Below are 60,948 nucleotides of genomic sequence, written 5' to 3' on the forward strand. Positions count from 1 at the left end.
TTTTTTTTTTCTGTTTGGCGATTTTCTGTCAGCGATTCCCGGGACACTGAAACACCGGGGTGCACGAAATTTGGCAAAAGCAAAAATGAGGTGTTTTAATCGCATACATGTCCAAGTGCTCGAAAAAAATAACCAAATTTGCCAGGGACATGAAGCCTGTAACCGTCCATCTTCGGTAGAGTTTTTGTCCATGGATCGAGCAAAATGGCTCTGTAGCACCCCCTAGAACATTGAAAAAAAACCTGCGCATTGGGGTTATTTTGGCTTGACGGAATTCGGTACACGTCTTCATCATGCTTGGACGCACCAAAAAGTCTCTTGACGCCATGGTGGAAGGTCCACAGGAAGTCGGCCATTTTGAGTGAAAGATGCGTTTTGACGGCGTTTGCACAACTCGCATCTGATCGAACTCCTCCGACAGATTTAATGGTAACGCCTTGAAATGTGGTCCGGTTACCCTTCAGCCATGGGCGACTAAGAGAAGTTATGGAAGATCTCTCATTAGTCGGAAGGTGTGGGCGTGGCAGACCCTCAAACTTTGCCAACTTGCCACAAAACACAAAGTCTCTTATAACTCTTGCGTACATTGTTTGATCAAAAGAAAATGTCATAGGGTGGACGCTGGATCCGGCCCGAACGGGTACATATGCCTGACTGATATCACCTATAGCGCCACCTGTTGGTGGTTGGAAACTTCACTTTGTTTCCACACCTCGCATGTGATTGAAACTCCTCCTACAGATGTAATGGTAATGCCTTCAAACGTGGTCAGGTTACTCTTCAGCAATGGGGAATTAAAATTTATGAGAATCTTTTACAAAGTTTGAAGGGTGTGGGCGTGGCAGACCCTCAAACTATGCACTCTTCACAACTCCAGTCACTTATAACTTGTGCATATATTGTCGAAAGTGCACGAAATTGAAAGTGGTGGATCATTATGAGACCCTCTGAATGCATGCCAGTTTCGTGCAATTCCGTCCATGGGGGACCATACAATATTTATTTTTTTATGTGACTGCCTGACACAGTTTACTTCGAATATCCCGAGAACTGTAGGGCTTAGGAGGGCCACGTTTTTTGTAACCTACTGAACAGTTCGGCGGTCATATTTTGTAACGCTTTGCGTTACGTCTAGTTAAGTGGGGGTCGCTGTTACTATAAACACTTTTACAATGGAATATGTATTTTAACTAGTGCTGTCAAACGATTAAAATATTTAATCGCATTTTTGTCATAGTTAACTCAAAATTAATCGCGATCGCAAATTTGTATCTATTCTAAATGTCCCTTTTATTATTTTATTTTAATGCTCTTATAAAACATGGAAAAGTGGATTGGCTTGCTTTAAGCAATGTTTTATTTTATTGAAAAACAACATTGCCAAACAGGGCGGTACAAAATAAAATTATAAAGTGCACAGTTAAGATAAACAAGGACTCAGCCTATAGTGCAGTTAAACCATGGCTTAAAATTAGTTTTTTTCAAGTTTGCTGTGAACATAGAAGTCAGGCCTCTTATTTCAAAAACAATAAACCGTAACAGTTAGGTTACCAATAAAAGGTAAGCCAACTACTTCTGTGCTTTCAACCAGCTGCCTGTTGACATTTTCAGACAACAGTGAAGCTCGCTTCTTTTGCACAACACAACTTTTAAAAAGGTAAACTTTCTATTCAGAAGCTTTTTATCATCCATTTCGCCGTATCGCGCTCATCATTCACTCAAACGTGACGTTAGCCTACTACACAGTTTGGGAGGGCAAAAAGAACGTTAATCCATAAAAAAAGCGAAAAACAACAAAACGTTTTTTTTTTTTTTTAATTAAAAAGTTAATCACGCGATAAAAAAAATTAACGACGTTAAAATGGGTTTGCGTTAACGCCGTTAATAACGCGTTAAACTGACACCACTAATTCGAACACCAATAGTTTAAAAAAAAATTGTTTTTCACTCACCTGTGACGACTCCATCCAGGTTAATATAGGTGAAGGCTTTCATGTTCAGTGACGCCAAGTAGCCCTGTGCAGAATGAAACTGTGTCAGATCAGACACCAACACCCAGCCAGCCAGCCCTGCTAACCAAAGAGGAAATGTAAACTGAAGGTGAGTTCGTGTCACTGACCTCCTGCCACTCAGTGGCTCCCACGCTTCCGTACTCGCCGGCGCTCCAACTGGCAAACACCAGGCTCCTCCTGAGGCTGAGGCGGTCTGTATGGAAAGGAAACATCTCGGTCAGAAGACTAACTATCAAGACGGCTGGGGGCTGACCTGTTGTGCTACTTTACATTACCGTTTTTGATCATCTCCGAGATCGCTCTGGCCAGCTCTACCAACAGGGTGGTGCCCACGGTGGACCTCGCAAAACCCGGGCCCCAGGAGTCCCTTTGTGCCCCGATGACAACATAACGATCTGGGGGAGGATAACAAAAAAAACAGAAAGTCATGTCAGTGCTTTAACATTTTTTTAAATAATAATAATAATTAAAGTAGGATGCATTGAACAAAAGGCAAGAGAATAATGGCTGTTATTTACCAGATTCTTCATTTCCCTTGATGACCCCAAATACATTGTAGATCTCCGTTTCAGTGAGTACACTATTGACAGTCACAGTCACTGTGTCATTTGCACTGCCCAGTTTGTAAGTAGACAATCCACCACCGAGTTTGCCTTGAAAGTTTGGGGGGGCAGGATCACCTCCCATTTTCCTGTATTTTAAGGAGCTACAGTTAAACTCTGCATTGATGGGATTTGCAATCACAATGACCAAGTCTGACCAAGACAAACTCACGAAGAGCAAATGGTACTCACTGGAAGATCTTGAGGGCCATAGACGCAGTTATGGTCTGTGCCACGACAGAAGGGAGGCCTGAAGACCTGGATGGGGGAAACTGGGTGTTTTCAAAGGATGGGAACCCTGGTGTGTAGGGATCACCAGAGCCTAGATGGACCTGAGGACACACAGTCAAATAAGTATCACAAACCTGTGCACAATTCACAACACACGCACATCATAAACTGATGCATCTGTGCTGTTAAACACTGGGACTCACATGTCCGTAAAGTTCTGTCGAGCTTTTGAAGTCATAGTCAGAGGGATCAGGGTAGATCAGCACGGCCACTACGCCATGTTTAGCAGCGTTGGCAACCTGGCAAAGGGGGGTAAAGAAAAGTCAAATGAAAATAAATTAATAAAATGGGTTTGACCACCCATTCCTCCTCCACACTTCCAGCATTCACACAATGGAAAATACAACTGTAGTCTTTCTGAAATGTGCTTAGTCACCTTATCTGCAAAACTGATCTGTCCAGCCCTTAGCAGCAGAACACTGCCGTTGAGGTCTACCTTCTTGTCAATACAGGCTGAGAGATCCTCTAGTAACCCATAGTTACCATACACAACTCTGGCCTGCAAAACAAAAAATAAACGGAATTAGACACAGCAAGAGCAACAATGTGTATGTGAGAGAGTGTGTGTGTGTGTGTGTGTGTGTGTGCATGGATGCGTGTAAAAATCATTATGGCGAGCCTCTTACGGTTTTGCTTCCAACTTCACTGTAAGCCAAGAAACCTTTGGGTGTTCCAATTTCTTCAGTACCAAAGAGGACTTTGCTTGGGTTGTCACTATATCAACAATAAGAATTTCTTAACGTCACAAAAGCGTAAAAAAGTACTTAGTGACAAAAATACTGTGCCTACCCAAATGTAGCCAGGAGGAGTCAACACAAGGGGCTTAGTGTAGTAGTCAGAAATGGCTGGTGTATCAGAGCCATAAAGCTAGCTAAATGGCATTTTAATTAAACATCACTGTGGCGAACCCGTTGTGTTGCCTTGTGACGCTGGCAGCAACAGCTGCAGAAATATTTCAGTCCCTTGGCTGTCTTATGGCTGTCTATAAGGCTGCAGTTCTATATCTGACTACAGATTTACATGGGGAAGTTGTGGGAGGCACAGTGGAAATGCTCCTCTGCCACACATGAAAGTGTAAGGGAGGAGGCAAGCTATGTGCAAAGTGAACCTCATATGCGCATAATTTAACACATTTTAACATTGTTTCGGAACCAGTAGTAAACATAATACTAGCGAAAATATCTCCACTTTTCTCAAGATCTGAGATTGAATACATTAACAATCAACTACTGATCAAATTTTTATTTTAAGTATCTATGTTTTCAAGTGGATTCATTTTCTATGGAACACTGCTCCATATGTCCATGTGGATGTGGATGACCCGTGGCTGTCTGACACTTGTGCCATTACAAAGTCATAGTTAAATAATAACTGCGTCGCTGGAGTCCATCAGAACCAAACAATAACTTCCAAGGACAATGGTCTGACCATTCATTTAAGTAAACAGTTGCTTACTTGTGCAAAACCACACTTTCCAGTTGAATGATTATTGTCAGTTAAAGGTTTTAAAATCCCTATTTCAATGTTTCATTATATGAGGTGATTCTTGTTCTCCTTTACCTGGATGGACGTGGTAGCTTGACATGATGCTCATCTTCCCAAGACTGCATGTTTAAGTCCTTGAACACACCCAAGACTTTGTTAGCGAGATGGGTATCTCCATCGCTTCCTGCCTCGTGGGTTTGGTCCCTGGGGAGGGAGAACTCACTGGGAGGGAAGACAATAGAGGAAATATTATATTATCAATATATAGAACCATTGAAAAAAACTTTCAACTCACAAAAAGCCAGAAGTTATGAAAGCATCTAGTGTACTGAAGAATCAAATTAAAAATAATAAATAAGCAACATGTACCGTTGTTATTTCAACATTTAACTAGGAATGTACAGTAGGGCAAAGGGAGGTATGAAGTTACATTCCAAATTAATACAAAAAAATGTTAGAATAATAAGGAGGTTTCAGAGGCGCATTGTTTAAAATAAAACTCTGACTAATGGTGGTGCTTAATTCAGTTCATGAGGAGTACCTGAATTTGGTATTAAAGGCATCAGGGGACAGTTTCTGTTCCAGAAGGGTGGTGATGTCATTCCAACCCAAACTTGGTAAGTATGCAACCTCAGGCCCCTCATCCTGACCTTCTTCTTCAGTAGAGGCAAGCACTGTGGGACAGGATTCAGCTGCGGCATCTGGTTTACGATGGCTGACGTAGCCAACCAGATAACCTGGAACATTCAAAAGGGAGTACTGAGGAAAAATACTTCTATAATTAGAAACAGGAAACTCTGTTTCAAGCAAAAGGCACTTTTATTCACAGCACCGGGTAAAGGTCCGAGCAACTTCGCTATTTGTGGTTAAAAGATGTAGCCTCAACCCTGTGCAGCTCATCACATTGTTCTGACAAGGCATTTTCTCTTTCTCCCCCTGTACTCGTTGTTAGGTAATGCTCTCAGCGAACTAGAATAGCTAGATAACACATACACAGTTTTATCAAACTTTTAAATGTTTCCCTTCGGAGCATAAATCAGATAAAAACCCAAGGACTAAATTATGACTTCAAATGTAATCCTAGTTCAAGTATTTATCTCCTAACCATCTTACTGTCTAGCAAAATCTAAAGAGTAGTAATGTCATCATAGCCTATTGCTCTAAGGTCATATTGTGCCTGTATATAGCAGGCTCCATGTGATTACGGAATATTTACCCAAGATGAAGATCACCAATGTGCCAAGGGCCAGATAGCAGACTTTCTTGTAGTTATGAAGAGGACTCTGCGTGTAGGTGATAGGGGCATGGTTATCTTCAGGGTTACCAACTTCATCTTCAACATCAGACGACAGCTTCATCTCCACTTGGCTACTGTCGGCATCGTTGTTCTGGGCCAAGTTGAATCGTGTGTACGAACGGGGCTCCCCATTAAACTGAAGGAAAGTAGGGCAGTCAGCACACATCACATTCAAACTTTTCATCAAGGCAGCTTTTGTTTTTCTGTAATTCATAATGTTTTAACTTTTTTGCTAATATCATTACATATATCCAGCAAAAAAAGTTTCTATTAACCAATGCTATGAAGTTCATTTCTATGCGAATTCTTAGAAGTAACGTTATTTCCTCCAAAAACAATTGTTTGTGAAATGCATTACCTACCATTTTGGAAATGGACGTTCTTGCTTGATTGATCGCTACAGCCATTGGGGTCCTAAAACAGACATCAGCGGATGGCTTTAGATATGAATAGGTTAAATCTATTGTTTCAAACCTCTCCTCTCCCCCAAATCATGTGTTCGGGGTAAATGACTGGCAAAGTTCAATCGTTCACATTATCAAACACACAGCCTTGTGCTTCCACCATTATCCAAACTGACTGCAGAGCACAACCCCTCTGGCTCAGGGTACACTTCCTTGTTTAAGTTGCAGACAAAACTAAGCCATGGTTTACAAAATAAAATGGCCGAACTGAACCAACACATATTATAAGTCATCTAATGGTGGTGCGGTACACTCCTTCGGCCACTTCTGAGGCTCCCATACGCGGTGATATTTTTACAAACTTAAGCAAGTATAAACAGAGATTCCAAAGTCACAATTATTTTTTATTCTGCACAAGTTTAGGTATGATACTATGCAAGTAGTATGCATGCCATCTTTGTATCTTTCTCTAAAACCCCCATCAAAATCATCATACTGTGTTTACTTAACATATAAACCACAGGGGGCTTTTAACAGACATAACTGACATGATTGAATAGTTCCAATTCAACTCAATCAGGCAGTCTACTTAAAGAGATTTGAGCTGTCAGATAAAAGTTACTTACATCATCTTCTGCATCTCGACCAATCAGAGTAAGGCTCGGGCCACCTAACGCCAATGTGATTGGACGTGAAATTCAAAGCCGGAGAGCGCGTCCTTCTTAGTCAAGCGTTAATTATTATGCGTTATTAATTTACAAAGTTGAGTAGCCTAACCTGACGGACCAGATACAAGCCAGCTATAAGCATAGTTCACATTGGATAGCAAGCCATAGCCTGCCTGTGACATGCATCATAACCAGGGCAAGTTCAGTCTTGGGGCCAATCAACGGAGTCAGAATGACAACAATCAATCAACAATAGGAGTTGGTGTGCTGAGCAACTCCTACGATTCTCCATTGGTTTATTATCTGTTAACCCTTAGGGGACAAAGGCCTGTTTGACTTTATCACCATTCCCTTATGATATGAATAACTGTCATTCGCTAAAGGGTGGGTTCTTAGGAGCAGACACCTCACTCAGAGACTGAAATGTGCAACAGATCAGTTGTATTCTCCTTACAAAGTGCTTATTTATATTTTATTTTCAAACTGTATATATATATATATATATTGGGGAGGGAAAAGGGGTTCAAGGTTTCTGTGAGGGTTCTTTTTAGGTCTCTAGGACAAAAAGGGTTAAAGTTATTTGGTAACTTGATTTTTTTTTTTTATATTGCAAGTTAACTTCTTTCAGCGCTGAACCTCTCACCAGACACCGCTAACCCTGCTGAAACATGGACAACTGAATTGACAGAAATAAAAGTTAGACAAAAAGGAAGGTCACGAAACCGAGAGTCCCCAGGCCGCCTCTGAAAGGTAACCAGATTTCTCAGAAAAGCTACCAGACAAGAGAGACTCTTTACCAAAAAAGGCAAGACACCTGTTATCACACGAAACAGTCAGCAGAATGCAAAGCGTGCAGTTTGCAAACTGTTCAAAACAGACGGAACAAAATAGTTTCAATTCTGATTGGGTAAACAAGGGCAATGGTACAGGGAAGAAGAGAGGTGGCATGTTAGTCTGCCTGATCGCTCTTGCCTTAAGCTTAGAGTTTTTATGATGCTCCATGGGCCAGCTAAGCAGCAGTTAACTACTCTGAAATAAACCGTTCAGTATCTTCACACCTGTTTTCCTTGAGAAGCTTTTATAATTTCCATGACACTTGCCAAACACATATTTTAAACCAGGAAGATGACTTTGCTTCTCCATACTGCTATTGTTGCGTGCCAGCAGCATTGTTCTTTTTTTGTTTTGTTCCTTCCTCATCCATTGTCTTTGAGACAAATTATTGTATGAATGCAAACATTTCCTCATACATGTAAAAGTCCAGTAAGTGCAGAAAGTTCCTCAGAACTGTACAGAGCGGTTAAACTAGAATCTTGCGCCCTTCCCAAAAGGAAGTTAGACACAGGCAGGCTGGTCCAGTGACATCACAACAATATATTAACTTGCAGAAGTCATAGAAATGATTTAAACCCTCTTTTCCCAGAGAACTTCTATTAGATATGACCCTTTCAGACACAAAACGAAGAATAAACCCCTTTCAGGGAATCAAGGGGGAATGAGGAGTGCTTACTCTTGGCTCCTGACAAAGCCCATCATGTGAGTCAAAGAATGTTCTGAAGGGAGGCCAGAGAAGTGTCTGCTGAGCTGGAAATGACAAAAATGGTGTTCCAAGTAGTCCTATTCATCTAAAACTGAGAGGGATTATATTTCCTTATCTTGGTGTCACAGGGAAAGAACCTCGTGGCCACACAGATGATGACTAATCAAGCAGTACCTTGCAGAGTAATACATTACACATCCGAGACACATAATCCTTCCGTTTGTTCACATCTAGCTGAACTATCACACTCAATTCATGCTAATCTGAGAATTAAGTAATGTTACACAAGGGGCTACAGGTTCTAGCATCAAATCCAAGGTCAAGAGCTAACTAGCTATGCTAGGTGACATTAATAGCAGACTTCCTCATGTGCCCAAGACGGAAGTGGCTAGCTAGCTAAATTAGCCAGCAAACCCGGCATCCTTGCTTAAAATGAACAGACAGCCGACAATCACAACGACACTTTAGTTATAAGGAAAACATAACCATCCTCGCTACATATTTTGATCTTTTTTTTTTTTTTTTTTTTTTTTTAATACTGGGATTAAGGTGGCATTGAGGAGAATTAGTGAATTGGCTAAAGCGAACTTGAATACGTACCCTCAGTGTATAACAACCGCGTGGATTCAATTGAATCATTCTGCAAGTTTAATTAGCTGGCTGGCACAACCAGCATGGGTTGCTCTGGCAGTCAAAACGATTGTGTGAATTATTGTAAATGTAAACATGGGTTACTGCAAATGTATATATTTGAAGAAGACATTTCACATGTGTCCTGCTTAATGTTTGCCTTGCTAACCACAATGTCTCATCTCTTCCAACAATCCATCCACAACGGTAAAGTTCATGTAAAACGAGCTGCCATGTCATGCATCAACTTTGGCTACTGTTGGTTAATAAGGTATCGGTACAGTTAAGGATGGATCTGTAATGACAGTTAACATAGGTAGGAAACGAAACATTAAAAGCTACCATCAAAATCGCTAGATTAAGTTACATTTTCACGGTTTTCAGAACACTTGGTGTTCGTGGTCTTTAGTAGGGTAAATGTGCTCACCTTTCAGGAGGGATTGCTACGCTTGATTTGCCCTCTTCACACGCAGTAGCTCTGTAACTTCAAGCGATGTCCTTCGCTGTTGTGATGGCTAACCTGTCCCTGTGCCTTCACCACACTCTAACGCACGCCTCAGGAAGAGACGTTTATCGGCGAACCTCCCATGTGCTGTATGCGGTCACTTCCTGCAGCACGTAGGCAGTTTTGAAGGACAAAACGGGGGAGTGTGAAAAATAACGCAAATGAGACATAAATTGAATATAAAATGTGCATAAAAGCAGATAAACCAACCAACGGACGAACAGACAACCGAACCAAAAATATGAATTTATATAGAAACATAAATTAACAAATAAATACATTATACCGTTTCTCATTAATACGGGAGGAGACACATAATAGCCTATGCTAAATAGTAACAATATTTCCAAAACAAAATGTCTAACTGTAAACCTTCAATGTGTGGTAGTGACCCTCATCATTTTGTGTGCATGCATGGATTAGCATATTTGGCAGTTCCGGTTTTAAAAAGCAAATCCCTAGGAGAGAATTGAAAATTGACAATTTAGTCCAGTAGTAATAGGGTTTCACCCGGAACAAATTTATAACAAGCTGAATTTTTCAGGATATGTTCAGAATACCTTTAGGAATGACATACTAAAAGTCCCCGTGAATCCCCCTTGTGCTCTATGAGATATTCAAGATGGCAAGATTTTTCCGTATCTCAGGCTTAAAACCTGATAATGCAATTAAAAGGTCAAAATATATGTTTTTTTTTAGGGTAAGTAAGTCAATTTCATCATTAGTTTCTTGAATGGAGACATTTCATAATAACAAATCACTTCAATCATCATCCTCATCATCAGAAATTGGTGTTGATTCTTCATTTTCTCCCTCATCATCTAGTAAAGATGGCATTGGTGCTGCATTGTTGCATGTTTGACCACTGCACTTTGTACACAAGGCAGAGCAGTGTACACCCATCTTCCTGCAGCCACATGACATCCCACAGCCATCTGCTCTGCAGCCACAAGAGATCATGTTGAGCAGAGTGTCTGGAGCAATGGGGCGGTCAGTTTCAACTGGAGTCAAAACATCCTCCATTTTCCATCCCCAATCTGTTGGCTGCAATGGCCTTCCCATCCATTCCTGAACAATGAGATATGTTCTGAATGAATGTTGCTTGGCTGCAGCACTTGTTGGAGGCAAAGTTGCCAACTGGAAGGATGAGGAAAGTGAAGTTCTGCTGATTGCCTTATTGTAAGCAATGTATCGGAACTGATCCAGTGATTCACAACTGGAAGCTCCATACAGCTTCAGGAGGAAGCTTTCACCTGCTTGTTGTACTTGCTGATGAGTATTTGCAGCATTGATGAATGTGTCAAGTAGATCATACTCTTTCTTCTTATGCACCAGATTGAATGCCTTACGCTTCCCTTGGCGATACAGAGCAGATACAGTGTCACATCCAGTTAAAACATGCAACACCATCAGATATTTGCTGGTGTTACCAATGCTCCCTTGAATGTCATGAACCCTGTGCACAGTTATGGGGCTCTTGCAGCATAACATGTAAAGGTCCATGTTTGCGGTTGCTTGAGCCACCAGCATTACCAGCAGGTCAGTGTCAGTTCCAACAACAACAACTGGTTTGATTGACTCTGCCAATGACAGAGCAGTAGAGACTAATGCATCTGCATCAGCTTGTGCCTGCTTCACCTGAACACCTGCTTGACTCAGCAAGTCACTGAGCATCTCTATCAAACGCTCCTTGTTGTGGCCATTTGCTAGAAATGCTGCCTGAGTTGTTGTGGTTGGCATGTCCTGATCAAATAAGATGTCACTGGATGTGGACTTCTTTGCCCTGCGCAGTTGCTCTGCTGCCTTGGTAGAGATCATGCTGTAGCCATCAAACACAGTTACAGTACCAGCCCCATAGTGTTTCAGGATGTAGGCAATGTAGCAATGGCACACATCTCCGTAAGTAGATGGCTGTGGCCACACCACAGACTGCAACAGATGGCCTCCATCTAGAACAAACTGGCAGTTCTTTGGAATGTAAGGTTGTACAGGGGCAAATGACTTGAGAAGAGTACCTAGAACACTCTTGGTTGTCTTTCGCATGACACCATTATGAAACAGGGATGGAGGTTGAGGAGCAAGCTCATATGACATGAACTGCTCCATGTCAGAACTTGTCTTTAGGACACAGGTGATCCTGTTGAAAATTGTGCCGGGCATTGTGGGTGTATTGTCAATGTGAATGTAATGCATACTGTGCCGAGCATTGTTTCAGATGTGGTTTGGTTGGTGACCACTAGAGGGAGCTACCTGTGTGGGGAATGTGCTGCTGCTATATTAATGCAGGAGATAGCTACGTTATTAAATCATTACAGCTACCGACCTGAACAAAGCTGCACGGTTTTTGTCTTACCTTGTACATACACTTTTTTATCCACTCCACAGGTATGCATTTGTGTAAATAATTTGACATTTACGTTAGGACAGTGTAAGGAGATGTTTGATTTTTGTATTGCCAGTTTTGTAATGTGTTAAATTTACAGATGTATTATATAATGCTAGTTATAGTTATAGATATGCTAGCACGGAGGGAAGGATGGTCCGTAGCCATAGTTCAATTTGTAAAATAGTTAGTCTTTGTGTGATTTGTCTGATGTTAATGTACTTCTTGTAAGTTTTTGTGTTAAGATAGACTATTGAGGTGCAAAGAGGTGTGACATGTTGAATGTGTGGTTTGTATAGGTGTGAAGTGTTGGTGATGTGTAAAAAAGGCATGAGTAATGCCGGTTCTGTTGCAGGGCCGTGCAGAGACCTTTGGAGGGGTAGGTGCTCAAAGTTAAAAAGGGGGCACATGTAGCACGGATTTGTAACACGATACAAAAGCATACCTTGAATTGTAGCAACCCATATTCATAAAGAATGTAGGATGGAATCACAACATACCATATCGTTGTACATACTCCTTTATTTGTGAGAGGTCAGCAAAGTAAAATGAGTCTGTTTTACCTCATGGGTACATAGAACAGCTTCTGTTGAGGGGGTTGGTGAGGAGGCTGCTGCTGCTGATATTGCTGGAGGTGGGCTGTACTGATGTGATAGTGTAGATACTAAAAAGAGCACAGGAGAGATAGTGGCCGATTAAACAAGTGTTATGTGATCATGAAAAGATGCAAAGATAACTAACATTGAAAGTGGCTCACTGTGACTGACCCGCCATACTGCTGACAGTTTGGAGGAGACTACTTGCTGAGAGAGGCTGCAGCCAAGGCTGACTGCTTGAAAACAAGTTGCTCATTCAAAGCCATAATTCAAGCTGTGCATTCATTTAGGACGTATGAAGATAATGTATTAGATAAAATTTAGATCACCATTAGACACTGGACTATTTAACTCTGACTACTCTTGTCCATGCTTTTCAGTTTTAGTCAAATTAGGGGACAAAAAATTATAAATAATGACATCTCTTTATTTTCATTTCACAGCTTTATTTTTGTTTTCTAATCTCAGTAAAACCAAATGCAACCAAGTGTTTTTACACAAACATGACTTCAACATTAAATGTTTCATCCTGTATTTATTAACAGACATGTATTCATACTGTATAACTGTAACTGAAAGGGGAACATTATTAATTGGAGAAAGAGAATAGAGAAGGGCTGGGTGTGTCTGTCTGTCTGTCTGTCTGTGTCTCTGTCAGTCACTATACCTGTCTGTCTGTGTTTGTCTGTCTGTCTGTCTGTCTGTGTCTGTATCTGTCTGTCATTGTCTTACACATCAGTGGCATTTTTCTTTGTTGCAGTTATAACAGCAACTAATCTAAGGTAAAATCGCTAACCCTAACCCTATTCCTAAGGGCAAAAGAGTTACATAGTATTCAGTCAGCTTGCAAGATACACCGTGCACAAAACAAATACCGCTGCAGAACCTACTCACCGGCCCAGTTGATTACTCCCTTGGAGTCGGGTCTTCTTCTGTTTCACAGCCCCGTAGCTAGTGGCCTTCTCCAGCAGCTTAGCGATTAGCAGCAGGGCACGTCAGGGCAGAGTGAGGGCACGTTGTGGATCATGTGACCGACCAAGGTAGATCTAAATTATTATCATTTCGTTAAATTTATTATTATTTTGGGCCGCGCAGACGGACTTCTCACACACAAATTAAAAAAATAAATAATAATAAAACACTCTGACAAAAGGGCACTTTGGGCTTCAAGGCAAAAGGGGCAGGTGCTCAAGCCCCCTTAATGCTATAAAAAAGGTCATTGAATTTGTTACTGGCATGTCTAAAGGACTTCCATACTGTATTTTAAATATTGAAATGTATTTTTGGTAAGCAAGCTTTTATTCTTAATGTATTTTTATCAAGCAAGATTTTGATTTGTCCTTGAAGATAGATGTTAAAGAAAATCATTACAGCTACCGACCTGAACAAAGCAGCACGATGTTTGTCTTTCCTTGTACATACACTTTTTTATCCACTTCACTGTGTGTCGGAGTGTAACATTTGCATCTGCTATCATGTCATGCATTTAGTTGCCCTCTCCTCCGTGATACCTGATAGGAAGCCTGCTGTCAGTGATGATAAATAAGGGATAATGTATTGTCCGGAGGTCATTATCCAAAAATAAATCCCGACGGGGCGAACAACACCCCGATGCGCAGCAATGCAGTGTGCATCATAACAATAACCAATACCTACAAAAATGTGGGCACCCCAATGGAATTATATATCAATATTTAGAGCATCCCTTTGCTGAGATAACGGCCTGTAGACACTTCTTGTAGCCACTGATAAGTCACAGAATTCAGGCTGCAAATATTCTGGACCATTCCTCCTAATGGTTCCAGTTGAGTCAGGTTTGATGGCTGTCGAGCGTGGACAGATCATACCATACATTTTCTATGATGTTGAAGTCTGGGGACTGGTAGGGCCATTCTAACAAGTTGTATTTGTGTCTCTGCGTGAATTCCTTGGTAGATTTTGACCAATGCTTTGGATCGTTGTGCTGCGGGAACAACCAACCCCGGCATTTTCCCTGACTGAGTCTTGAACATTGTTCCCAAGAATTTGCTGATACTGGGTAGAATCCATGCAGGTTTCCAGTACCTGTGCTGGCCATAGCATGACGGACCCTCCACCAAATGTTGTAGTAGGCAGCAAATAATTTTTCTGCCATGCAAAGCGCTTATGGTTGTGACCAAATTAATCTTAGTTTCATCTGTCCACAGCACTTCATTCCAAAATGATTCTAGCTTTTTCAGATGAGCCTTTGCATACCTCAAGCGACTCCGCTTGTGGTGAGTATACTCAGAAAAGTATTTGTATGCAGTACCCTTCCATTTAGCTGTCCTTATGCTAAGTGTGCTGGACTATGGAATGTGTACAATGTCTGGTTTGTCTGAGACTATTCTAACCATTCTTGTCTTTGCCTCTCAGATATTTTTCTCGGCCTACCACATCTTTCCTTTACTTAGGACTGTTTCTGTGGCACCTAAAACCTTTTTGATAACTTTTAGAATCCCTCTCCTAATTCATATTGACCAATCATCTTAGTTTTTAGGTCATTTGGGAGTTCTTTGGAGGTTATAATGTTGCTACTTTCTAACAGAATGAAGGAGAAGTACTCGTAGAAATTAGCTACGTTAAATTAGCTTTTTCATGATTGGTTGCAACTTTGTTTGCAGTTTAAGGTTAAATCAGCCAGGTAAGTGACCACAGGTATTCAAATCAACACACTTAAAAGGGTGCCCACATTCAACAACTCAATACAGCTCGATCCAGCTTTCTCTAGGGCAGATTAACATGCAACCTCAGAGGGGTTTTGCACACTTTTGCATAAGATTGTAGATTCAGATGACATCTATCTGACCAGAAAATATTCATGCAGTTCTTACAAAAAAAAGTGACCAAGACAATTTAGTAAAAAATGCCCTGATATAGGGGGTAGCTTGGTCATTTTGAGATAAACAATGCAACAACAGAATAAATGGTCACCTGCACTGCAATAGTAACCCTCACAGTTGTATTTAACAATGCCAATTCCAAAGCCAATATATGTATTGTAAATCGGCTTGTATACAGTCTTAAGTAGGAGTCATCACTACCTCTTTGTAGAGCTGCCAGAATGCTAAATAGCCTGTCACACTACTGATTCAAATAACTTAAAGTGAAAGTTTGAAGAATTGAAAAATAGAATGGTATACATATTATAAAAAGTTTTTTCCTACTTGTAGGATACATATAAAATGCTTTTTTACTATGGCATACACTTTCTGTTCATAGAAAAGAACAAACACATTTATAAAAAACAAACACATTTCAATGTGATACGCATATGAATGTTGGAAAAGATTGATTTTGAGGTGTCTGCCCCGGCGCATTTGTATCCTTGTCCACAGGTGAAGGGTCTGTAGCCCTTGATCGGTATTTCATCTCTTCTGCACCCTCTCAATTTCAATGCAATGACAGGTGGATTAACAAGTTCTCATTTGGTAATTAATGGTGAGGACATTCTTGCTGCCTTATCCCTGAGAAAAGAATTTGTAACAATCAGAGAAAACATCCTAAATGGTAAAACCACTTGGGAATCATTGTGCAAAGTTATCCATATAGCAACTGTGGAGAGACAGTGGACTCACACTATCATTTCATATACTTTTAAACATTTACATGTATACATTGCCTTTATACATATCATTTTATTCATTACTTTTATGAATTCATTGTTCAGTACAATCTGAATCTGACTTCACTACAACTCATATATACAGGCTGACTATAACTAAGCCATTGAACTTAGTTAGCTTTTTTTCCTTTTTTCGTTTATATCCATTACAGAAAGCAGATGTTAAAGAATAACTACTCACTTCAAACACTGTATTCTGTGCTGAGTCCATTCTCGAGCAGGGTCGGCACAAATGAACCTTTCTCCGACAGTATGAAAACTGCAAGGAAAAACATCAACGTGTTCAGGATGAACAAATGTAATTCTAAAGTACAATCCCTCCAGGGTGTACAGATGCATAGGCGGAGATCCCGAGGGGGACCCCAAAAAAAAATTATTGTAACACAAATAAATTATTTTGAATAATATAGTAATATTAGAGCTGTGAAAAATAACGCGTTAACGCGTTATGATTAATTTACAGGATTAATCCGTAATTTTTTTTTTAACTCATTTAACGCATGTGCCGAATGAGCTTCCCAAAACCGTTCGCGTAACTCCTCCCTAGAACGGCCCTCGTCCAATCCTGAGCAACCTCTACTAAAATAAAAGAGGGTCAGACAACCTCGAGGTCTGATGAGCATGGTGAAACGGTGTTCATACAGGACCTGTAGATCTGACACAAGGTACCCTGAGATTTTAGAGCGACACGTTTTTTTCCGCATTTCTAAAGCCCAAAACAAAGGAGGAAAGGAGCCCGCTGTGGATTTAACAGTGTGGGAGACCCCGCTCCCAACTCAATGTATCAAAGATCAACAAACACACGTCTGCTCCAAAGTAAATGAAGCTTCTTGAGCTTGCCAGCTAGCGAACTAGCTATGCTATATAGCTAACTATCTAGTTGAGAGAACACCCCTAAGCAGTTATGCTTCATGTCAACTAGTATTATAACGACTACAAGTACATAACTAGTCTCTCCAACAAATGTGTTAATGTTAAAATAAAATGTTAATGTTACTGCCAAAATGTTAATGTTACCGTCTGTAAGGGTGCACACTTAGCTAGCGATAGCAAACGAGCTAGCTTAATGTACTGTATCAATCTTGAACAAAACGTCCCAAAAGGCCATTATGAACTTTTTTTTAATTTTAATCTTTGTAGCATTTTGTGAACGGGCAGCCTTCTCCTGGGTATCCAAAGGTATGTGTGGTGTAGTGAAGCAGGATGATATTAACACTCTAATGAGAACTGTCAGCAGCATGAAATAACATGACTGGTTCACTCTTCTTCTGCTCTATGTACGTAAATTAGCTAGGATTGATTGCGGAACAGTGCCTCATAGTGGTAGCACAATATAGAAAGGTATTACAGAACACAACAGTATGCATAAGGCACAACCTGAGAGCAATAACCGGTGATTAGATACAAAGCCATATCATTACATAAGGATCATCATTTTAGATGTATTAATGTCCAATATGGAATAGCAAAGATTATTGCTTTGCAGCATTTGCAGCACTATTATTTTAGTTTTTTTATGAATAAAAAAATAAAACATTTTAAATGTATATATCCGTCTTTTCTCATACATCTTTTTCTCACAAAAATATACCGGGAAAAATATGTGATTAATCATGATTAATCCACAGAAACCTGTGATTAATTTGATTAAAAATGTTAATCGTTTCACAGTGGTGATCATTATAAACGTAAAAAAAAAAACATTTGTTTTTTAAGTGTTGAAAAATCATGATCCCCTATTCCTCAAAGTGGTTTGGTTCACATGCTTTTTCCAACGGGCGGGGCTTCTGTCAGTGTTTCAGTCAATCAGCCCAGTACGCGGTCAGATTGTGAGGAAACCAACCACGTTAGTAAAACAAACTCTACAAGTAAAAGCCATTTATCACACCACTTGTTCAACAAGCACAAGCTTGTAACATGAAAAGTGCTTTTTCTCCTGCTTTGTCCAAAAACTCAAACTTGAGATTGTTAACAATCATTAGCTAGTAACTTAACCAGCGTGCTGATTAAAAGAGGCTGATTTTGGACAAAGCACACACACCCACACACTCCTCTCTCCCCCTGTCGCTATGCTACACGATATGTAAAGAGGTTGACCAAATTGGACCACCTTCTCGAACGCCGTTCAGAAATGTCTTCTTAACTCCACTTGGCAAATGGCATTGAATAAATAAATAAGCACTAAACTCCATTGCGTGGATATAGCCATGGTAGAATAGACATCTACATTCTGCAACAGTACTTCCACCTCTGCACTGATGAAGTTAGGTTACATGTTGAAAGTCGGTCCAGTAAAGTTCAAGCAAAACCCACACGGCATAACAGACCGGTGTTCGCTTTCCGTTTTGACATGATGTGAGGCAAGTTGCAAAGGAGCGTAAGCGAGAGGGAGAGGGAGATAGGGCCAGACAGCAATTTTCCCATGTCCCCCCCAGGAATTACTCTCTGAAATGTTACTGTTTTTTCCCCCCCCAACAATGAACTGGGATTTCCGCCCCTGTACAGATTGAATTATATGTGCTATTGCAATCTTACTATATAAAACATACTTACATGATGGCTTTAATGTCACAGGAGGTGGTGATATCTTGCATGGTATATCCTTTCAGCTTCTGGCATCGAATTGGCCTTCTTGAGTAGGACAGGCAACAACTTGCTGCATTGAGGAATCAGAACCAAAAGGCTTTCAGGGGACATGTACATCAATACATACACACACACACACACACACACACACACGCGCGCGCGCACGCGTGCACACACACACACAGACATACATACGTTCAAACATACACACACACACACAGACAGACAAGAACATAGGTATATAAATGTATAAGTAAGGTAAGTTCACTATAAAGATCTACCTGATTCTGTTGATAAAATGGAAGTGTTGAGGATCAGAATGATGGAAAGTAGGGTTAGAGTGCAGCACCTAAGCCTTTCCATGTCTTAAGCTTAAGTCCGGTGGCTAGAGAAACCAGATGCAAGAGTAATGTGAGACCTGCAAGAGCTTACAGTGGAAAGGAGCACCTGCAGATCCCGCCTTTTATAGTGTTATTACAGGGGCTTTCCCTTTTCTTTTTTAACTTCCTTGTTCATTTCTTAAAGCAGTGTGGTGCATTAACCCACCTGACATGATACCTAATCCTCCCCACGTTTCTGGTATGTGGGTGTGACAGTACAATAGTTTCCTCGTTCTTCACGGACTACAGCATAGTTTTCTTACGAGGTTGCCAAAATATCTGTAGTTTATCACTTAATTAACACAAACAAACTCAGATACATTACAACTCAAACAATGTATGAACAATTAAAGATCATCTATCACACTGGCTTGATCCTATATCTCTACATTATGATCATGACCTGAGATCACCCAAACACTTAATAAGAGTGCTAACAAATGAAGCATGTCACTGATCGTGAAACTTTCTTCTAGGTGACATTCCTTGATGGAAGATTATCTGTCTTTCAGAGAGCAGAGTCATGCATAGCATCCAGCCTCTCATTCTCTGCTCTATCCGCATACCTGTTTGTGTCAGCATATATGTATTTAATAGCCTTACATGTAGATGAGCTCCAACTGTGGGGATGACGTTGTTTATATACCAGAAAAAGGTCAAATAGTATACGTCACATTGGGAGCAGAACTTCAATTGAAATCTTTACTGTGCTGATGCAATGGAACAAACAGGGCAAATGATCCTGAGAATGCAACAGTGTAAATGAATCACCGCTTCTCTCAACCTAAGGTTACTTAATAATCTTTATTGTGCAATAGGCTGGAAATGCCCTGTCCATCAGTGATTGGACAACTTGGTGAAACACTCCTGACCATGTGTTGGCAATTTAGCTTACCAGCTTAATACTGATATAATATAAAAATATTTACTTAAAAACACCTTGAGGAAAAGTGCACTGTTAAAAAAGTTAGGTCACATGTTGTCCTATAATTAAATGAGTAGCCTACATTGCACTTGACTTGACAGCATGATAGGAAATATGTCAAAAGTCTAGATATTTAAATCTAAACATTATTAACTGGGCAGTGCTACTCTACAAATGAGCTAGGGTCATGCGCTCCCAAAACTTTCTTAATTTTTGGCGAAACAGTTGTCGGGCTAAGGCCCAAAAAGGTCTTTGAGCCTATGCTACTTCAGGGGACACCCACCTAAGGACAAAAACCTTATATTCCATATCAGTCATGTGGGGCTGTAATTATGCCAAGTTTGATATGGATCAGTGAAGATATTGTTGACTAAAATAGTCTAGTTCTAAAAATAGCCTTTCTAAAGATAGCTTTTAAAAAGGTTTGGGCATTTCCATGTAATACATACCAGGACACCAACAAAGGTGAATCTGTCTTTTGATTGGCTGTTTGCAGAACTAGGAAAGAGCTAAAAATAGTAACAAACCAAGTATAAAGAGTTGACCTCAGAGCTGCATGCTCAGTGCAGTGTCACAACCCCTTTTCAATCACTTAAAGGTATTTGGTGGATTGTAATGAATCCCTAAGAAATATTTCTGTCTAGAATGAACAAGAAATTAAAGTACATATTAATGACACGTACCTAAATGTACACTCCAATAGTCAGCCTTGCTTAAACTACCGCAGCTGACTGATGCTTACATGTACCTTTTCTCCTCTCCTGCTTGCTCTTTCTCCAATGCAGCCATCTCAACTGTCACCTCACCACCATAACAGACTGCTCTCTCCCAGCTGATTTTCACATGCCTTCATAAGGCTGACCTCTCCTAGCACCTTACAGTTGCTCTATGTTCCCAGACGTATCCAAACCCTCCTCTTTAGTGTCTACTTTCATATCAGTGTCAAACTCCTGAAGATTAGACCCATAAAAAAATCGGAATCAGAGCCTTGGTTTCACACAGACAGATAAGAAGTGAAGATAAGAAAGTTATAAGCACCTTTATCATTGTCTAATAACTTCGATAAAACTCACCATGAATCCAGATATCAGACTGAACTCTCCTGTCAGACAAAGAGGTCTCTCTGTTGCCAGCAAGAAGGTTCCGCCCAGGTTCTTTTCAGCTTCACAATGAATCTAATGGGCCTTGGGCCATATTTGAAATAGAGTTGGACTGAGCCTTGTAAAGAGTTACCTGTGAATGATTTAGTCTTTTTCAGCAATCAACATTTTGGTTTCCTGGAGTTGTTGCTACACATGACAAATATAATGCATTCCGTTTTTTTTTGTTTTTTTTTACAAACATGAAAAATATTCAACTGTTTAATGTGAACAAAAGTACCTCCAAAGTCTGAATGTGTTGACTCAGATCTGTTTTCTTTTTCTTGTCTGTTTCTCTCTTTGGCAAAATATCAGACATCTGAAAACAGAAGGGTTAACCTAGTTTACAAGTGGAGGTATATAATGAAATTAAACAAAATGTTGGGAATGTAAGATGTTCCATTTCTTGGTACCTCACTGTTGATGGTTGTAATCTGGCGATTCACAGCTTGATTTTCCTTTTCCAATGGATTAAATACAAATTAAGAATCGGCAAACTTATACATCTCATATCAGTACATATTTTATTCTTATGGTAACGTAGCTATCACTCAAAAATATTTCAACTGTCACCACAAAATGGCTATAATCAATAACTTCTCCACTGTAGTTGGATATATTTTATACTCACCTGTTTTTTGATGTTGGTGTTAAGGCTGCGGGTGGCTATCTCATTCTCAGCACGAATGTCATCCATTTCACACACTAACTTCTCTGCATCCTGAATAGACTTCTTCATACTACAGAATCAAATCAAATACAGGATTACATTATAATACTGTTACTCAGTGTCACAATGGGATTCACCATTTGACTGTATACAGTGGTATTGATGGACTAGGCGCCTTTTCTGGAAACAAAAGAATGATCCTAATCCCTTTGAAGTTTTGATGCAATTATGACTTGCCCACCAGATCCATCAAATAATTGTTCTCAATTTCCAGATCAGCATTTGAGTCCTCACTCAAGTCCGCCTCTCACTCTGTGTTGAGAGCCTTCTACAGATCAACATTAGTCTTCATCAGGTGTTTCTTGCGGTGCAGCAACTCTACTCTATGTCTGCTCCATCATCTAAGGTCCTGCACACGTTTTAGTGGCTTTTGCAAATCTGCCCTTGGGCATGACCTTTATTTAATACGGAGCTCTTTTTTCACATTCACAAGTTCCAGATTTCAGATAACCTCGACCGTTCGATCATGCAGGTATTTCAGACTTCGGCCCCGCAGCATCAACCTCGCTATCGCTCGGTCGATACCTTACGGCCTCTGTCTGATATTTACCTGCATGACCTCACTCTCGGCCAGTAAGTAGTTATTATCCCCTTCTGATATTTCATCTTTCCGACCTGCATGAATGACACAATAAATGTGGATAGAGTCTAAGGTCTCAGGAATAAAATGTATTAGTGATGGCGAGCATATGACAATATTGAAAAGCTAGCATTAAGTGGTTCACACTACCTGTGGTGGTCCATGAGGGCAGGTCCATTGTCTTCACCAAATAGTGTAACTAAGGAAACATGTCAAAGTTAAGGTTAGGCCGTGTGCATTATTGAAATATCAGGCATAAATGTGTCTACAAGCATAAGAGTTGTCCTTTAACTGTAGGCAGAGATCCCGGTGGGGACCCTAGCTTAAAGCACTTCATGACAGAATCAGTAGAATGCCCTATGCCGTCTCATAATTCCATGTATCATTGATTGGCTACAGTGTCTTCGAGTAGTCTTGTGAGTAATATAGTCTCATATTGCAATGCGTTTGTCAGGAGATGAAAAAATATTAAAAGTAGCATATGATTATTTTACACTGAGGGAGACAGAGCTGAGCTCCGGCAGGGTTTGTTGTGGACCTAAGGAGGCGGAGCTGAGCTCCGGAGCACTCCGGCCCAATTTAACCTCTGGTTGTCCCCCAAAACAGTCATTGTAAATACAAATTTAAGCAATAAGCCCCAAGAGGCCGTGCTTTGCGCTGATTTTAGAACAGGTAAGGGGAGTTGTTAGGCACGACGCGAAGTTACTACACATATTTGATATGGTTTCATAAATAAAGACAATTCAATTTAAGAAACAATAGTTTAATGATAAACCGTCATTCTTCCGCCACTAAAAATTATAGTTCCTAAATAAATCGTTGCCACGCAACCCTTGAAGCAACGCAACAACCAGATGGAACACTGGGTATGAAATGCGCTATATGAATGCCTTGCCATTCGCTGCGCAGTAATATGGAATGTAATCAGGTCAAATTGTAAGCAGATGGGTCCCCCCTTATGTGCCGTGGTTCTGCTTAAGGTTTCTTCCTGCCCAACAGGGAGTTTTTCCTTGCCCCTGTTGCCGTTGTGCATGCACTAAGGGGGTTCAGGCTCTGGGCTCTGTTAAGCGCCGAGAGGCAATTGTATTGTTATGGCGCTATACAAATAAAATTGAATTGAATTGAATTAAGGTAATGCTGGATTTTACAACGGCTTTTAGCCAATCACAATCAAGGATTTGAACAATCAGGTTTAGAAACATTATTATAGGTTTAGTCATTTTTTTTAATTTTTTTTCAGCCGGCCGATTTTCTGCCAACGATTCCCGGGACACTGAAACACCGGGGTGCACGAAATTTGGTGGGCATGTAGCCCCACTAGATTAGCGTGGACCCATTGATTTTCGTTTTGATCCGTTGCACCTCCGTCGGACTGGAGCCCTTTTAGATAGAGTGGGGCGATTCAGTTTTCTGTGAATAAGTCGAAAACCGAGGGGCTTAGGAGGACCACATTTTTTTTGTATGTTGGTCTTAAGAGGCCACTTCAAACATTCCACTACCACTTATTTCATGTATAGCGCCACCTAGTTACAAATGAAAAAGCAAAAATGGAGTGTTCTAAAACATTTTAATTGTAAGTTGAGAAGGTCAGAACTGCACGAAATCGGAGGTGTGGGATCATTATGACACCTTCTGACTGCACGTTAAGTTTTGTGGAATTCCGTTCATGGGGGGGCATGCAATAAATTGATTTATATCATTATACACCAACTGGCCTGTAGGTGGCGCGACACAGTTTTCTTCGAATATCCCGAGAACCGTAGGGCCTTGGAGGGCCAAATTGTTCTTGTATGTTTGTGTCAAGGGGCCATGTCAACCCATACCATAACCAGTCATTATATGTATAGCGCCACCTAGTTAAAAATTAAAAAGCAAAAATTAGGTGTTTTAATCAAATATATGTCAAAGTGCTCGAAAAATGACCAAATTTGCCAGGGACATCAAGCATGTAACCGTCCATCTTTGGTAGAGTTTTTGTCCATGGATGAAGCAAAATGGCTCTGTAGCGCCCCCTACAACATTGCAAAAAACCCTGCGCATTGGGGTTATTTTGGCGTAGCTAGACAGAATTTCGGTACACGACGGAAGGTGTGGGCGTGGCAGACCCTCAAACTTTGCCAACTTGTTAGTGCTTGCCACAAAACACAAAGGGCCTGATTTACTAATATGCGAGCGCTGCTTAATCTGCGTTCGCATATTAACGCACAGTGTTTTTGCGCATTTTCCGTGGTATTTATCAAGCCAGATCTGCGCTGGGCAAACTGTGCTTACTCCGCCTTTTAAAGAGCCTGATTTACTAAGATTGATTTGCGAACGCATCTTAAGCTGCGCCTTTGCCAGGCGCACATTAACGCACAGTGATTCCCCGCATTTTCCGTGATATTTATCATACGCGCTGGGCAATTATTATTTAGCGCACCGTTAAAAGACTGGAGAACTTGCCAGCAAGTTACTGCCACCTTGGAGATTCGAGGAAGAAAAAACTAAGGTTCAGCGAATAGATAGCGAGATAGATATATTGGTTCACGTTCGCTCAATCACTGAACCTGATTCAATGGGTTATATTGTTGTTTTGCCCGCCATCACCTACAGCGAGATGTTTAAAAGAACACGATTATAAATAATATGCTATTGGTGGCATTAATGCATAAACTGTCTATTATAACAATATATATGTGTACATGGCGAGATTAATACGTTCTACAAGGGACATGGGTTCACTACAATATATCCCCACTGAAACAAATACATTTACCAAGTAGACAAGCCTCTCCAAAATCACGTTGCTCAATCATGGATTGATGGCACTATTCCGGAAGATAAAACTGTCATGGACAGACCACTACCACGTAAGTAATGGTCATGTTGGCATCACATATGACCTGGACATTCATTGAATATGTGTGCTTTCTGTTTCGGTAAACGTGTTCGCGGATTGAAGGTGGGACTGTTTGCATGTGTTTGCTTATTTATTTTTTTTAACTGTAGGCCTACCAAGCAGTCACAACACAGTTTGCTTCATCCTAAACATGTGGATCAAATGCCTCACGCAATCAATTTAACTTATTGCCCTATTTTAAGGTTTTTCTTTAGGTTTTGAGTTGATCCACATGATCAGGATGAAGAAAAAAGTATAATGGAGACTAGCTGCTAGAGTTCCTTTTTCCAATTTAAGGAAGGCACAGGTAAATTCAAGTAACAAATAGAGAGTTTAGCTACGGTATATGGAGTATATTCTTACCTCTTCCTCCATCATCACCTCTGCTATTATCTTTAAAAATACCATGTCCTTGGTGCCGTGGTCTTCCAAGAAAGCCAGGTCTTTGAAACGTGGTTCAAGCGCCAGTGTTGTGTCTGAACGCGTTCATTGAATGAAAGTTCATGAACTCGTTCATAATTTTGGTGAAAGTGAACTGAACGTAGGGTATTACTGTCTGATTAACGATACTGTGAGCGTGTTCATTCTGAGAACTGCACGTTCACTCTTTTTAATTTCGTTCAATAAGGTGCTAGATTTCTAGAGACTTCCATGCGAAAAACACCGTTAGTAATAGTCGCTTATCCCACTGTCTATTCCTGTGAGAGCCCCGAAGTTGTGTAGAGGCCGAGAGCGGTATTGCAGACAGATAGTGATTTTAGAAAAGTTATAGACTTCACGAGAAGCGGCCATTAACAGCAGTGGAGATGAGAGCGCGTTTAAGAGACAGTAAGAGAGGTGGAATCTATCTAAATATAAAATGATTGGTCTTGTATTGAGATTATACCGATACAAAAATGTTAGAACCGATGCATCGCGATTCATCTCACATTGTATCCGGTCCACACTTTTTTGATCCGGGCCATCGTATCGTGAACTTTTATGCCGGTGCATCGTGGCGAACCGGTGAATCTTCCCATCCCTAATATGAATATATGAATTATACGAGTTGAAAAAAATATTTCTGTTCGCTGTCTCTGTCTATGGCTTTGCCTTGCTGCTGCCATATCAACGTTTTCAGACTCAGTGGAAATGCGCTTCCTGGTTAAGACGTGCTTTTATGAGGCGGAGAATTAGCCTGCAAATCAGAGATGTGCGCTCGCCGGGCAGTTTAGTAAATACCACACAGTTCATCATTAGGCGCACTCCTCCCATTAAATAGCGCCTACGTTACCACCCACGTTTCCGAACCATCCCACCTGTTTGCAGGTACACACCCTCAAAGCGTTAATATGCGCTGCGCCCCCTTAGTAAATACCGTTTTATGTTTACGACCGCTATTTTACGGCAGAAATGGGCGCAATCCTGTTAGTAAATCAGGCCCAAAGTCTCTTATAACTCAATCGCATGTCAAAGTACTCGAAAAATTACCAAATTTGCCAGGGACATCAAGCCTGTAACCGTCCATCTTCGGTAGAGTTTTTGTCCATGGATGGAGCAAAATGGCTCTGTAGCACCCCCTAGAACATTGCAAAAAACCCTGCGCATTGGGGTTATTTTGGCGTAGCTAGACAGAATTTCGGTACACGACTTCATCATGCTTGGACGCACCAAAAAGTCTCTTGACGCCATGGTGGCAGATCCACAGGAAGTCGGCCATTTTGAGTGGAAGATGCGTTTTGACGGCGTTTGCACACCGCACACCTGATCGAACTCCTCCGACAAATTGAATGGTAACGCCTTGAAATGTGGTCAGGTTACTCTTCAGCCATGGGCGACTAAAAGTTTTAGAAGATTTTCTCATTAGTCGGAAGGTGTGGGTGTAACAGGGTCAAATATGCTTCCCTGAATGTCCCTCCCTTCATGGGTTAATTCTCTAGCACGGTCAAGGTGCAGATCATTGGTTCCTGAGTTTGTTTAGATACTATGTTTTGAAGTAGGCGTGATTAAATAGTTATCTCTGTGTTCTTCCTTACCTCTGTCTCTTTCCATGGATGAATGTGACAAAGGTAGGTTGACGTCCTATAAACACAGGCTTACAAGTTTATTAGCCTACATGTGGCAATATGATTGAGCTAGTTTTGTACATAGTAATTTACGTGGTTTGCCTGATTTATGTTGACAGGAGCTGAGCGACTGGCTGGCTTCTGTATGAATGCTTTTGTTTCTTCATTTCATTTACCAGGTGGGTCACGTTGTACATTTATGTATTTTATGCACATGTTTTGTGCGCAAGCTAAGCTCTTTCCACGGATGTATGTGACAGAGGAGCTGAGTGACTGGCTAGCTTCTGTATGAATGCTTTTGTTTCTTCATTTCATTTACCAGGAAATAAATGTATGAATACCAAGTTGGTGGCTGTCTCCTTCCTAAAAAACTACACAACGCAGAGTGAAACAGCGAGGGGAAGTTTACTACCGTTACATGGGCGTGGCAGACCCTCAAACTTTGCCAACTTGCCAGTGCTTGCCACAAAACACAAAGGGCCACATTTATAAAACGTACTTACGCACAGAATTGATCTTAGACTGTGCGTGCGATCAAATCCACGTCTAAGTACAGATTTATAAAAACCGTCTTAGACGTAGAAAAGGACGTATCTCTACGTCTGGTTTTAGTTCGTGTAAGTACATTTCCTTGTGGCAATACTGGAGTACTGCAGGAATTTAGAACTCCGACACGCAGTTTCATCAACGTCAGCACCACCGTCACCATTAGGACTAATGTTTCGCTCAATAAAATCAATTAAACTATTAGAACAATTCACACATGAATGAGATTCACGTCTAATAGGTATTCCGTTTTAATTTCACAAGTGTAAAACATTTCGCTCAATCTATAGCCTATAGAAAGTCTAATAGTGGCTTAGTTTTCATTAGGAGATATGGCTGCATTGGCGTTGTTAGAGGATATTGCCAACTGCGCAATAAGGAGAGAAAGGGTTTCTTCGTGATCGCGCAGACTTTTTGACACAAGATGATGTATGGCTGATAAGCAGGTACCGCTTGCCGAGAGCGTTGTGCCCAAATGGCCTCTCGTCTACAGAGGCGCACCAGATGCAACCAGGCCATACACGTTCAGGTTTTGGCTGTTGGATTCCTGGCTACAGGAACGTTCCGGGGAGAAATTGGAGACCAGTCGAGCAATCCCCGTCATCATTAAGCAGAATTTAGCCCGATGTTCTTTGCAGTATTATCCCTCTATATGCCCGCATCCCCGTCATCATTAAGCAGAATTTTGCCCGATGTTCTCTGCAGTATTATCCCTCTATATGCCCGCATCCCCGTCATCATTAAGCAGAATTTTGCCCAATGTTCTTTGCAGTATTATCCCTCTATATGCCCGCATCAATTAGAATTCCATACAGTGCCCAGGAACAGCAAATTGTGAAAGAGGATTTCCTGCGTAAAACAGGGTTGCCAATGTATTCTCATCCAGATTGTGCACACTCAAACAGCCTAGGAAGCCCACTTCAATACAACACATGCCCGTGCGCGGTCGGTAGAGGAGCGCACACCAAAGCCATGTTGCTGCTGCCGTAGATGCGGCTACTGGTGCTTCGGAGACGTGTCTACTACATTTCACATACTTTGCTTTTGCCATTACGCCACCAGACAGGCTTTCTAACGATGTTTTGGCCCGCATCTGCTGTTCCATCAGCAGAACGTCGATGTCAGCCTCACTTTAATTCTTCTGTTTACATGTTTCTTTCTTGCTTGCCACTGTCACAGAGAGTTTGTGCATTGAGGATGCGCTCTGTTTGTGCATTGAGTCTCTTATAACTCTTGCGTACATTGGGCCTCATTTATAAAACGTTGTGTAGAAACCATCCTACATTTTGTCTAAGACATTTCCTGAAATGAGCGTAAGTGAGATCCACAGAAAACAGACGTACACACAAAAAACACGTGTACGCCAATCCTTCGGTTATAAATCACAAATGGTCATGAAATTGTGCGCAACTGAATCTCCGCCCTCAAAACGCCCCTATTTAATCTAATCAGCATATTATCAATGAACAAACAGCGCATCCTCAATGCAAAAACTTTCTGTGACAGTGGCAAGCAAGAAAGAAACATGTAAACAGAAGAATTAAAGTGAGGCTGACATCGACATTCTGCTGATGTTACAGCAGATGCGGGCCAAAACATTGTTAGAAAGCCTGTCTGGTGGCTTAATGGCAAAAGCAAAGTATTTGAAGTAGTAGACACGTCTCCGAAGCACCAGTACCTGGGGCAGCACCACCAAGGCTTTGGTGCGCTCCACTACCGACCTGTGCTGTATTGAAGTGGGCTTCCTAGGCTTTCTGAGTGTGCGAAATCTGGATGAGAATACATTGGGAACACTGTTTTGCACAGGAAATCCTATTTCACATTTTGCTGGGCACTATATGGAAATCTAATAAATTGCGGGCATATGGGATAGTGTACTGCAAAGAACATCGGGCAAAATTCTGCTTAATGATGACGGGGATTGCTAGACTGGTCTCCAATTTCTCATCGGAACGTTCCTGTAGCCAGGAATCCAAGAACGGACAATACCTGAACGTGTATGGCCTGGTTCACTCTGGTGCGCCTCTCTAGACGAGAGGCCATTTGGGCACAATGCTCTCGGCGCAGTTGGCAATATCCTCTAACAACGCCAATTCAGCCATATCTCATACTGAAAACTAAGCCACTATTAGTCTTTTTATAGGCTATAAGTTTGAGCGAAATGTTTTACACTTGTGAAATTAAAACGGAATACTTATAAGATGTGAATCTCATTCATGTGTACATTATTCTAATAGTTTATTTGCTTTTATTGAGCGAAACATTAATTTGGCCTTTCACCATTAGCCCAAATGGTGACAGTGGTGCTGACGATGAGGATGATGAAACTGCGTGTCGGGGGTCGGCGCTGAAGAGTCCTGAATTCATGCAGTACTCCAGTATTGCCGCAAGGAAATGTACTTACACGAACTGAAACCAGACGTAGAGATACGTCCTTTTCTACGTCTAAGACGGTTTTTATAAATCTGTACTTAGACGTGGATTTGATCACACGCACAGTCTAAGATCACTTCTGTGCGTAAGTATGTTTTATAAATGAGGCCCATTGTTTGATCCAGAGAAAATGTCTTAGGGTGGACACTGGATCCAACCCGAAAGCGTATATATGCCTGACTGATATCACCTATAGCGCCACCTGTTGATGGTTGGAAACTTCACTTTGTTTCCACACCTCTTTATGTGACCTGTTTTAACAAACTACATTGCAAAAGCAAAATATACCAAATCAATCCACAAAAAAGTAGTACACAAAACATTATATAACCAAATCATCAAAATCTATCACAAATAATTCCTTTAATACAGAAAAATGACAAACCAATTTACAAACCAATTTACGCACACAAAACACACAAACACACTGACAACCATGACTCATTCTGTGCCAAAACCTACTGAACAGTTCGGAGGTCATATTTTGTAACGCTTTGCGTTACGTCTAGTTTTGAATAGTATAGTAATTACGGTGACCAAACGTCCTCTTCTACCCGGACACGTGCTCTTTTTGAGACCTAAAAAAATGCGTCCGGCAGGGATTCCAACATCGGCTATGGAGTAAGGAAGCTGTCAGAATATTCGTGTGTATAAAATAGATATGCGTGCATATTTTTTGAAGTTGAGCAGAAAATAAATATTTGTAAACTCTTGATTACGATTTCTTCATTATGAATACAAATTCACGAATTACAAACACGAAATGCAACTTCACGAATACGAATTCACGAATTACAAACACGAAATGGAACTTCACAGTTACGGTTCCTTCAGTACGAATGTATGAATTCACAAACGTGACTTAACTGTCAAAAATACGTCACCACTTTCATACGTCACCACAGACATTATTATTGAGCAGAGGATACATAGATCCCACAGACTGCGCATGCATTCAAGCCAAGAGAAACCATAGTAGTGGCTTAACAACACGATCGTGACCGGGGTGATAAAAACATGAAATTTGGCACACAGTTAGCTTTTACCCTATCAAATGATATTAGAAGGGGTGCCCAAGTGAAACTGCTCGTTTTTTCGTTTTTGACCGATATTAGGATGCGTTACCTGTGGTACGATTTTGCCTAGAAATGCTCACCAAATAAGTGTTATTCATGCATGTTTGTGTTTTCTAGTTTGCTTTTTATATGTATTGGTTTAAACAAAGTAGCAAAATTAAAATAAACCCAAAAATACCATGCGCGAGCTCATCCTAGATTGCGGAACGACGTCCTGGTACAATAACAATAGCCTTCACAGCATGTTTTTTTCGACATTGAGAACTGACTTATTTTCAAATAATCTATGTTTCCAGTGTATTTCGCTTACAGGCTACTCTACACCTTTCATGACTTCATATAACGTATTGATTAAGCATATAGGCCTATTCAGTGAAGCAGCAGCTTGGCTCCCCGCTCAACGGTTCTATGCGAGAGCGCCACATCTGTCATCATGAAAGTAAAAAACAAATAACGATAAAATAAAAATAAATATAAACATTTTTCTACTGATCTGTGCTATTAATGTATGTTCTGCATGATTACAATAATTTAGAGCATTTTCATTTTCCTGTTAAAACAGTGAGAGGCAGCGACGAGCTGTGCCTCATCTACAATTTTCAATGAATGAGCCTAATATGCAGCGAGATGCGTGAGAATAATTACTCATGCATCTTCAATTGCTGAAAGAATTTACGTTTTGTTAGGCCTATATAGATGGAACCGGGAAGGCTGGCTTGTTACCGGCATCATCGTGTTTGAAAGCACGTTATTAAAAGCGTGTGTCCCTGTCTTAATGCAATGAATGAAACTTAGTCTAAGGTGATTTAAAATGACACCAAATTAATTTCGATTATTCTGCCGTTGGAATAATCCAAAATGAATTTGGTGTCATGTAAAATCACCTTATAAGTTTCATATTGTTGAACATATAAACGCTGTAGTCTGAATCATTTTTATCTACGCTGTATAATAGGCCTACATGTTGGGGATTAGCCTGTCTACCCGTTCGGGATGGATCGGTCAAAACTAAAATGTCCTTAAAACGAAAAAACTAGCAGTTTCACTTGGGTACCCCTTCTAATATCATTTGGTAGGGTAACAGCTAAATGTGTGCCAAATTTCATTCTTTTATCACCCCGGTCACGATCGCGTTGTTAAGCCACTACTATCACCCTGCATTCCAAAGGTCTTAAGATGCCTCCTTCCTTCCTTCCTTCCTTCCTATCAAGAGAGCAAGGAGTGCATTGTGCTTAAACCTTCAGTTCCGCTTTAGTCAGAGACCTTGAAATACGTCACATAACGGTCGTTTTTCAAGAGAGGGTCTGAGCTTCCTTGATGCCCTAATGGTGGCATTTATTACCCATAAGTCTGTGCGCCATTCCCTAACAGGAGCTTTTCGTTTTATTTCGAAATCAATGGCGGACATAATGGTTACGGTGGCTAGTCAGTAGACCACAAGGCTACAGACCGTAAATGTAAATATCAGCAGTAATTAAACAACTGTACTGATATTAAATGTACTAATAACATGCCATTCTCAAATTAAAGCCAGTGACATGAGTATTTTGGTGGTTTTTCACGATGTATACCGACAGGTAGCATACCTAGCTAGCCTAGCTTGGTAGCATTACCATTGGTTTTGAATGGCAGTTATGCTAAGCAGCTGGCTATCCCCCCAACCGGGACTGTAGTAAGACCGACGAAGAGGCACTAAATTGGGACACTTTTCGCTTGGCGAGCGGGGGCAGATGGCTGGCTCCAGCACCCGGGAATAGCCCGTTGGTGCACTTTTAATCGGACACTTTTCGCTTGACTAGCGGGGGCAATTATACCGTGATTGATTAACAAAGAATTGTCTGAATTCGTTAGGGAGGTATACGTTAGCCATGTCGCTATCAGTAGCTGATGATGATTGCTCGCTTGCTAACAACGTGCTAGCTAACGTACAGCGTGATGACACCACATACTGCCGTCTGACAGAGCGCGCTAGTGCGAGCAGATATGTACACACAGCGTGATGACGCGACATCCTCTCTGAATAGAGTGTCCCGAATCATCGAAAATCAATGGTTGTTTGGCTATCGTTGATGTCTCGTCAGACACCTCTCTGACTGGACATCGAGGAGTCAAGAGTGCTCTCTTAGAATCGGAACGCAGGGTCAGTTTCTCTTGGCTTTGGTCGGGAACTTGAACGCATGCGCAGTCTGTGGGATCGATGTATCCTCTGCTCAATAATAATGTCTGTGGTGACGTATGAAAGCGGTGAGGTATTTTTGACAGTTTAGTCACGTTTGTGAATTCGTACATTCGTACTGAAGGAACTGTAACTGTGAGGTTGCATTTCGTGTTTGTAATTCGTGAATTCGTATTCGTGAAGTTGCATTTCGTGTTTGTAATTCGTGAATTCGTATTCGTAATGAAGAAATCGTAATCGTGAAGTTGCATTTCGTGTTGTAAGAGTTTAAAAATATTATTTTCTGCTCAACTTCAAAAAATATGCAGGAATATCTATTTTATACACACGAACATTCTGACAGCTTCCTTACTCCATAATCGGCCGTGGATTTTGCCTTGTCGGATATTTGTCTTCCTCTGTGTATTTTAAAAACGAGTTATCATGTCCCTGCATGTGAAAAAGATGGCAAAACTTCGTCCCGGGGGAGGGGCGGAATGTTTAGCAGGTGAAACGGATGCAGACCAATGGGCGGCGAGCAGCTAACACACAATGTTAATGAGAATCTGAATCACAAATTCTGTTTCTATCCCTATCAGAAAAAAAAGTCTAAGAGCATGTGGCCCAAAGAGCATCTCAATAGCTCTCCATTAAAACTGTAACATACATATGGCGTCTGCTTTGCTCAGCAAAGGACAAAAACCCACGTCTAATATACTCTATGTTCTGCGCTACTACAGTGGATAAAATTGAATTGATAGAATTATCTAATTAAGATATAGTATATAGATATGTAGATATTGGCAGACCACGCCTTGCAAATAAAAAGAAATGTAGGCATATTGCATAAAATTGAAAAACAAAAACAAAAACAACGCCTATGTCCTCCAGGCTACTACTGAAACAAACCTATTGAAAACAGAGAAAATCAAATAACAAATGTGAAATATATTTTGATTGAGTACAGTAGGCCTGGTTGCAACATAAAATCTAGCTTAATGAAAAATGTCTAATTACAAGCGATGCCAATAATCATGACAACAAGGGTGCGATGTCAATTTATGATGTGTATTTTAAAACGATGTAAAAATGATGTCTCATCCTGTCTGCAAAAGAGTCACAATCAGTGTGGACACATGATGGCAGCACTTCGATCCCATTCAATTCTCTCCATGGGGTCTCCATGGGGGGTTAACTGCTCTATCTCTAAGCACATGGCAGTGACACAACTAGTTCTTGGCCGTGTCAGTTCAAATCAAATGCGGAATGTTTACATCTGCTACCGTTGATTATACAGTAAATACGTTGTGAAATGAAACAAAAACACACCACAGTTAAATTTGTATTAGTATTGATTGATTCACATCGATATGAAAGGATTACATGACTAACAACTGGTGAAAAAGTAATATGAAAATATTTGTTCACTGAATTAGCGCATTCTGTCCCAAACAGTTGCGTTGCAGTTTATAAGTTTCAGTTTCGCTTTCAGTATTTCAACGTGAATGAGAGGGAGCACAAGAACTGAGCGTCTAGCAGCGATTATCATATCATAGACATATATGATGCATGTATATGTCTGTGGGCACGATCTCAAGCACGTGCAAAAGTTGTTGTTGTCCAATTTCAATCTAGTTTCGAGAGACACATGCGCGCCCAGTCCAATTCCCAGCGGAATCGAATCGTGTGTCCAGGGGTTTACATCGGAGTCCAGTCGGACTCAAGCTGGACACAATGAATCTAGTTCTGGGGAGTCACATGTGTCCAATATCCAATTTAAATCGGACTGAAATCGGAAATTGGACGCATGTGTCCACACTGAATGTCCTGTTAAAGCGTCAACAATGTCCATATGATCGGACTTGGAATAGCCCTGCCCATTGCATCGCATGTTGATCAATAAGGTGCAGTGCAGGCTAGGTTACTGAGCCGACAAGGTAACTTACATTGTGAGTTATTCGTATGCATACTTAACTTCCTTTGCGCTAGGTTTGCTTTAACAGGCTTTTACACCAGACTTAACGAATAGTGCTGATGATTTGTCTGGTGATTCAGAGATGGGGTTGACACAAAGTTTCAATGTAGAAGGTGGAACCGGCGGATATCATGTTCATGGGGTAAGACGGTAGTCGGCGTTGTTGAACGAGCGTGATAGGCTATTAGCTGACAAAATATTTGCTCTCAAGCTGCATATTTATTTTATTTTATTTAGTGAGTAGTGGGCATTTTGCTCGCATCAGGATATGCTGTGTTGACATAAAGTATGCTACTTCCGTAGCAGGTATAGGGCGTAGGGCGAGTTTTCCTGAATGAATGGGTTGGTATGTGAAGTGACAACAACACCCGTTTAAAATTACAACTGTGGGGACCTTAGGCATACTGTGCATTTAAGCGAAAGTAAATTTAAAGGAGTAATTAAGGCAAAAAACTTCGTCAACCAGGTAATGTTCAGCGTGACGTGGCTGTTGTTGTCTCACAGTAGCACGTTTGTCTGCAGCTAAGCTAATATCAGATGCATGAATATAATTGTTTGCCTATGCGAGTCAACTGAAATTAAATATTTCATTTAGGATCAAGAATTTTTCTACATTTTTCAGAAAAACCCGGTTGTTATGTGATTGAGTCCACTGCTGTGGTTAGAAAATGAAAATCATAGCTGTTGAAATGGAGAGATGCCAACTGTACCTTTCCTAAATGAATTATAGGCTATTTATATGCAGGATATGTAGGCCTACTAATCATTTGGCTCATTAACTCATTTCACCCAAATTGTGTCTTACAGTAATGTTGCTTGACAAAGGCAATGACAAGGGTCATGAGTCCAGATAAAACGTTAAAGGCCCTTTGTGATAGGTTAATGTTCTTGTGCTCTTGGTATTTGTAGTTGCATTTGCATAGGCCTACAGATCACATAGCTTTCCTATTTTTCTGTTCCCATTTGTTTTGTCTCCCCCTGGCAAATATTTCAATAATTTTCTTGAAAATACATTTCAGTGAGTGAAAACACACACTTACACTATTTTGGTAGGTAAACATTTTTTTTATATATATATCATTTTTTTATTGATAATATATAGGTAGAGATACAAAAGAAGTACAAGTTTTACATTGTAGAACACTACAAAAACATAGACAAGACAGAAACAGGACAGTTATTACCACCCCATCACCCCCCACCCCATGGCGACCCCCTTCCCAACCCAGACTGTAAACATTCTTTAGTTTTGAAAAAAGCAATGAACTCTGCATTACATTATCAAAATAAACTGTCCTGTTAGATGCCTATAAAGTATACAATTATGAACATTTTAAGTCAATCAAGACAGTATTTGTGGAATATGAGCGTTGATGTGATTTTCACATTTGTTTTTGAAATCATCATTGAACTGCAAATCTTGTGTATTCACAGATTCAAGAGAATTCGCCTGCACAAATAGCAGGATTACAACCCTTTTTTGATTTCATTTTATCAATTGGAAACACTCGTCTGGTAAGTTTATTGAAAGAAAGGTGTTACAAGTTCACAGTTTCAATCATGATTTACACAAATACAATTATTGTGTGCATGCAGATGATTTAAGTGTTTCTCATAGAACACTCTTCTTTCTCCAAGGACAAGGAGAATGACACACTCAAAGACCTGCTCAAAGCCAATGTGGAGAAACCAGTCAAACTGGAAGTCTATAGCTCAAAAGCGTTGAGGGTTCGAGAGATGGAGGTGGTTCCCAGTAATATGTGGGGCGGCCAAGGCCTTTTGGGTGCCAGTGTCAGATTTTGCAGTTACCAAGGAGCCAATGAGAATGTCTGGCATGTCTTGGTGAGCCACCTTAAATGTTGTCATTTAATGCTATTACAATGCTATTATACCTAAATGTGTGCTATCAATATGCGGTGCTTATCGTGCAATTATTCAAAATGCATTTGAAATGTAAGATTCACACTATTCAAAAAACACTGATTGAGATTTGTATTTGCCCTTTAAGGATGTGGAACCAAATTCCCCAGCAGCTCTTGCTGGGTTACAAGCGCACCTCGACTACATAGTGGGAGCAGACCAGGTGCTACAAGATGTAAGTGTTGCCTGCGTATAATGCCCATCCATATTCAGTACTTAAGACTCTGAATTCATAAAAACAGAGGAGCATTACTACAGCAATCTGTGTACATCTACGATTTTTAACTTTCACAGTCTGAGAACTTCTTTTCCATGATTGAATCCTGCGAGGGGAAGCCGCTGAAGCTCCTTGTGTACAACAGTAAGACGGACCAGTGCAGAGAAGTGGTAGTCACCCCCAATGGTGCCTGGGGCGGAGAAGGCAGGTGAGCTGGTGTCAAATATATACCCCAGAGCAATAAACAACAACTAACTAACTTAACCTACCCACCAGCAGAGGCTGAATATAATGCTTGACAACAGAGGGTACCTGACACGGAGAGCCTGGTGGGGCCCAATAATCTCTGTATGGATAGCATCTGACACGTCAATGATACCATAAACAAACTTTCTTGCTCAGTGAATAAAGCACGTTATCAATGAAATCATACATTAACGTAATGCAGCGCAGGAGTTATCAAGCGGTATACAATCATTTTGGTCTAAACTAACTAATAACACCCATTGCTTTCTGAGCCTTAACCTACTGCCAAAATAACACCTTGCAAGAATGCAATGATGTTCATTGCTTGAAAAGAAAAAATGCACAACAATCATTTAACCTATGATGTCCCACGGTATTGCGTGTAAATGTCTTAATGTCTTTAACGTTCAATAGTTTATCTCTGACTCAGCAGTAGTCATTTCGCCTTTTCCGCCTTTAGGTCAGTTTACATGTAGATCCTATGAAGTTCAAAGGTCAGTGACGTCACTTTATATCACCAAATTAGGGAATATTCAGCACTGTTTACATGGACAGCGTCCGTTAAGTACTACTTACGCGCACGCTTAGTACTGCACGCGCATCCACCCTACGTACTTGTTCCGGAAACGTGTGTAGAACCTTAATGTTTGTGAAATAACTTGTAGAGAACTCCTAAGATTCATTGTTATAGGGAAACTTTTTTTGGTTGATATTAAATCAGTATAAAGGGGGCATTGAAATATATTGGTGGGTATTTCTTTTCTTATGGTGAATATACAGTATATTTTTTTTTTTTGCTACCTTTGCGATCCCTGCCTGTATCCTGCAGTTCACTTTAATGTTTTCTTTAAGTTAGCCCTCTCATTCTCAGTATTTCTTTAAGTTTACTTACCCGGATGAAATAGCCATGCTAATTAGCAGTTAAACTATATCTGCATATCTCATCTTTATTGAATCATTATCATTAATTATTGAATCATTATTTAATCTATATGCCAAGATCAAAGTACAATTATATGAGCTGATCATGTCGTGGCGTTGCGTGTTAGCGGCAAATAGACCTAGAGATTGGGTTTGCAAAAGGATTGTGAGGAAATACGAAATGTAGGCTAGTGCATGGAAATGTAAAATGTATTACAATTATCTTGAACCTAGGCTCTGTAAAACATGAAATTCCCTTCATAGAATCACTTTAATTTCTTAACATTGAATTAAACAGGGCATGTTATTTAATTGTTGTTCAGCTTAGGTTGTGGAATTGGATATGGCTACCTACATCGCATACCGTCACAGCCTGCTTTACAAGACATATATGAGGCGGATCCTTCTGGTAAAAATACAAATACGGAGGTAAGGGTACAAATGTACCAATTTCAATACTTAAAATAGAACATTTATAGGTAACATATCAGCCTATTATTATTGTATCACATCTAGTGAATAGATATGATGAAAGCTGAAATGTAATGCAATGTAATGTAGCCTGCTTTTGAGGTTGGTTTGGACCAGATGGATCATGACAAAGGATCTTCAGAGAGTGTGGAAATCTCAATCCAGTGTTCCCCAGTCCCAACGCTGCCTCCATCTACTCTATCTGATACAGATCAAGGTGTCATCCTCACAGTCATTCCAATCAACATTTTTTCTTGTAAACAATGATGGAGAAACTAATTAAAATTCCTCTTAACCTGCAGACACATCTGATCTCTCTGGGACTGTGGACACAGAATTGCCTCAGTGTAGGAATGCATCCTCATCATCTGCTAACAACCACAGCCCATATCAGGGGGTAGGAAATGAGAGTTCTCTTGGTAAGAGCAAGGGCGGGTGTAAGTGTAAGTGAAACACTCTGTGTCAATTCAGTTCTTAAATTGATCTGTCTCATTTCAATATCTTGTATTGCCACAGGTGAGGAAAACGAGACCAAGACTGTCATGGAGGCGCTATTTGTGAATGAACTTGCCGAAGAAGCCTCAGGTTTGGCGCCCCCTAGTGATGACAATATGAAGTGTGCTTTGCCAGAGCTTATGTTTCAAGCGCGATCAGAGCAGTTATCCATTACAAATGCACCTCTCCGAAGCAGTCTATGTTCTGAGGTGTATGAGGTACCTGCAGATGAGTATGTGAGTTAGTAAGGTGTTTTGAAAAATAAGAAAGGACTTAAAGAACAGGGAGTGCAGGAAAGAAAAGTGGATTTGTGGCACTACACACTGACAACTGCAGAATAGGGGGAGAGGTAATGATCTAATGTACCAAGTTTTATCTGAATTGGGTTTATCCGAAAATATTTTGTCATGAACACTTACTTGCAAAACATGGAGATCAAAAATGAAGTAAAAGCCTCTTTTGACGTACAGGTGTTTAAGTAACATTTACCATGCCTAATATAGATTAAGTGCAAATATAAGTGTATGCTTTCAGTTATGTTTGAGATGAAATCAACTATTTCATTACCTTTTGCAAAAAAGTTTTCACCTGCTGAATATTGTTATTTGAAGTGGTTTAGTGAATGGTCAATAACCGTAGTTTATGCCCATACAGTGTATATTGCTGCCACAAAACAGAACGCAATATATATGCGTAGTGTTGCACAAAGTGCTTAGTTATTGTATTTAAAATTTTAAATACTTGAAACTTGTTTGCCTTTGCTCTAATTTGAGCCAAACTTGTACAATGTAAGTTATATTACATTATGCTGCGCAGTATTTGTTTGCACAATATGTATGCACATGGTATAGCCATGAAAGTGAAGTGTTTAACCTGACGTTGTCACATCTACTGTGAAATGAATCCAAACTTTCTGAAACTTAATCAAATCATGTAACACTGCATCTCTTCAACTGGAACTGCTGCTCTTCATAATGCATCATAGTATACCCATGAACACAAACATCTTTTCCCCCAGTCAAGATATGAGACATTGAGCTGCTGGGTTGTTTTGTGTACATTTCCCCTTGGTCCCTCATAATGTCATCATTGTTGTCGCTATCATGTTTTAAATACTTCAGCAGCACCGAAAGCATCTCTTCTATTTGATCCAGTTGTAGTATGGCAGTGTTACTTCATTCATAAATGCCATGAAACTCCCCAGACCTGACAATTAATTATTCATCCTTGTCTTATTTTCTTTAAATATGTACAAGGTCACAAATATACAAGGACAGGTTTTACCGAATACCTGTTTACTTCCTAAAATATGAAGTAAGGAAATGGAACACCGAAACTCAATTTCCAATAAAGTTCTCACTCCATGAAGAGTGGGATGTTGAATGTACACGGATGTGTGGGTGTGTTCTGTTTCACAAGACCGTCTATGATAAGAATGCCCCTAAGTTGGCAAGCTTACAATCCTACCTGTCAACATGACTGAACTCCACGAGATCAGTGATTTAAATCCTCAAATCCGTGAGCCATCTCCACCATCAAAGACAACACATGCAAGCATACTACATTCTCAAGGCGTTTCGTAAACAGGTCTGGTTAGTAAGTGCAGAAAGATAGGGCTGCCAGTAGCAGCACCGCAGAAGAAACCAAGACAGCAGAACCGCAACGCAGGCAGTGTGAAACAGGCCTATTGGACTTGCAAATACTATTCTCTGCTATGGGGAGTGAAGCATCCATGACATTTTTCAGCAAGCTGAGAAATGTTAAAAATCCGTCTCTTAAAAAAGTGATGGGTAGACAATCCACCCACACGTTTTTAGGAGCGTGCGTGAGAATCTGAAACTTACTTATCAACTTATTATCCATCACGGAAACAAACATTCCCCTGAGTGTCATGTTTTTTTTTCATGGTGACAACTCTTTTGAGCTACCTCTGCATTCCCTAGAAGTAGTTTTGCGTTCCCACGCAGTTGCTTATATTTTGCATTACCTAACAATCCTTTTGTGAACCACTTCTCTTTTTACATCTATTTGCCAGTAACATGAAACAAACTTACACAAATATTTGTTGAGAGGGCTAAGTTTTCATTTAAGTTTAATTTCACTAATCTCAACGCCATGCTCATCATTAAGCAGCAAAACTATATCCACATATTCAATGGAGTTCAAAGTGCAATTCAATGGGCTGATCCAAGGTAAATTGTTGGGCTGAAGTTCAGCTGACATACGAAGACAATTACACTTTGTTTTCTTGATGTTGGTTAATTTATTAAGCAGTTATTTACCCAAAATATACTACATTTAATTACAATCAACACAAGGAGCAGGGGTACAGGGTAGAGGATGTGGAGGCGTTGGATATTCCCTAGAGCATTTTGTTTTGTGTTGAGCATTTCATTCAACAACTAGTTAGAGGTTGTGCCTGTACCATCATTTTACTAACACCAAATATATTCTTTATTATTATAAATTGTATAGGACTGTGCAGATCACATTGTAGTCTGTTTGCATTTTGAGCTGGGCACAGAACTGAGTAGTTCCACCATCCAGTCACATCCCTATTTTTGTATGACCTGTCAAGTTTTTCTGTTCCTCAACAGTATTTGGTCACACTGTCCCATCACGAGTGACTCCAAAAATCACTGCTATTGCATGCACAGAGCAGAATACAGCATGAACTATGCACGAGTGGATCATCATTCATGAAGTACTGGGTATGACCCTAACTGAACCACGTGTTGCTTACATTCCCTAATGTCAACACACAGTGGTTCACAGATGGGTCCGTGTCAATGCAAGCACTATAAGCTGTTCATGTGGTGGAAGAGCACATACAATGTGACCAGTGTGTTTTCTGTAGATTTCCTTTCTGATCCCTCTCCTGTTAAGGTAGGCTGATGGTTAGCAGCTGACGATCACAAGTAAAACCAAACGCACCGAGTGAGTGCCTTTTACCGTCCTTAATCAGAAATCTAAAATCACCGGAACTCACCATCACAAATCTCATCTCATTTACATGTGAAAAAAGCACCCTTTTGAAGAAAACATAAGTTTTCTTTAAAAAGAAAGAAAAAAAATAACGAGAATAAAATATCCTGATCATCAGGGTCAACAACTCAAGTCAGGTTGCCTACAAAATAATTACAATATATTTACAAAATGGTGGCATCTGATTTCAGAGGAGCAACATAAAGACAGAAATGCAATATGAGATTTTGAGTCCATATGTAAAGTTGTCCCAGACCCCTCTGCCTAAAGACATTTCCCAGGATTGGCTTACTGTTTTTGAAGCAGCACTCGTATTACATTCTATAAATGATCTGATTGTATCATGACGTCGCCCGTCGTGCAGGTCACGATTGAGATCCTCCCTTTGATTTCCTCCTGGTCTTTCCGTGTGACCCCTATGGACAGTGATGAATGAAGCTGGGGGTGAGGTGATGGTGATGGCGGTGAATGAGGAACAAAAAAATCCCTGGAATGTAGCACAGATTCGTAAACACCTTGGTCTAAGATGTTGCAACATGAACCATCAGTTGGGCCACCCCATCGAGGAAAAAAAGGTGTTGGTTCAGATGCCGAAACAGAACTCTGAATTACATCAATAAAAAAAAGGAGTCATATTAAATAAAGTGACAAACTCCACTGATGACAAGTCTGTTTTCACTGTACAAAGCATGATCTGCCAAACCGTTTTCTCCTTCTTCAAGCCGCCTACCCACTTCTGTCTTAACATGGCAGAATCCAAATGACACTCCACAGAGGTGACAACAGCTTTAGTGACCAGGTGGTTTGAGACGTGACGCAAGTATTTTTGTGTGGCAGGGGGGTCATATCTGGTGGGTATGCCTCCTAACGTGTTACTGATGGAAGAGGGTGGGGTGAATGAGCTGAGTTTGGTGGTCCATGTTGGCACCCTGTGGGTGGAGAGGGTTGGGGGGGGGAAGAGGAACAGGCGTTCGTTTTGGAATGCAGTAGTCCCATTCCCGCCCTCACGTGGACTTCTGCCGGTAGTGAAGCGTTAGGTCACCCCCGCTCTTCCAGATGAAGTGCTTCACCGTGCGCAGGTCCATGTTGGGGTCCAGGACCTTTAGGAACGTAGAAAATGAAATAACTTCAACAAACTGCATTCATTAGTAGACTGAAAAGAGTATTTTGCTCTGCTGAATAGTCGAGGCAATCCTTCCAACAATCACAACTAGAGATGCTCCGATCAGCATTTTTGGGGCCGATCACCGATCACCAAAATCAAGATCTGCCGATTGCCGATCACTGCCGATCACAGAATGGCAGGGTAATGGTAATCTTTTATCTATAACAGGCATGCAAACTTGTCGCTTTTCGGCGAAATTCGCCGTTTTCCCACCAAAATATGCCATTTACGTGAATCGTGTAGATCCGAGGAGTTTTGTTTTTTTTGGGGGGGGGGGGGTGGCAATACGGGCAAATGACAATTGTCGTTATGGATACGCCCATAGACATATAGAATTATTATTCTATATGTCTATGGTTACGCCACTCCTGCCCTCCATCCCACAGTCTGTGCTCCCTCCCGCCACCTTGTTCTGTTTACATGCGTGCCATGGTTACGCCACTCCTGTGCTCCCTCCCGCCACCTCGTTCTATTTATGCGTGCGACCATCTGAGCTGTCATCTTCAAAAGAGAACATCTTTGTTGTCATTTGGCCTATAATCAAGAACATCATCTTTCCCATGGACAAAGTCAGCTGCATTCAGAAGAAGATGAAGAACAGCTGCATTACTTTTGAGGTGAGTCTCGGTATCTGGCAATGAAGTAATATATGCTATGTGTGACTTAAGTTACACAGCATTATAGCAACATTATCTTACTTACGTAATCTTACTTAAACAACGTTATGTGTGTCGTGAGCTGTTACCTTTTTTATTTATTTCAAACGTGTTTTACTAGCTAGCTAGTATTCACATTAGTGAATTGTGTGTTATTATAATCTCCACTGCATTAAGTATTAATGTATATCATCGTCGTAAGATATGAGAGAATTCTTACTAATAATACGTACTAATAAACCTGGACACGCCTGTAATTTCCATTCAAATGGCTGCTGCTAGAATCCCTGAGCCTAATGTTAAGATATTGCATCAGATGTTACATTAACTTCACGACATGAAATTATCAATAATTATGTATTATTATCATGTTTAACGTTAACACCTTTTAAAAAAATGTGCCGCTACAATTGACGTTTATTGATACCACGCTACGCGCTCTGTGATCTTAGATTGATACTACTGCCTGGGGTCAACAAGCGAACTTCTCCATGCTGCAGTTTTCTTAGAGCCACCAGGTAACTACTCTCTGCCTAGCAAGTTACTTATTTGCCGTCGTATTTGTCGTCTTGCCTTGTCTTATGTTGCAGTTGCTTGATGTGTGACTGTGTTAGGAAAGTTGTTGACTAGTTCGTCATATTGTCAAATAGGGGTGTAAAAAAGAATCGTTTTGCATCGATGCATCGATCCAACAGCTGACGATACGATGCATCGACACGTCCGCAAGAGTATCGGTTTAAAAAAAATAATAATAAAAAAAAAAAAAACATTTTTTTTTTTTTTTACTTTTTGTTGCTAGTGCACTTTGATGAGTATTTCTATTTTATAGTGAATGAAGTAGGCCTACAGGGGTATTTTTTGTTACCATTTGCTGCTACTAGTGCACATTTGCACTCATTGCACTGATTTTGTGGAGCATTGTCATTTTAAATTGAATTAACTACAGGCCTATTTTTTGTTACCGTTTGCTGCTAGTGCACTTTTGCACTGATTTTGTTGAGTATTGTTATTCTATAGTGAATGTGGTATAGGCCTAATTTGTTACTTAACACTTTGTACTTTGTACAGTACTTTTTGATGCAAGGCCTTTCAGAATCTATAACAGGGGCATTATTATTTTTCAGTGAATGAGGTCGTCATAGGCCTAGGTGGAGTACAACTTTTCTACTTCTGTTATTGGCTGTTGTTTCTCAAATGCATAACGATATAACAGCTTTCATTGATTTATTTCAAATCTGAAACATTGTCTAGCCTGTAAGGTAAAAAAAAGAACAAATTAATCGAATCGAATCGAATCGAATCGTATCGTGGTGTATTCATGAGTATCGAAAATAATCGAATCGTTGGGTCAGGAAATCGATACTGAATCGAATCGCCATGATGGGTGTGATTTACACCCCTATTGTCAAAGTAAGCTAATTTAACGGGTTTAATCTCGTTTGCAATTAGGCTTGTGCTGCATAAGATCGCTTTAACGTTAGATACGTTGTAGGCAAACATTTGGGAAAACAGAAAATATAGACGAACATTTTCGCTAAATATCACATATGTTGCCTTGTAATGGATATTACAGGTGTGTCTTGTTTCATTAGTACTACGTGGTCGTTTTAATTTCTCTCCTATTTTAGGACTATGACATACATTAACAATATGCTAATGCAGTGGAGATAGCCTTCTAGCTAGTATTTAGTAATGATTATATGTCAGTTATTGTACGGTAATTAAGATTAGCATGTCACATTTAATATTATGTAAATAACACATTTGATATGATAATGTGTTTGTGATGTATCTGATAGATAATAATTTAAAATACAAAAATATGATATATGTGTCTAATATGATAATATTAGACCAGCATTTGAATGAAACTTTTGCCTGACCCTAAACTGTTCTTATGGCTTTATTCCAGAATGAGAGATCTTGGAGAGCAGGATGCCCTTACAGTCAAACAGCTAGATGCAGGCCTGAAGTGTCCCTGGAATTGGGCCTGGCTGAAGTTAGACTTCCAGGTAAAAGGGGACAGCTGCAGACTACCTCACCTGGCAGTGCTCTGGAGAGGAAAAAACAGACCATTGAGGAGGAGAGGAGGGCCAGGCTGAAGCATGCTGCTGTTGTATGTTTTGTTGTTTATTTGTTGTTTGGCTGCAATAAAAGCCTTTCTGTAAAATGAGTCATTCTGTAGTTTGTTTTCTTTGTAAATATCTGTTTTTGAGCCATTTCATACTCAACGTTAATAATGTCACTCGCGCGTGAAGAAGCGGCAATTTTTCCTCTCACGCAACCTTTTTACCTTTTTCACCCCTGACTAGTTTGCATGCCTGTATAATCTAGCAGATTTCGCACTGTTAAAAAGGCAGCCGCTATCAACTAGCGGTTAGTCCGTTTCATGTCAACAGTAGGTAGCTGTAGATAGTAGTTAATGTATGGTTTAATCATTCACTGTTTCATGATTATTATTGTTAACATCATTAAGTTATTCCGCTATTTCAAATGGTTACCGTTGTTAACGCTCAAATGGAATGTTCAACGTAACGCAGCACGGAGTTAAAGGGACAGATCCACCTTCATGTTACAGCCGTAAAATATTCAGATACATATCTATATGTCTTGTTAGTTATCATTTCTGTAGAAACCACGGTCATCAGTCATTCATATTCATCCTACCAATTCATGTCTTACGAGTGTGTGTGGAAAATAAATACCGTTCTTCTTTTCATCATTGGAACTTTGACATTATTTGTTCTTACCGGACAATCTGTGACGATTGGCTATTATAGCTTTCATACGGATCCTTTTGGGATCCATTCAGCGCAACATCCCCCATTTTATGTGCACAATTTGTAGAAATTAAACTTAAAAAAATTCCAGATGGGAGAACTCATTTTGCTTGCCATTGCCAAGCTCTGCTCTGCTCTGCTGTTGAGTGACCGTTTGCCGCGCACGCAGGTTGAAAAGTCGCGCAATTCATTTACGTCACGTGATCGGCTTTATTGATCGGTGCTTTCACCGATCACAGATCAAGCAATTTTTACCAATATCTGCCGACCATGATCGGTTGCCGATCGATCGGAGCATCACTAATCACAACATACTTTAAAGCAGATACCAGTAAGCAAACATTACATGCGATTAGTAGACAACTCCGCTCTTTGGGCCTTGTCGTCAATCTAAGCCCTAACATTGATTTTACATAACAACACAAGCAGACACAGGTTGATAACGTGCACATGAAAGGAGAGATATGAGAGGTGTACCTGATCCTGACACAGAAGCTCGATCTTCTCCTCCGCCAGCACGGCCATGTCCTCGTCCTCCTTCTGCTCACTGGGCTTGTCATTGGTCGTCCCGCCTGCCTGGGACTCGTTGTCCAGGTTGATGATCTTCTCGTAGACGTGCTCCATCACCTTGCGTACCTGCAGCATGTCGCTGGCTGATAGGCGGTCCCTGTAAACCAGGTCACAAAGGTGCTTTGCAGGGACGTGTCACCTAAAGCTGTACTGTACCCCCGCGTCCAGATTCCATCAGACCAGAAAGTCAGGTGATTTCAACATAGTGTGTGTCACTTACTTCTTCAGCGTTTTGGCTCCAGAGGAAGAGTGTGGCTGGAGGTAGAATGGGATTTTGTTGAATTTCGGCATATTTTTCTGAAAAAGGGAATAGAAAAAGTAAGCCAAGGACACATAAGCTGTTTAATTAATACTTTTTCTTTTACTGAGATCAAGTCAAACGAGTAACTTCAAAGGGTATTTGTCGCTTACATCCACTGTGATGTCAATGACCCACTGTGGGACTGTTTCGTTGAGCAGCATGGATTCAGTTTCACCACCTGAATCTCGACATAGCAACCTGCAGACACGGACATTACATGTCAGCAGCGTTAAAAGAAAAAAAGAGCTATCCCTACCTCATTTAATTTGTGTATGCATACAATTCTTATATGTATTTTCTGAAACTGACAAGGACTCAATACAAAAGATATATAAATGTAATAGTGATGCAACGGAGGAATCCATTTATATTTCCTCCATCTTATCAGGTCTATCACCATGATTATCAAGATCACACCTTCTAGTTTTGTGACCTTGGTTGTCTAGCAGGTCTGACAGCAGTGATTTGGTTTTGATATTTGATGTGTTTAGATAATAATCTCTAGATGCCATTAAAACTGCCACTGCCACTGAAGTAGATTCCAATTATATTACTTAGTTTCTTTTGAAGTTGATGATGCAGTTTTAGAATGTATCTCATATAAATCACTTCACTTTAATTTGACAGCCTTCAAATTTTGTACTCAGGGAAAGAGGTATCAGTTTACAGTTCAACCATGTGGATGATGCATAACTATGAACACCACATAAAGTATACACTCACACTCATATACCATGACTCTATGTTAGAATAATATTTTTGATGTCTCAAGCTGTGAGTGTATAAGAAGATACAAATTACTACAAGTTCAAGACCAAGGAACTTCATATTGATATTTACTCAAAAGACCCTCCTGCGACATTTGAGGAAGTAGTATCTAGGTTAGGGGTCAACTTTGTTGTAACAGCACTGTTGTTAGTCCTGGACAGGAAGACAAAACTTCAACAGAATTCAGTCCATAGGTAAAGCTTTACAACAACAATACACATCCTCTTTCCTGGTAAATGCATTTTTTGAGCAACTGGTATAACCCCTCTTCAGTATAACCTGAAAGGTTTATGAATGGATACGAGCACTTTCTTAGTTAATTTAAGTAATTACAGTTTATGGCTCCATCATAACCCCACTTCCCTAGGCCTGAATGTTATTTTAAAATATATATGGCCTGGGAATGTTTCTGCTAATCAACCAAAACTAAATCTCTTACACAAACGCATGGAGACACAACAGTTTAAAAAGATGCTCACCTGAACAAAGTTCTCCCTCCTGCCTCCCCGAAGATCACAGGCGTGTGTGGAGGTACCTGGAAGTACCCGTTCCCTTTCTGAATTCGGCTCTCATGCTCCCCGTTCACTGGAAACACACAGGCACTATTCAGCTGGGATGCACAACTACAACAATTGCCACCCAACACTAATGCCATTAGCAGGCAGCTCTACTGACCGTGGTTGAGCTCGGTCTCCTCATCCATGGGATTGATGTGTGTCCGTGGCCAGTATTCCAGCAGGGCTTGCAGTAAGAGTCCTCCAAGATTCACTGGAACAGTTAAGCACACTAAGCCATGCTATATACACAACAAAACATAAAACACTTCAAATACACATTCCCCTCTCTTGCCTCTGAAACTATGCAAAACCCCTTCATTCATATTAGGGGATTCTTAAAGTGATAGTTCGGGATTTTTGACATGAATCTCTATGGCTTCCCCAACGTGGCAACGCGGCTTCGACATCCAGGGGGCCCGCGCCGGCGCAGCAATTTCGGACGCCGCGATATCGGCCACGTACCCGCCAGGACTCAAGGCGGGCCGAGGACTCAAGGCGGGCTGGGGACTTTTTCGCCGGCCCTACACATCTCGGGCCCGCGGCGCCGCTCCCTCCACCCAACCAGCCCCTCGTCGCACCTATGGTGACCGACGGGGGCGATCTGGACGACGCTGACGTCGTCACGCCGGCGGTCGGCCACTTCTCCAGCGAGCAGCTCCGACGCTGGAGAGAGCTGACCTCGGACCCCTGGGTGCTGTTGACCCTCGAAGAAGGTTACCGCATCCAGTTCGACCGCCGAGATTCCAAGGGGAGATACCACCACCATGGCCCTCGTCCTCCGGCAAGAGATCTACAGCCTCCTGGAGAAGGGTGCCATCTCTCCAGTCGAGCGGAGCACACGGCTAGGTGGGTTTTACTCCAATTATTTTCTTGTCCCAAAGAAAGACGGCGGTATCCGCCCTATACTGGACCTGAGGGCTTTGAACTGCCATCTGAAGATCCTACGGTTTCACATGCTCCGCATTGTGGATGCTTTGCACAGCATACGAGCGGACGACTGGTTCGCCGCGATCAACCTGAAGGATGCTTACTTTCACGTCCCGATTGCACCACACCACAGGCAGTTCCTGCGGTTTGCCTTCGAGGGGTAGGCATACCAGTTTCGTGTCCTGCCCTTTGGCATAGCATTGGCTCCCCGGGTCTTCACCCGGTGTGTGGCGGCAGCATTGGCGCCGCTCCAGGCCCAGGGCTTGCGCATCCTGCCCTACCTGGACGACTGGCTGATATGCTCCCGGTCGGAGGCCCAGGCCCGCTCCGATGTCGCACATGTGCTCTCGCATGTTGCGGAGCTGGGGCTCAGGGTCAACCTGAAGAAGAGTTCGTTGGTTCCAAGCCAGGAGTCTGTGTTTCTCGGTATCCACCTGGACTCAAGGTCGTTGAGGGCTACTGTCTCTCCGGCCAGGATCGTCGGCATCCACCGGCTGCTCGGACGCTTCAGGCGTGGCAGGTCACTCTCCCTCAGGTCCTTCCAACGCCTCCTCGGCATGCTGACCGCTGCCTCTTCTCTGGTTCCGCTGGGGCTGCTGGAACTGCGCCCGCTCCAGAGGTGGCTGAACGACCTCCGCCTACACCCGGCCTTGCACTGGCACAGGCTGGTCAAGGTCTCCTACACCTGCGACAAGCTCCTCCGTCCTTGGAGGCAGAGGGCTTACCTCCTGCAGGGTTTCCCCCTGGCTGCCGTCCCTTCCCTGCGGAAGGTCGTCACCACGGACGCCTCCCTGGAAGGATGGGGTGCGGTCCGGCAGCACATCAATGTTTTGGAGCTGCAGGCTGCAGTCTTTCTCGGCCTGCAACGTTTCCTCACGGGCCTGGCCGGCAGACACATTTTGGTGAGGTCCGACAATTGCACGGTGGTGTACTACATCAACCACCAGGGTGGCACCAAGTCCCTCCAGTGCTTGAGAGTGGCCCAGCGTCTGCTGCAGTGGGCCCATCGTCCTCTCCTGAGCCTCCGGGCTGCGTATTTGCCAGGGGCCGCCAACAGTGCCGCGGATCTGCTGTCCCGGTGGGGCCCCGATCCCGGGGAGTGGCGGCTCAACCCAGCGGTGGTCCTCGCCATCTGGGACCGCTTTGGCAGGGCAGAGGTGGACCTCTTTGCTTGCCAGGAATCGACACACTGCCCCTTGTGGTTCAATCTCCACGGCCCCAGTATCCTGGGCCAGGACGCACTGGCACATGCGTGGCCGCGACGACGGCTTTATGCGTTTCCCCCGCTACCACTGTTAGTGCAGACTCTCCACAGAGTTATGGTGGACCGTCATTCGCTTCTGCTGGTGGCTCCTCGGTGGCCGGGGAGAGTGTGGTTTCCTCAGCTGCTACAGCTTTTGGACGGAGACCCCTGGTGCCTGCCGATGAGGCAGGATCTTCTGTCTCAGCCGGGGGGCCAGATCTGACACCCGGATCCGGCCCGGATGCAGCTCTGGGTTTGGCCCTTGAGGGGCCAGACCCCTTACTAGGGCTTTGCAAGCCGGCGGTGGTCAACACCATTGCCAGTTTGAGGGCGCCCTCCACCAATGCCCTCTACGCCAACCGGTGGAGGCTATTCTCCGATTGGTGCCTGGCGCTGGGCGTAGAGCCTACACGCTGCCCCCTGCCTACCATTCTGCGGTTCCTTCAGTCACTGTTTGACAAGGGTCTTGCACCTTCCACCATCAAGGTGTACGCTGCTGCCATCTCTGCACATCATGCCAGGGTTGACGGACGTACTGTGGGATCCCTTCCTTTGGTGGCTCGCGCTCTCCGTCTGAGGCCCCCCCGGCGGGCCCGGGTGCCCACGTGGGATCTGCCTTTGGTGCTGCAGGCTCTCTGCGATGCGCCATTTGAGCCCTTGCTGACAGCAGATGTTGCATGACTCTCCATGAAGACGGCGTTCCTTCTGGCTATTACATCTGCCAAGCGCGTTGGGGAATTGCACACGCTGTCGGTTAGTGGGGACTGCCTGCAGTGGCACCCCGGCGACAGTGGGGTCACTCTGTGGCCTAACCCCTCTTTCCTGCCGAAGACCCTCTCTTCGGGCTTTGTTAATCAGCCTCTCAGCCTGTCTGCGTTTGCAGCAGATCAGGGGGAGAGGTCAGAACTTTTATGCCCTGTTCGTGCCCTCAGGATGTACGTGTCTCGTACTGAGGGCTTCCGTCTGAGTGATGCCCTGTTCCTGTGCCACACCGGACCGAGGAGGGGCCTGGCACTCTCTAGGCAGAGACTGTCCAAGTGGATAGTGGAGGCCATACGGCATGCCTACGGGCACAGTGGCTCCGCGGTTCCTCGGGATGTCCGGGCGCACTCCACTCGTGGTATGGCGGCCTCCTGGGCTTCGCTGAGGGGCGTGCCCCTCTCTGACATTTGCAGCGCTGCCTCCTGGGCGTCCAGCTGCACGTTCAGCTGCACGTTCACGCGGTTTTACAGGATTAATGTTGTCCCTCATAATCCTGTCCCGCTGGCAGTGGTTCCTGGCCCGTCCCAGCAACACTGAGTACGGGTAGGCACTCCTCGTGACTTTGTTGGTATTGGTCATCCATGTGCTGAAAGCACCGCCTCTGGCGGTCAGTAGGAACGATATAGAACGATGGTTATGTATATAACCACGGTTCTATGAGTTCCGGATGACCGCCAGAGCCTTGGCAGTCACTCGGAGTCTATGCGAGAAGACTTGCCAAGAGGTCACTTCCTGGGTTCACCGGTGTCTTAACCCCTGTCACGGGGTCACCGGGTGACGTCACCCAGGTCACGTTTGACTTTGTTGTTATTAAGTCTAGACCTGCACGTTCCGTGTGATAATATCCATGTGCTGTAAGCACCGCCTCTGGCGGACATCCGGAACTCATAGAACCATGGTTATATACATAACCATCGTTTTATTCTGACAACACTATGAATGTCATATGTGCAGGTGTCGCCGAGCAGTAGAACAGTGCACCACCACTTCAGAGACTTCTAAATCGTCCTGTTCCTGATAACTGCTATTTCTTAATTAAATTACAAAAGGAGGACAACGGCTATCTGAAAACGCCTTGCTATCATCTTAAAGACTTTTTCTGCTCTGTGGGCATCGATTATTTTCATTTTCAGAGTTAGGCTGCTGCTTAGAGTCCATAGTCCATAATCCGACTAATTATTGGGACACGGTTTTAGAAGTTTTATAAAGCTTTGAAATGTGCATCACTTGGCCTTTCCTAATGATGATTGTTAACAAGCCATAGCCCTTGCCATAGACCTTGGTAAAAGTGATCTGAGGGCTCAAATCTATTTTTTCACTCTACAATTGTGCAAAACAAAATTCATACACTAATCTTGCTGAAATGTTGAAAGGACTGTTTCATCTTTAAATGTTAAGCCTTCTACTTAAAGGTGCATTATGGATCAATAGCTATTCGCTAAAGGTATGCTAGCAGCTAAAACTAACGAAATCTCTTGAAATGTGCTGACTTTGACATTATGACAAACTAGTTACTCAACGACTGTCCTTACACAGTCAAACATCAAGCAAGTGCAACACAAGACTAAGCAAGACGGCAAATAAGCTACTTACTAGATCGGCAGAAGGTAAACAAGTAAGGTCGGCGGGCTGCGGCAGGCAAAACTACAGAACGCAGTTATATGCCTATCGACCCTGTTATGCCAATGGCACGGACGCGATTCTCAATATTAAAAGTCATTGTAGCGCCCCAATATTTTTTAAGCTGTTATTTTAAGGTTAAACTGCTTATCCTAACCCTAATCCTGAAGCATAATTGTTGCATAATGCACCTTTAACTATTCACAGTAACAGAAATGTTGACCAGGGTTGCCCACACTTTAGCTTGATGGTATATGTTTAATTAAGTATGTAAATCTGTACACAGGAGGAAATAATTTACTCCAACCTTGTGTTCTTCTGCTATCACCAAATGACTTCCATTCTAAACATGGCACATTTTAATGATTTAAACTGATGTTTATACATTTAGTAGACACTTTTATCTAGTCACCTCAATAGACCTAAAGTGACACATATGCGTTTTATCAGATGTTTGTGCTCACTGGGTGATCAGCTCATGGCCAGGGCGCTGCTAGCACCTTGCTCTACCAGTTGAGCAACAGCAGCAGGAAACTCAATGAGGATTCCATGCTGTAGTACTCACACTTTGGGTCTGATCCATCAGGACTGGTGAACCCTGCGTCCTTGGCAGACACCCATGCGGCAAAGCAGTCACTCTCATCCAGAGTGATAGTCAGCATCTGTAAACCATGCCATGAAATTAAGTCAACTGTGATTTGCGTGACAACCTGCAATTCACCTGCTGATAAGTAAAGTAACCAAAAGTATTTTGGAGCTCACCCCAGTTTTCAAATCCACAGAGAACCAGTTTGGCACATAGACCATTTTGAAACGTTTTTTGATCTCCTCTTCAAATTCCATCTTCCCCAGGTCTTCAACCTTACATGCCTGAATAACCCCAATGCAAACAGTCAATTATGACACTAATTTCAAGATCAAACAGGAACACGTAGCCAAAACAAACATATTGGTAGCAGCACTGAGAGCAAACACACCTTCAGCACATCCCAATATGCTAGGTTGCTGTTTGTGTCTTTGGTAAGGATGTGTCTTTTGTCATTGAGGATGTGGCACTGGATTATACTGGCTCCCCCTGAATAACAGAAAACACTATTAAAATCAAACAACAACAACAACAACATTGGCCAATAAAATGCCACTTCATGGGATGATCTTTCACTCACTGCACAGATTTCTAGCCAGTATCTTCCCAGGTCATGGCCATGAGGATGAAGAATGCCACCTTGCAGCTTGTGGTAACCAAGCCCCACTTTGATTAATCACTTTCGCCATGAGGTTAAGTTTTCGTTGCTGTCTGTTTGTCTGCCTGCAAGCAGGTTTATGCAAAAACTATCAGCCTGATTTTCATGAAACTTGCCAGAGTGTAAAATGGGCCACAGAAGAACCCATTCAATTTGGGAGCGAATCTGAGTCACAGGGCGGATCCACAAATGTAGTGGCTAGAAATGGCACTTTGATGTTATTCGTCCCTTTATATGTTGACATTGTTGAGCTGAAAGTGTTTTCCAGGCAATTAATGGTCAGTCGACCAGAAAGTTACAATGACCCGATGCACTTGCTAAATGATATGTGTATGCTTAGTGCAGAGGTCTGGGCATAGTAACAGAAAATAAATAAATAAAATCATTGTGTGCTGTGGACTTCCTATCCTTTTCAAAATACGGATACATGTAGACAAGAACAGAGAGCAAGCCACTAGCCACATAATGAAGGCACCAAGACCACGAAGTTGCTGACACGGGAATACCTCCCCAAAAATGATGGTGAATTCGGTGTCCAATGGGGCATGATGTGTATTTCTTGAGAACCTCACATACAAATTTGTCAACTTCCTTCTCTGTCTCCAAAAGACCCAAACAAGGCCCTCTTAGTCAGCATTCTGTCATGTTGTCTCTCCTCATTTCAAAGCTCCAATAATTCTGATGCATTAGAGTGCTCAAGACAAGTAGTGTCACAACGCAACCTAGTGGCAACTGGCATGATGGTGTTGATGGGGCTGCTTACTTGGCACTCCCTCATCTCTTTACAGATCAACAACTAGAACAGTTGTCACAATGACAAGGAAAAGAAAAGAAAATAGTAGGGAATTCAGTTACGAAAACTGCTAGGGGGGTTAAATTAAATAAACATTTAAAATACATTAAATCTATACAGGTACTGACTTACATCCAATCCAAGTGAATACCACTCTCTTCAATTGTACGAGTTGGCATCTCGTGCTCTTGAAGTGACATATTTTGAGAATGTTAAGCGCCACAAGGGGGCCTACCTTTGATGACCTGCTCTGGTTGTGTGCAAAGTGGCGTCAGGGGAGTGGTGCAGTCGTTGTCATAATCACCAGATGCTCGGAAATTATGCATGCCCTTTAGAGACTGCAGGGATGCAGAGCGAAAGAGGAGATTCAAATGAGCCGTTTCAGAATAAGGACAAAAAGTACATTCTTAAAAGCATGCAGATAATTATACTCCACAGATATTCTTTAAGATATTCTTGGAGATTGTTGCCACTAAACTCAGTGAAATGTGAAGGATTTAAGGCAAGCTCTGTTGAAGAATTTCCAGCCATTTGTTCCAGTTATCAGTTGGTTTAACTAAATTCCCCACAACAACTGCCTTGATAAAGTTAGTGGTATTGTTAGTTGAGTTGAACAAGAGATCCTTACCCATTTATTTACTGTAGACTTGGTGGTGGAGACCCAAATAGCTGAGGGAGGGTCTGCAGTTCGGTCAAGCTCCATCTGAGCCAAAGACACAAGGCAGAACATGAGCACACATACCAAACCCTATTGGACCACCTTAGCCACTCTTCTCCAGAATCTTCTGATAGCTTGTTGTGGCCAAAGGTGACTGCAATTTTAACCGCAATTTTTGAGAATTCTTGTCAAAAATGTTAATCCCACCAGGATTTCGCGAGGGTTTCTTGTGACTGCTGCAGCCAACAGTAACTGAATTAGCTGTGGAAATTTTCAAAAATTGCACTGAAAGACTGATTGTGAATGAAAGTTTGTTATCTATCTGATGTTTTTCGTATGTGAAAGAAGGAGATAGAGATGCCAATTCACTCTTTATCTGGCAGAGTTACTGTTACTAACTACCAGGTGGGAAGAAATGCATTCCCGTGTAAAGGACGCATCCTGAATATAAACAGCAGGGCTGCAGAAATGTAGCTAAATCAATGCAGAAACCATGATGCTGTAAATCCTTTAATTTGTGTGAATATGTGAAAATTCAAGATCTCACAATCCTGGAGGGACTGCTTAGTTCAATAATGTAGCCGCAGATGCACCTGAAAGGAGTGTAATTGCTTCATATTTAGAGTTGAACTATTAACTATGATGAGGATAAAAAAAGCTTCGTTATGGTTATCTAACTGTATACACCACACAGCAGACATCACACAGTTTATCTCTTCTCTTCTCACCTTGAGAACCGGGGCCTTCTCCTCACAGATGAGCACGCGGATATCCGGGTTGCGCAGGTCAGTGCAGTAGATCTTGCGATCGCGGCCTCCGGAGTAGACGTGTGTGAAGGCCTCGTTGACCTGCAGCGCCCACACGCCCTCGTCGTGCACGCGGTACGTGGCGATACAGCGCTGCTGGCCCAGAGACCAGAGGCGGATGGTCCCGTCGGAGCTGCCCGACAAGCACTGGGTCACAGATGAGTGAGTTTAGTTTGATCACAGAAACAGGACAGAACACCAGTGTAGAATATAGAGTTGTCTCTCTGGGCAACTGTAGGCAAGGCACAGTTTTAAATTGTTTGTCACAGGGACTATATAAAAAAAACATGACTTCAACACTGACATTTTCAAAAGTAGGCAGTGTATTTATATGTTTGTTAGCCGTGTTATTTAAAATAAAATAAAAACGCTATATTGTAAGGGGGCTTAATCTGAAGATCATGGTGTGGTCGTATGATGTGTATTCTCACCTGTGTGCCATCCCTGTTTAAGAGCAATGACTTGACATTGTCTGTATGGCCTTTCAACTTCATGAGCTTGGCGCAGGTTCGAGGATCCCAAACTCTTAACACCTACGATATCAGACACAGCAAGACGACCCACTGAAATTAATAGCTTACGCTCGTTACGCTCTGACTAGAACTGAGATATTTACACATATTTATAAATCTGTATCAAATTTAAAGCCTTCAAAACTCATAATTATCATCATAATTAATCATAATTATTCCTGGGTTACTCCAGAGCTCTAGACTTTTAGAGTGAAAAACAAACCAAACAAACCTTTTCAGTGGAACCTGACACAATGACTGTGCCCATCTGATTCATGGCCAGGCTATAGATGGAGTCCTTGTTTCCACTAAGTGACGATGCTTTGGCACAAAAAGACAGTCTTCAGTGATTCTACAGGATCCTAGATAAAAGCTCTTGAGCATGATGGACAGTGTGCTTAAACAGTTGGACAAACATTCAACCACTGAAAGCTCTGTAGGCAAGACAACACTAATACAAACTCTCATACATACATAAACACATTTCAACATAAAATTGCAGAAAACTTAACAAGCTAGTATGCCTCCCACTAACATATTGTAGTGTACCAAGCATTAAATACTACATCCACTGACACATGGGTTAATACACATTCCATCACATCCTGCTGAAAAACAAGACTACTCACTGGTGACTGTGTTATTTGAGGCAGTAAGAGCTGTTAATGTGTTCACGTCCCACAGGAAGATCTGTCTGTCAAGGCCTGCAGAGGCTACCAGCTCTTTATCTTTCGCATATGCTAAGGCTTTGACATAGTCCTGTAAAATGCAGACACACACATACAAACATTTACTATGTGAGCAAACAGTCAGCAACAGATAAACCGGGACCCTAGATGCTGATGCGGTTTAACACAGCAGTGACATCTATGAAAAACTGCACTGTCTACTAGAAGACTTAGCAACATACGTAATTATTGTAATGACGTCAGGCTGAGCATATCTCTTTACCCTATTCATTGAGATACTGACGCATTCCGTTATGAGAATGGTATATCCTTACCTTGTGCGTTCGCAACGTGGACATACAGAAGCCTTTGTGAGCGTTCCAGACCTTCACTGTGGTATCCGAGGAAGCCGAGATCACTGGAAGGCAACAAAATGGCAGCATTAGAGACATAATAAGAACTTAACACATGTAATACCTTCGCTGACAGGGAAGAGATTGAATAATGCAGGTGTAAGGCCTTCTAAGCGTTCTCACTCACAAGTCTTCCCATTGCAGCACAGAACAATGTCATTGACCCAGTCTGTATGGTGTTCCATCGAGGCTATGTAAGGGTCCTGCTGCAAAAAAAAGATATCCGCTGTAATGTCAAAATGTCAAATTGTATGAAAGAACCATAATAGAAACTTGAGGTGAATCACAGTTTTCAAATGATAACCCTTGACTATGAATAAGCCAAAGTGTCACTGTTGGCAGCGGTCTTCCAGCAATGCAACCCTAACTGGAACATAATGAACAGATTCTCAGGTAAGCTATATTTTCATCAGAGGAGACAGTGGAAGGGGTTACATAATTTTCAAGGCTATTTCTTGTATTTTTAGAGGGATGAGGTCAGTCCTTGTTTGGCTGGCAGAGAATTGGTTTAAAGATGAGTGACAGTTTACCTTGTGCTGGTTGACGCTCCATATCCGGATGATGGAGTCTCTGCCCGCAGTGAAGAGCCGGTTCAAGGCCGGGTCCAGCTGCAGGGCATTAACTCCATTGCGATTATACTTCTCCACCTCATCACGGATGACGTATGACACCTGTGTTAAAACAACACATCCTGCTGTAAATGTCATGACTTTTTTGCCACTAGAACCTTGTGTGAAAGTATGCTTCTATTCACATAAACAGGATGCAGATGTACCTTTAATAAAGAGTGGATTGCAGTTCACAAATCAGTTTACAAATGTTTGATGTACACGAGTACCTGCAGAGTACATATAGATAACAGTGGTGTAGACTTATTGAAGTAGGCTAATTGTGCTTTACAAATCTGCAAGATGCCTAAAGCAGCCAGCTTTTAAAGCATTCTTTATTTCCAGACGACATCTGTTTATTTTAAACTGAGGAGGTTGCACATATGACCATTGGACATTTATTAATGAATAGATAATGAGACCAGTGTTAACCCGTACTCTTAACCAGTTACATGGAAAACTGGAACAGCGTTAGAGACGTTGATATTCAGGGTGCGCAATAAACAGTATCGTGACGCTTCGCTTAGACATTACAATGACAACAGCCCCTTCAGGTTGCTTCCCATTTTTTACTCAAAATTTGACAGCGTTGGGGAAACTCAAAGTGCGTAGGACAACATAATCTGCTTGACTATATGACGCGAGCTAGTTAATCAACAGTTAACAATTCCTGATCGCAAACAGTGGTTGTTAAATGAGCCAGTTTCACACCAATGCTGTAGCTTGCTAAATTGACTAACACACAGGAGCCGGTATAACGTTACTGGATAATTATCAAACGGACGCTATGGTCGTGCTACCTTTATAAGTGTTATCTAGATTCCGTGGGAAAATTCTAAGTAAGTTAGCAGCAGTCTTATTTGGAAGTGGGGGCGTGTGTTGAGACCAGCTAACAGCTAATGGTAGCTAGCTAGATAAGCCATTAGCCAGAGATCCTTCCATTGACCGCACAGATATCATGAGGGTTAGCTAAGCACATTTCTACATTGAGTACAGACAATTTGCATGTGACACCTTGGTGATATTGCAGTCCTGATAGTATCCGTATTGACATTGGTTAATGCATTCAATAACGGTGATACAGAAAAGCAGGTTGGGGGCTAGCTAAACAGCTTGGCTGAAAAATAACTTGGCTAGC

General features: G+C 41.7%; 3 protein-coding genes across 4 annotated transcripts in view; 1 reads left to right on the forward strand and 2 right to left on the reverse strand.

The window, feature by feature from the left end:
• tfr1b (transferrin receptor 1b) overlaps positions 1 to 9,481 on the reverse strand; it is a 12,917-nt gene extending 3,436 nt beyond the window's left edge. The window contains exons 1-13 of the mRNA XM_080854795.1: positions 9,357 to 9,481; positions 6,050 to 6,101; positions 5,607 to 5,823; positions 4,932 to 5,127; positions 4,466 to 4,612; positions 3,532 to 3,619; positions 3,282 to 3,404; positions 3,049 to 3,144; positions 2,807 to 2,946; positions 2,531 to 2,703; positions 2,288 to 2,407; positions 2,120 to 2,205; positions 1,953 to 2,016 (exon numbers count right to left, since the gene is read on the reverse strand). Coding sequence (XP_080710921.1) covers positions 1,953 to 2,016; positions 2,120 to 2,205; positions 2,288 to 2,407; positions 2,531 to 2,703; positions 2,807 to 2,946; positions 3,049 to 3,144; positions 3,282 to 3,404; positions 3,532 to 3,619; positions 4,466 to 4,612; positions 4,932 to 5,127; positions 5,607 to 5,823; positions 6,050 to 6,094 — 1,495 coding nt within the window. The 5' untranslated portion in view covers positions 6,095 to 6,101; positions 9,357 to 9,481. The remainder of the gene's footprint in view (positions 1 to 1,952; positions 2,017 to 2,119; positions 2,206 to 2,287; positions 2,408 to 2,530; positions 2,704 to 2,806; positions 2,947 to 3,048; positions 3,145 to 3,281; positions 3,405 to 3,531; positions 3,620 to 4,465; positions 4,613 to 4,931; positions 5,128 to 5,606; positions 5,824 to 6,049; positions 6,102 to 9,356) is intronic.
• Positions 9,482 to 35,586: 26,105 nt separating this feature from the next.
• gorasp1b (golgi reassembly stacking protein 1b) lies at positions 35,587 to 42,401 on the forward strand (the record flags this gene model as incomplete). Its single annotated transcript, XM_080855522.1, has 7 exons — positions 35,587 to 35,646; positions 36,939 to 37,019; positions 37,143 to 37,346; positions 37,513 to 37,599; positions 37,719 to 37,849; positions 39,132 to 39,237; positions 42,372 to 42,401. The coding sequence occupies 7 exons, from the start codon at positions 35,587 to 35,589 to the stop codon at positions 42,399 to 42,401; spliced, it is 699 nt and encodes a 232-aa protein (XP_080711648.1).
• Positions 42,094 to 59,870, reverse strand: wdr48a (WD repeat domain 48a). Of its 2 annotated transcripts, none has more exons than XM_080854716.1 (18): positions 59,733 to 59,870; positions 59,330 to 59,405; positions 59,125 to 59,207; positions 58,751 to 58,880; positions 58,354 to 58,442; positions 58,041 to 58,142; positions 57,532 to 57,756; positions 56,774 to 56,848; positions 56,381 to 56,483; positions 55,086 to 55,183; positions 54,871 to 54,978; positions 54,674 to 54,770; positions 49,675 to 49,767; positions 49,479 to 49,584; positions 48,342 to 48,429; positions 48,151 to 48,227; positions 47,838 to 48,027; positions 42,094 to 43,859 (listed from the first exon to the last, which is right to left on the reverse strand). In XM_080854716.1, exons 2-18 carry the CDS (start codon positions 59,385 to 59,387, stop codon positions 43,764 to 43,766), a joined length of 1,818 nt encoding a protein of 605 aa, XP_080710842.1. In that variant the 5' UTR covers positions 59,388 to 59,405; positions 59,733 to 59,870; the 3' UTR covers positions 42,094 to 43,763. The 2 variants fall into 2 exon arrangements, with proteins under 2 accessions (XP_080710842.1, XP_080710841.1); XM_080854715.1 differs by having other exon boundaries at positions 59,330 to 59,408.
• Between the last annotated feature and the right edge of the window lie 1,078 nt (positions 59,871 to 60,948).

This window comes from Sprattus sprattus (assembly GCF_963457725.1).
Source record: "Sprattus sprattus genome assembly, chromosome: 17".
Classification (NCBI taxonomy): Eukaryota; Metazoa; Chordata; class Actinopteri; order Clupeiformes; family Clupeidae; genus Sprattus; species Sprattus sprattus.

Excerpts from the sequence above, each read along its gene's own strand:
- wdr48a (XM_080854716.1), bottom strand. The coding sequence starts at position 59,387 with ATGGAACACCATACAGACTGGGTCAATGACATTGTTCTGTGCTGCAAT. Across the intron at positions 57,757-58,040 it reads TAAACAGGGATGGCACACAG|TGCTTGTCGGGCAGCTCCGA; the intron begins GTGAGAATACAC and ends TCTGTGACCCAG. Across the intron at positions 56,484-56,773 it reads AGTCTACAGTAAATAAATGG|TCTCTAAAGGGCATGCATAA; the intron begins GTAAGGATCTCT and ends GCATCCCTGCAG.